The 72,089-nt window shown below is 37.8% G+C and overlaps 1 protein-coding gene and 1 long non-coding RNA gene across 2 annotated transcripts; one reads left to right on the forward strand and one right to left on the reverse strand.

The window, feature by feature from the left end:
* Positions 1-15,888: 15,888 nt before the first annotated feature.
* On the reverse strand, positions 15,889-25,696 carry AREG (amphiregulin). Its single transcript, XM_517224.8, has 6 exons — positions 25,426-25,696; positions 24,101-24,349; positions 21,631-21,832; positions 20,348-20,500; positions 18,222-18,333; positions 15,889-16,135 (listed from the first exon to the last, which is right to left on the reverse strand). Exons 1-5 carry the CDS (start codon positions 25,484-25,486, stop codon positions 18,240-18,242), a joined length of 759 nt encoding a protein of 252 aa, XP_517224.2. The 5' UTR covers positions 25,487-25,696; the 3' UTR covers positions 15,889-16,135; positions 18,222-18,239.
* Positions 25,697-30,330: 4,634 nt separating this feature from the next.
* LOC107974288 (uncharacterized) lies at positions 30,331-51,556 on the forward strand. The gene is made up of 4 exons (XR_001716930.3): positions 30,331-30,508; positions 36,574-36,705; positions 42,460-42,556; positions 51,486-51,556. It is a non-coding gene; the product is annotated as an uncharacterized LOC107974288 (long non-coding RNA).
* The last annotated feature ends 20,533 nt before the right edge of the window (positions 51,557-72,089 follow it).

Raw genomic sequence — 72,089 nt, forward strand, 5'->3', positions numbered from 1 at the left:
TGGCAGTCTATTAATGTGTATCTATGACTTAATTATATGAAGTTGTGTTTCTACTTTTCTATTTCCATTTGTTTTATGAGATAATGATAGAAATATAAAATTCTATTAGTGATTTTTTATTGTTTTGAAGTTATACAGAGTTTATTCTAATGAGAACCTTCTTAGAAGTCCAATTCAACACACACGGAAGCAGAGATTTCTAATTGCAATGGGAGTGGAAGACATAGAACCTAATCGAATTGCCCTCACCTCAACTCACAATATAATTCAGATGCACTTCCCAATTTCATGTTTGAAAACAACTACAGTAAAATATTTAAGTAATGGCACAAATAAAAACTGTCGTACTAACAACACAATAGTCTCCAACTGAATTCTTGGTTGATAGGAAGCTCTGCCACATAATGACTTGAAATGTGTATGTATTGGTGCATGAAGGTTCAAGTAAGGTTTATTAAAACTAGTTTAAGAATTCAGTTTCTAATGCATGAAAATAAAGGATGAAAATTAAATGCATGGAAATTCAGGAGTGTTTTTATGAAATGGAACATTAAACTCTTCACTGCTTTCGTGTAACTTTACTCTCTATCAGGGCATCTGGTGTAGAGTAGGTATTCAATATATGCTAAATTGAGCAGAATAAGATTGTTTTTTGGCCTTTTTTATACAGTTGATGTATCATTTATTCTTTAAGAATTGTCTTAGTAAATTATGAGATGCAATATTGTCACTTTATTTGAGGTGAGACTAGACAACAAACAAATGGAAGCTCATTTTCTCTAGTCTTTTGTAGTTCCCAGAAAGTGCCCCCTCCTCACCCCTGCAGTGACATCTTGCATTATGTTCCACCCTGTAGTCCCACTGTGCTTCAAGGGGAGCCTAAAAGCCTTGAAGTAACAGCAGAGGGGAATAGAAACTCATGGTGCTTCATTTTGGGTAGAAATGTGTATTATTTAGAGTAGAGCTTTCTTATTAGCTTTGGATGGGCTCAAATACATCTTTGAGGTACGTAAATGAAACTCCTTGGAAGAAAGTACCATCCAGAACAGAAGTTTTTGGGAGCCGCATAGTATATATAAATGATAGGCAATGCACGGCCATATACACCTAACCATGTGCAATTGTACCTTACTGTCCGGGCACCTGACGATCCAGAAAAATGCTACAATTGCCAAAGCCATCGTTTAGTCATTGGACTGTTAAATGTGACAAGACAGCTAAAGAGTTCATGTAGTTTAACATAGAGACTTATTTTGAAGAAAAGTTTGATTAGAAAAAAATTTAAGATATGGTAACAAACAGAATTTGAAAAACAAGAGTTTGTGGTGGACATGACCAGAGACAGGAAGCCTGTGCCAGGCCCAGAACTGCTGCAGGGTTGGACCTTTAATTGAACAAACCAGACTTTCCCAGTGAAACCCCTGTGGGCTTAAGGGCCAAGCTGGGGTTCTTGGCAGAAGGACCTTTGGTTATTGCACCACTCTTTTGCACCAGGCCTATTTGTCTTGAAGGTCAAATGCCTTCAGGAGACAAGAGAACGTTTGGGATGGTAGCTTCAGTGCCCAGCATATTGGATTGATTTCCACAGCCTAGAAAGGGTCTCTGGCTAGAATCAGCCCATGCTGATAGCACCAGCATTCAAGGGCCAACAGCCCACACATTGTCTAAAATATGGAATATTTTTAAACAAATGAGGATTTTTAAAGGAATGAGATGCAGTTTATAAGGAAAATTTTAAATGAGAAGTTTGAGCACCACTGGGCTAAGAATAGAGATTCCCAGCAGGCCACTACAGACCATACTGGTTTAGTTATAATGAACTATCAAGGAAAAAAAGAAACTTTTAGATGTGCCTGAATTACCATTGTTGCTATGCTTTCATCCTTTTGCTTGCAATAATACAAATCCACAATCACTTACCAAAAATTTTGGAACCAAATTTTTCTGATTTTAGAAAGGTAAAATTCTTACATATTCCATAAATTTCATAATATCTCTAGTTGGGACTGGGTTACAAGAAAAATCATTCATTGTTGTTTCTGCAATGAAATAAGTAAATATTTTCACTAATACAAATAAAGAAAAAATGTTGCTTTGGGGGATTTTTAGATTTTCTAGTTGTCTATAGGGAATTAATGATATGTATTTTAAAGGCCGCCTAAGTAGCCTTCTAAGTAACTAAATATGTTCAGATATTGATGTCATCATAAATGTTTATATATGTTTTTCATTAGATTAAAATGCATCTCTAAGAAAGTGTTCACTTCTATTGTGTTTGAAAACAATAGACACATGCTTTAGAAAACTTTTTTTTTTAATTTATGGGTTAAAGTAGCTTACTAATGAAATATTAAATAGATAATATTAAAAGAATATCTGGGGAAGAAATTTATTACTACCAATAATTGTACATCTCAGGATGTTATGACATTCCCAGGTACAGGAAAAAATCACATTCAACACAACACTTTTGACATGACAGATATGTGGAGAGGTGTTTTCCCACAAACCAAGAAATTCTCTAGCAGACACCAGCTGGGTGGCCTATAATTATTCAGTTCTGACATCATCTACCTGGAGGTAGTATCAGATCTCGCAGGGTGAGGGCTCAGGCCCACAGGACTTCCCCCACTTGGGATGCCAATAGCAAGTACAGGGCATTTCACCTGTGCTTCTGACCAACCAGTTATAAGCTGGGCTTCACACAACTCCGTTCTCAGGTTACACTCTATTTGCATTTACTGATGTTTTTATAAAGGTATTACAAAGGATACAGATGAACACCAGACGGAAGAAATGCAAAGGGCAAGACATGTGGGAAGGGGCACAGAGCTTCCATGCCCTCTTCAAGTGTAGCACTGTCCAGGAACCTTCATGTGTTCAGCTACCAGGAAGTTCCCCAATACAATATTTTTGGATTCTGAAGGCTTCAATACATAGGATGACTGATTAAATCTTTGGCCATTGGTAATCAACTCAACTTTTAGCCCCTTTCACCTCCTAGAAGTTGAGGAGTGGGACTGACAGTCCTAACCCTCTAATCCTGCCTTGGTCTTTTGTGGTAACCAGCCCCCTCCTACATGCTATCTAGGGAACCCCAGCTACTAGTAATCTTATTAGTACATAAAGGACACTCTTGTCACTGCAGAGCTTCCAAGGGTTTTAGGAGCTATCTACCCAGAACCAGGAGCAAAGAACAAATTTCTATTTCTTAATGCATCTTAGTATCTTAGATATCTAATGTTTTTATAGCACGATTGTTAGCAAAGCATTTTCAGATATTTGATTCTCATCAGAATTTGATGGGGTAAATAGGACAGTGTTACTATTAGTATCAATTTGCAAATGAGAAAATTGAGGTTGGGAAAACCCCCACACATTGTCAAAGGCTACTCTGGGCTTTCGATGGCAAATAGAGTGTTCATTTCGTTATACTTTATTGTCAATTCAACTGCATCAAACCTTTGTTATATTTTAAATTATTATAAAATACTTCACATTATGGTAACATTTCACATTCTAAGAAGTCATTCATGCCTTCTACATGGATTAAAAAACCCTCATTTATTCGCATATTAAAAATAAAATGTACTGAGTGTGTATCGTGACTTCTAGGCATTCTTCTAAATACTGTAGGAAGAGTCACAGGTGCAGCTCAGCTGAAATAAAGAATCCTAACTTAGGTGGCCCTCAGAAAATGCCTTTTGAAAAGTGGAGGAACTCTATCCCCAACTTTCTGAAAAGACTATTTACATTTTCTAAAACATTTATTAGGCACCTTTCTGAATGGGAATAGTAAAACGACCTGTGCCCAAGAAACCATTTCAGTATTCGAAGAGAGTTCATGGTCATCTTTTCCATGCCCTTCATTTTCAGATGAGGCCAGTTTTGAGTAATAAGGAACAGCTCAGGAGAGGCAGACTGTTTACGAGATCCAAGTCTCCTGAATTGGGGTTCTGTGTCCTTTGCGGTCCTTTCTGCAAAGTTCATAGCATTTTAAAGATAGCCTTATCTTCTCTCACTGGAGGAGCCTAATCCTTTATAAATGCGCAAAAATGGCATGCAGAAGAGAGAATGCAAAATTACACAGTTAAGTCTAGATCTGATGAGGAAAGAACACAATTCCTTAAAGCCCCTTCTAGTGACGCTGGCCCTTTCACCCTACGTGCATGACAGGAAGAACCGAGAGTGGAAGGAGCACCTATGCCTGTGGTGTGCTTTGTGTCTTCATGAAAGCAGTCTCTGAAATCCCCAATGAACTTGAGTGATAGAGTCAGCTGATTAAGATTTAATTAGGTGCTTTGCTTTCCTTGTTCATGATCTATCTCCAATAGAATCCTGGCCATTAAGATTCTCCCTGGTTACTTTTCATTGAAAGCTATGAATGAGCCACATCTGTAGCCTTTTCCCTAGTATTGAGTTTATTGGCTCTAAAAGCCTTCGTGGAATGAGTCATGTGCTTGAAGTGATCCTTGGGGGAAGCCTAATAGGCAGGCTCCCAAGTTACCTGAGTGGCAGGTGACCTTCCACTAAACAAAGCACCTGAAGATTAATGGATCACTGATTTCAAGCCATGCTGAGAATCACAGAATACTTTTAAATAATTAGTTAATTAATTATTCAATAGACACTTGATCATCAAGCACCAGGGAGTTCAGGGGACTTATGCTTACATGGATGGCACAGTATGGTCATTAGAAACCAGTGCCCTGGAATAAGGCCCTAGCCAACACCTCTTCTTCCTTAATACCTAAGAATCACAGGGGTAATACAACGCTTATACTACAGCACACTCGTTATTATAACTGCAATGAAATAAGTCTATATTTCCACTCACTGGGATGTGTCTGAATATACAGACCACATTCATGTGTATGTATAAATGCTAAACTCATATGCAGCATGAGTTGTTGAGATCAACATGATTGCATCAAATGCAACATGATTATACTCAAGTTCACTCTGGGTATACTGTATGTGCGCTCACTTGTTAACAAGGCAGCATAATATTCATCTAAGTCTCAGCCTGCACAATGAGAATCTTGCAAGAAAAAAAAAAGAGTTCAGGAATTCTTACCTGGAAAGAAGATGTGCCAAATGAATGGGGAAGGAGAAACAAGAATGAAGAAAGAAGCTGCCAATTTATGTGGAACCTCACAGGGCCTTTGTTTTAAGCCTGACCAAAGGTTTATGTCAGCCCTCCTGATCTTTTGACTGTTTGCCCATCCCTGTTATTTTTCACAAGTTTCTTTGCATACTTTCAACAGCACAAGGAAAAGCGTCTTTGTGCCTCCAGAGTCCAGTGTTATTCTTATCCTGCCAATCTTTCTGCACTAAGTTCCTCCACCACTTCATCACTTTCTTGGTACTCTAAATTGCTAATCAGAAATTTTCTCCAAATTTTCTCTCATGATTAGAGAAGGCTGCTTTTTGTGGATTCCACCAAGCGCTCCTATGTTCAGCAGGACGGTCAGGGCTATGATTAAAGGAGTTTTTATTTATTTACAAACCCCTAGAATTGGAGCTTTGTTTTTCAGAATACTAAACAGTTTTTTAGTGCAATCGAGGTTTTAAAAAATTAAGGTATGTGGGACCTGTTAGAAGTTTGTAATCCAGGGATTCTTAAACCTGATCCATGGACTTGAGTAGTTAATATAGAATAGGGATTTTGTAAGGAATAAATGGATTTACATATGTAAACTGATTAAAGCTCATTTGGTACATGGTAAGTAAGCACTCAAAGCTAGCTCTTATTTACTGATGCCTTGGAATCTGTCCAGTATGAAAGATCCTTCAAACTTAGCTTTTCTAGCCATATAATTTTATAGTATATGTCATACATATTATTTAGAAAGTCTCATCACCCCTGTTTCAAAATTATCCCTAAACTCTCAGGGTTGGTACACAATGAGAGGCTCTATAGCATTAAAAGTTATATTACAGAATAATATGTAATGATATGGGAAAGATATCTATCATATATTGCCAAATAAAATATGATGTGTTAAAGCAGCATGAAAAGAACAAAAAAAATTCTTACATTTTATGTATATATGTTGATAAAGTGGAATAATATACGCCAGAATATTAAAAGTGTTATTTCCGATTAGTGGAATTTGGGGTGATTTTTAAATTTTCTTTCTTGTTAAGTTTCAACAATAAACATGCGCTTCTGTGAAAAATAATTGAAGTTCTTTTTTTTCTTTTTTTCTCCCACTACTCACCTCTAATTGAGGTTATTTTAAAGAAAATGATTCAAACTCAACTCCTTCAAGAAGATATTTGAGACCTGATTCTATTGACTCCAACTATAAGCACATTGCTAGAGTGATCTTAATGTTTTCATTATCCTAAGACTGAGCCACAATGTATTTCACAATTTATTTGGATCTACAGTCAACTGTTTTTTGACAAAGATGCCAAGAACATTCACTGGGAAAGGACAGTTTCTTCAATAAATGGTGCTGGGAACTTAGCTTTCTGCTCTTTTCATAGAATGAATGCTACTTGACTTTGGAAGACACCATAAAAGTCATTTAACCCTACCTCTCAGTATTGCATAGATTTCTCTACTGCTACTCATTCTTTTCCACCACAGATTCAGATGTATTTTTGGCTTATGTGATTTATTGACTGAAAATCCAGAAATTCAGGGACAGTGAAGTCCACCATTAGACAGTTCTCAGGAATTTATTTGTTCTAAACCAAAATCAACCCATAAAAGATTGGAATAATAGATGCATTTTGTTTTCTCTAGAGTGACAGAGTAATTATACTTTTTTATAGCTAAGACTTTAAACACTAAACTAGAGCTAATATTTTCCCCAATCATCTGTCCCTTAGGCTAAGCCTCTTCCACTCTTCCAACAGCAATTTCTCTCCATTTTCACTGCCACCACTGTGGTTTAGACTCCCTTCATCTCCCTCACCTGACCCCCTGAAAGAGCTGCTTCCCTAGTTGATCCCTCTGCTTCCCCCACTGCATTTCTCCAGTCCTCTCTGCACATAGAAACATGATGTGTTAATCAGATCATGAGACTTTCCACTTCTTAGACAATCCATAATTCCCCATTGCCTTCACACAAAAATCTGAACTTCTCCAATGTCCTGTGGAAGATTTGGCCCTGCCTTCCCTCCTCCATCCCATTCTCATCACAGCTCTTCAAGGGCCAAACATCTTCCCATACCACTGTCTTGCTGGGTACCCCCATTGTCTCAGGGTCGTCCCTTCTTATCCTTCAAGTGTCAGCAAAATGACACCTCCTCAATAAGGCCTTCCACCTGGTCTACAGTAGCCCTTTCGCTTAATCACAAAGTGAGCCTCGTGTTTATTAGCTTCATTTCCTTGTCACCATTGGTCATTTTCTGCATATATAGAGAAATACATGGGAGACAGTGTTGCAGAAGGCTGAACTAAACATTCTTGGTGCATGGCATGCCATCGGCATTGTTCCAGGGAAGGCTTCCTGTTGTTTTACTTAGTTATTTTTCATTACCTTCCCTACCACTTCTCTGTTCTCATCACATTTCCCTGACCATTAGGCAACCATTCTGATGTGTTCTATGTGTATTGCATCATGATCTTGTAAATGTGTATTTTAATTAACAGAAATACATATGGATGTTATTGGCTTCTTTCTTTGACTCAACACCTCCTTTTAAAATTTCAACATTAAAAAAATCTACATTATTACTATGAATACATTCCCTTCATTTCTAATGGTTGCATAGTATTTCCCAGTGAGCATCCACACCGTTGATTTCTGCATTATCCAGTTGGAACACATCAATTGCCTCTAATCTCTAACATTAAAAAAAACTATAATGAACACCCTCATGCAAGTCTTTACATGTGTCAGGAATATATTTACTCTGGATAATATGGTATATTCATTTTTAATTTTACTAAGTACTTCCATAATGGCAGCTCCAGGCTAATCTCCAGTCAGTAATGTTTAAGGATTCCTATGTCCACAAGCTTCTGCCAACATTTGGCATTACCCAGCTTCTATTTTTGCAAATCTTATGGTCATTAAGTGATATCCTATTGTTATTTTGATGTGTATTTCTGTTTATTTCAAGAAGTTTGAGCATGTTTATATGCAGGGCCATGATATATGGATGTGGGTACTTACAAAAGAACACCTAGCCAAGAATGTGAGTGGGAGCTCAAAACCATCTTGTGCCCTGTGAGCACTGGCATGGATGGGACAATAGCTATTTGAAGGAAAGGCTGACTATTTATTTCTAATTCCACCAAAGCAACAAATGGGCTGTCACTAGTCATAGCCACATGCTTATTGGTTACTTAGGTTTTAAATTCTGTGAATTCCTAGCTCATATCCTTTCCCCTCTTTAAATGGAAGGTCCTAAGTTGAAGGTATTTCTTTGTTGACTTTTTAGTCAGTACTTGAATATTATAATCTCTTTTTGTTTTTAGACCCTGTACGTTCCTTCTCCCATTTTGTCAGCTGTCACAGATTTGTCCATGACATTCTTCTTGTAACAGAACTTTTAAATTTTGATGTAATGTAAAACAATAGGTAATTTTCTCTTTATGTTTTTAAATTATGGGATTTTTCTTAAATCCTTTCCCACCTTTAAATTACATGTATATTTTCTACACTATTTTTGCATTAACTTCATAGATGCACATTTTGCATTAAGATATTTTATCTTTGTGGAATCTATCATTGTCTGTGGTATAAGGTAGCCATCTGAATTTATTTTTCTTTGTATTCTAAGACCCCCCCCTTTTTTTACATTTACTAAGCAGTTTATTTTTCCCTATTAATTTATAGAACAATTTTATTGTTTAATAATAAATTGGCTCTGAGCTCCGTCTGTCTTTGCACTGGTCTATTTGTTCATGATTACATGAGAATGTCACTGTTTCAACTCTATATATTCTTGGACAATACGGTATATTCATTTATAATTTCACTAAGTACTATTGTAATGTCAGCTCCAAGCTAATATCCAACCAGCAATGTTTACAGGAACCAGTAAGCCAAAAATCCTTTATTGTTTTTGTTTCTTTGTTTTTAAATGACAGCTGTTTATGGACTACCACTTTCCCATGCAAATTTTAAAATATGATTTATCAAGTTCCTAAAAATATCCAGCTGAAATTTTGATTAACATTTTAATGAATTTAAAGATGATTTGGAGAGAGAATTACCCTCTGTACACTATAAAGTCTAAAACAAGGGAATGTCACTCCATGACAGATTTCTTTGTTTTCTTTTAATAGGTGTCTAAAATTTTCTTCAATGAAATCTTATATATTCATTGTAAATATATAAATAACTTATAGTTTGCTAATGATTGTACCATTTTATTTTTATCTTGCTAATGATTGTGAATACCATTTTATTTTTATCTTAATATTGCTCTTTGTAAAAAAAAAAAAAAGCTGTTAATTTTGAAATTTTATACCTGGAAATTCATGAAATTCTCTTAAAATTTCTAATAGTTACTATGTTGATTCTGTTGGCTCTTCTAGGTAGATTACCACTGTGACTGCAAACAAAGACACAGTTATTTCTTTCCTACCAAATCTTACACTTTTTATGTTTTTTTCTTATATTTTTATCAGAAATTTCATACTGTGTTAAACAGTAGTAGTAATAATGGGTATCCCTGCCTTAATTTTAAAAGAAAAAACAGCTATTACTTTGACAGTAAGTATAAATTCTGTTATGGGTTCTAGTATATAGCTGTTATCAAGTTCAGGAATTGTTCTTTCATTATTAGCTTAAAAACTACTTTAAATTATACAATTTTGCACTTAAATGCTTTTTCTTCCTTTAATGACCAAACCCTATGTTGTTTTAAATTATATTTTATATAACAATGATACCTTTTTTGATGGTGAACCATCCTTGCATTCCTGGCAAAAAGTCTGCTTTCATGATATAATTTTTTAAAATATAACTTTCAATTTTTGTATCTGTGTATAAGTCAAATGTGCCTATGATTATATTCTTATATTGCCCTTCTACATATTGGCATCAAGATTGCCCTATCTTCATAAGATGAGTTGGGCATATGTCACTTTCTTTTACATTCTGAACAACTGTAAAGCCATGTGAGCTGGGATGGGGGGTTTTTCCTTTCTTTTTTGGGAGAATGGGAGAAGATGAACTTTGATTATCCTTTCAATTTTGTATTGCTTATTGGTTTATTTAAGGGTTGTTTTCCCCATCACACATTTTGTACTTTTTTTTTGTATTTTTGTAGCAATTTATCCATTGCATCTAGTGCTTTTATATATTACTGCCTTCTAGTAACTATGAGGATACAACAGCAGCAATAGGGAAACAACCTAGTTCTTGGTTACTATTACTGGAATATTGAATTAATAAAATTTATAGTGTCCTACTTCTATATTTATTTTATTAGAGATAATAATAAATTCTCTTATTTTTAAGCCACTAAAATTTACTTACATATGTGGATCCTCATACTCTTTTTTAACTTTTAAAATTTATTGTTTCTACAGTTACTAGATAACCCAGAAATTAACCCAGGTATCTACGGTCAACTGTTTTTTGGCAAAGAGACCAAGAACATTCACTGGGAAAAGGACAGTTTATTCAATAAATTGTACTGGGAATACTGGATATGCATATACAGAAGAATAAAACTTGACCCTTATCTCTCACTCTATTCAGAAATCAACTCAAAATGGATTAAAGCCTAAATATAAGACCTGAAACTTTAAAACTACCAAGAGAAAATATAGGGAAAGTCCTTCAGGACATTGGTCTGAGAAAAGATTTTATCAATAAGACCTCAGAAGCATAGGCAATAAAAGAAAAAATAAACAAATGGGATTATATCAAAGTTAAAAGCTTTTGCACAACAAGGGAAACAATCAACAGGATAAAGAGACAACTTACAGAATGAGAGAAAATATTTGCAAACTTCATCCAACAGGGGATTAATATCCACAATATAAAAGACACTCAAGCATCTCAACAGCAAACAAACAATCTGATTAAAAAATGGGCAAATGATCTGAACCGATATTTCTCCAAAGAAGACATACAAATGGCTGACAAATATTTTTAAAAGTTTAATATTACTAATCATCAGGGAAATGCAAACAAAAACTATAATGAAATATCATCTCACTCCAGTTAGAATGGCTATTATCAAAAAAGACAAAAAATAGCAAATGCTGGTAAGGATGTGGAAAAAAGAGAACTCATGCACTCTCGGTGGGAATGTAAACTACAGCAGTCAACTACAACTACAGTGAACTAATAAACATACGGTAAACTAGTATGGAGAACAGTATGGATGTCTCTTAGAAAACTACAAATAGAACTACCATGTGATCCAGCAATCCTACTACTGGGCATTTATACAAAGGAAAGGCAATCAGGATATCAAAGAGATATCTCCATCCCCGTGTTTATTGCATGTTTATTGCAGTACTATTCACAGTAGCCAAGATATGGAATTAACCCAAGTGGCCAAAACATAGGAATGGATTTAAAACTGTGGTGTATATACACAATGGAATACTATTCAGCCAAGAAGAAGAATGAAATCCTGCCGTTCACAGCAACAAGAATGAAACTGGAGGATATTATGTTACATGAAATAAGCCAGGACAAGAAAATTAACTGCCACATGTTCTTACTCATATGTGGAAGCTTTAAAATAGTTGATCTCATAGAAGTAATAAGTAAAAATAGAAGATACCCGAGGCTAGGAAGGGTATAAAGGAAGAAAGAATAGGGAGAGATTTGGACACAAAGGAACCAAAATTATCACTAGATAAGAGAAATAAGTCCTACTGTTTCAAAGAAAAAAAATGAAGAAGGAAGGAGGATCTAACATCAGAAGCAATTTCAAACAAAAGAAACTTCCCCTGAAAGGAACAGCCAAGTGAGGGCCATGAAAACTGAAAATTTTGAGTATAATTTTTACACACTCTTAAATAAAGTGGGAATTACATCCATTGAGAAGTTATTACCGTCACTTTATAACCCATAAAAGGGTTTTTGCTAGTGAGTAAACACATTATGTAGGACTTCAAACCCATACACTTCTCCCAGTTGCAAAACACTTTCTGTCATGACAATTATAAAAATAAATGATATTGAAAGGCCTCTAATCATTCCTTCTTCAATCAACATATATTTATTGAGCAGTAAAAAAGACACAGTCCCTGCTCTTGGGAGCTTATAGACCAGTCGGGGAATAAGATATTAAATAAAGAATTATACAAATAATCATTGAATTTAAAGTTAGTAAGTGTTATGAGAGTATATAACAGGATAATTTTACCTAGCCTGGGGGCAAAAAGACGAGGGGATAAAGTTATCTGGGAGAAAGAATTAGTTCAGCTGAAATAGGCTTAGGCAGAATTTTATGATTCTTAAGCTACTAAGTAGGTTTTTTCATATACAAAATAAGCACCTAAGCTTGGACACAATACAGGCAAATAAGGAAAATATTTTGCTGTTCTCTGAGATAAATTCACAAAATGAGGATCTCTTGAGGACCTGGCTATGATAATAGCATGCTCCTCTCCCAAAGTGCCACAGTGCTGGAGATACCCAGGGAAGAGAAAACAAAGGTTGTTGATACACACTCATTTATCCTGCCTAGTCATCTAAAATTAACTTTGACTCCAGACTTTTAGCTTCTGAGATCATGAACAGGGGAAAATGAGAAACTGAATGTTATTTATCACATCCTGGAATTAATTGAGTTTGCCTCCAAGAAGGAATGTTGTAGTCTAACCTAACCAGCATTTCATAAATTGCCTTTAACTTAAGCAAAACACACGTATGTAGATGATATCTAACCAATTAAAAAACAGCCTTTTCGGAAAGTGGGGTGGCTAATGAGCAGTATCCAGCTTTAATTCCAATATTTATTTGGTTGATAGATCATTGTCTCTGTTTTTTATTCTGTGTGTGCACATAAATAAGAGCTCAGTTGTATTTTAGGAGATGATGAGGAAATTTTGTGGCTATAGCACAGGTACATAAAATACAATACCACCTTATTTGGGTCTTAAAGAGATAAACCAGCTATTTAAATATTTTATAAATGAATGGCAGTCAAAATCATGCTAAACTAACATACATATAGAATTCTCCAAACCCAAAACAAACACCTTGTGTATAGGAGGAGTAGAGAGAGGAGTCTAAGTGGACCAACTCTGTAGCCAGAGATCCTGACACTGTCATTTACTAGCTATGTGACCGTGGTCAAGTTTCTTAATCTCTCTGAGCCTCACTTTACTTATTTATAAAATGTATCTAGCCTCTAAAAAAATAGATGAGTTACCACTTGTAAAGCACTTAGAAGAGTCTATGGGATACCAAACTACTCAATAAATTTGAGGTTTATTATTATTTTTAAGGTAATAGTGTTTTCCCTTCTACTCCACTGTAATGACTTCACAAACTTTTTTTTTAAGGGCTAGAAAAGTATATGGGATAGCAAGCCTAGAACCTTCACAGTGGTGACCACTGGCAAAAATTGTCAACACACATATTTCTTCTGACTTATTATAGCCTCCTTTGGTAATCTTGAGCGCTTACGTGGCTTTTGTTACCAAATATATTTTGATAACTCTCAATCTACAAGTTTTTTTCTCTCCATGAACTTCTTGTGTATCTAACTGCTTACTGGATGCCTTCCAGCACCTCAAACTCCACCGATCCAAAGCAGAATTCATTATCACACTTGTAGGCCTTCTCTTTTTCTTCCCTATGTTCAGTCTCACATGTGAGGTAAGGATCAGGGTTGATTCAGTTGACTAACTGGCCAGGCTGATAGTTATTTCCTCGTAAATCTGTTACAAATTTAAAACGATGACTTTACAAAATAGAGAAGAGCCATTCTTCAGTCAAAAATAAATGAAAAGCTATGTTTCCCTTCTAAAATATAGAACAAGCCAGTTCAAGGATTCCTTACTTTAAATCATTTCACCAGCCACCTAGCCATTGAAGCCAGGAATCTGAGAGTGATCCCAGATTTCTTCTCTTCTTCCATTATCTCATTACTTTCAGCTTTGTTTTTATAATAAATAATCTTTTTTGTTGTTGTTTTTGTTTGTTTTGCTTTTTTCAGATATGAGGTCTTGCAATGTTTCCCAGGCTGGAGTGCAGTAGCTATTCACAGGTGTGATCATAACACACTACAGCCTCGAACTCCTGGGCTCAAGCTTTCCTCCCGACTCAGCCTGGCAAGTAGCTAAGACTACAGGTGCACTTCATTGCCCCCTGCTACGTTTTTGTGTTTTTATAAAACTTCAAATCTATGTTGAGTTTCCCTTCTTAGCTTCAGATGTTCTTTACATCCCACCTGGAATAGCTCAATTGCTTCTAAGCCTATCTTCTGACCTTTGGCTTGGCTAAAATCCCTCCCCAACACTGTGGTCTGATGATCTATCTGGAATGCAAATCTGATCAAGTTTGTACCCTGATTTCCCCTTGCTTTCCATGGCCTACAGTGTGACCCTGCCCTCACCACCCAGCTTCCTTAGATCTTCTTTTGACTTCACAGGTTGATACTGAATGATTTTCTGTATTTTCTCTTTCAGGTCATATTGTTTGGTGATTTTGTAATTTTGCTTATGCCTATAACAATCTCGTTTCCATAACTCCTATTCATCCTTCAAAAAAGTTTCAGGTAGCATCTCTCCAGGCAGCCCTCCCTGACTCATTCAGGCTGAGCTAGGTGATAGCTTCCTGGGAGCTACCCTAGGGATTCCTGCTACACATCTTAGCCAGTTATTTACTGCACTGCATTGAGAAAACATACCACCTCCTGCTAACTAGGTGGTAAATGTCTTGAAGGCAGAGCTTTTCTGTCTTACACTATACTTGAATCACCTGCAATAAATATTTAGTGAACTAGGATGAGGCTCAACACTAGTTGCATATAGGAAATATCTAGGGATCTTTTAAAAATGTTAATACCAACAACTCACTCTAGTCCATTGAAATGGGAGGCTCTGGGAGGGGAGTCTAGGAGCTTAGACATTTAAAACTTTTCAAGTAGTGATAAGGTATAGCTGAGGCTGGGAGCTCATTGGTTAGATGATCACTGGGCAAGGATCTGGTGGATAATATGCCAGAGACATATGAAGGTGTTGATGCTTAATCCACCTTTCATTCATGAATTTCTCTTCCATGAGATGATTGCTGGTAATATTCCCCATCCCCCCATACACATATCATAAAGGTTGTTTTGTTTTGTAAGTAGGCAACTTAGTTCATCAGCCAGACATCAAACTGCGAGGCATCCCATAACCTTAGCGTTCTTGAAAGAGCATCCACCACCAATACACACACATTTGTTTAAAATACAATACTGTAAGAAAATAGTAACAAGAGGAGGGAAAGAAGGAGTGCGTTTTAGATACCTCATACATTCATGTCTTGATATTAGGGAAAGAAGTCTCAAATGTAAATACTTCCTAGTTCTCTTAAAATGTCACTCTTGTAATATTGAAACTTATTTTTCTCTCATTGTCTATGATGGTCATAGTGATGGGCAGTGAGTTTGCTTTTTCTTTTATAATAATCTAGGTGCACTGTAACAGAGAGGTAGCACCTTATCTTGATTCTAGATGCTTTTATAATTAACAGCACTTGGTGTAAGTTCTACATTGGATAAGTAAGACCAATTTGGGATTATTATTATAAACACTCATGTTTGTGGGAGAACTATGTGACTCTAGATTATAATTCTCCCATGAAGAATGTCATCTAATAAAAAATAAGTTTAAAAAATCAACATAAAGACAGTAAAAAGAGGGAGAAAAGCCTTTTTAAATGATCAACCAACTGTTAGGAGAAAAATACACTGGAGTCTTGCAATATCAAAACTAATATTCAAACTCTCAATCTGTTTGGTTAAAAAAGTTTAATGAGCTGTAAAATAAATACACTTCCATTAAATATTAAATAAATTATTTACAACTTGAAAAAATACTTTTTACCTTCGTGCACCTTTATATACAGAAATAGCATAAAAAGTGACAATTGAAAGTTTAAAACCATCATAACAAAAAGGGTCCATTGTCTTATGATCCACTGGAAAGAGGACCGACTCATCATTTATGGCTATGACTTGGCAGTGACTCCAATGTGATATCCTGTGAGAAAATAAAATAAAATAATAAAATAAAACAAAATGTTACAGATAAGCTCAATTCCAGCACAGCTTTAAGAAACTTTAAAGCATAATCAGGAATCAGAATTTCTGTCAGTTGTTTTCCAATACATCGTTTGAGAAATGCTAAGATTTTTCAGAGAACAACTCTTACTTCGGCTTGAGTTCCTCTTTCACACTTGCTTTGATTATACACCTACTTCAGTAGAAGTCTGCATATGCTCAAATCTGTTGCATCAAATTCTGCTTAATAAAAATGCAACAGCAGTCATGAGAAATAGTTTTCCTAATCAAATCTATGCAGTGGACATAATTAAAATCAAAGATTAACTGTCTCAGCATATTTATGATATACAGTTAATTTAGGAAAATTAGTACCAAGGGCATAATAATAGTAACTACCAGTTAATAGGCACCCACTATGTGCTAGCACAGCATATTCTTTTTCCTAAAATAATTCTGGGATCTATGCTAAAAAATCTCAGTGGCAAATAACCAAAAATCCATCCTTATTCACACTGGTGGTCTTAGCTTTACCACAATAAGCCAATACATTAAAAATTTTGATGCAATAAATACCGAGTTTAGCATTGGTATGAATAATTACCCATTTTATGAATTATTGAGCTAATTCTGCAATAGGCTAAAAACAAAATATCTGTACTTAACCAATGCTAAATATAGCGTTGTTCAAGTATCAGAACCATCTGGAGTGTACATTAAAAATAGAATTCTGATTCAGTAGATTTAGGGTTGGGCTTAGCAATATGCATATTCAACAAGCATCTCAAGTAATTCTTTTTTTTTTTTTTTTTTTAAGATGGAGTTTCGCTCTTGTTGCCCAGGTTGGAGTGCAATGGCGCGATCTTGGCTTACTGCAACCTCTGCCTTGCAGTTCAAGCAATTCTCCTGCCTCAGCCTCTCAAGTAGCTGGGATTATAGGCATTCACCACCACACCCAGCTAATTTTTTGTATTTTTAGTATAGAAAAGGTTTCACCATGTTGGCCAGGCTGGTCTTGCACTCCTGACCTCAGGTGATCCACCCACCTCAGCCTCCCAAAGTGCTGGGATTACAGGCCTGAGCCACTGTGCCCAGCCCTCAAGTAACTCTTAAACCTACTGAAGTTAGACAATCAATAACTGAAATGACATCATCTTTCTTGAATGTTTAAGGAAATAAAGTTCCTTCTTCTGACAAACTTTAAGTGTGTTCTTGATTTCCTTGCCTCCCTCTTCCTCTGGGAGTTTTCTTCCCTAGCTGCTCACTTTCATTATCAACGAAATATTCCTCTTCACACCTTTTTACCTTATACCTACAACATGCTCAGTTCTCTCTCTTTACAAGAAAATAAAATATACGTTTTCACCAACTTATCAAATTTACATCCCCCTCCCTTTCTACTTCCTTTTGTAAAAAAAGAGCATTCAACCTATTGTCTGTCTCCATGCCCTCACATTATCAGTGCAAGCACCCCCAACTGTGGCTCTCCACCATGTGAGCTCAACCTATCATCACAACTGTATCTCCCCTAACACTCATTTAGATGAAGCCATTTTTCACAAGTTTCTAAAATTATCTATTCCATTTCTCAGCATAACCCTTTCTTTCCCTTCACAGTTTCTTGAACCAATCTCACTAGTCCTTCAACGTTCACTTCCAAGGCCACCCTGAACACATCTTTTCCTCCTCCCTAAATAAATTCCACTGGATTCTTTGTTTTTCACTGGAAACTTCTCATACTCCATTGGTTCCTTTCTCATGACATTTATTTTACATCCCTAGTATTCTGGTTTCTTACATTTTTTTTCCTATCTACTAAACAATAAGTTCCTTGAGAACTGGACCAGTGTCTCTCATATTTATATCCCTAATAATACTTATTAAACTCGTAGTCTATTCTCAATATTGAATTCCATCTTATACTCAAAGAATAATACTTTAACATAGCCATTGTTCATAGTGTATATATAATTAAGAACACATTCCATATTTTTCTTGAGATTATATAGTGTTAAATTTTTCAAAATTATAGGATATGATCTAAAGATATATTTTAAAACTCAAACCTGTAATTTTATCTTCAGTTATGCTATAGCATGTACATTTCCATTCTCTTGTCGAAGTTTCTTTCGTTCCTCAGCTTCTCCTTCATATTTCCTGACGTATCGTCTTCTAAGCCTTCAGAGAACAAGGCATTCTAATGTTATCAAAGTTCTATTCATCTATATGTTTGATTGGGGTTTTTATGAGTAGAGGGGGTTCCACTTCATGAGTAGTGATAGACCAGCAATCACTGTACTTGACACTAAACCTAAACCTGGCTATAAAATATTACCAATTTCTAAGGGGGTATTTATGTTGACTTTATATAAATCCATTTCCAGAGGGCTTATATTTAAATGTGTCTTGATATACCAATTCTGAGAAGCTATGAAACACATCCATATGTCTTGCTTTTGCAGAACTTAGTACAGCTGCCATGCACAATTGGAGAAGATGATGGTATAGTTTTGCCATAGGAGAACTCTATACTTGCACAAATTAAACGATTAAATATTTTTAAAACAGGCTTACAAAACAAGTTGAGCTTTATTTATTTCTAGGTATAAAATATATCCTTCTAGTTTAATTTACTGCTACTTTCCACTTTAAAAACTCAATTATTTAAAAACTTCTTGTTGTTGTATAAAAACCCCCTGTTGTTAGGAGGTCTTTAACCCACCACAAAACATTATCATTAAAATCATAAAAAGTTTTCTTTTATTGTAATAGTTGAGGGGAAAACTCACCTCAATTATGAAAACAAACCCAGCAACTTTTGCTTAGGTTTAGTGTTCGTTTTATGTTTCAAACACAAGGAGAATATGGGAGACAAGGGGAAAAAAGCCACTGCTTAATTTTAAGAGTGCTAACATTAACAAAATCTATCCATTCTTTCCCAAAAAATTATTAAATATTTCAAGTCGAATAATTACAAGTTTAATTATTACAAAACATCTTCCTTAACTAGCGATTGTTTTGTTCTATCCTTTAAAATAATAATGGTTTGTCTGAGACTATCTCTCCTAAACACCTTTGCATATCTGGCTTGAGGTACTAAAAAACCAGGACAAATTCTAGGGTGTGCAAAATAAATTTAAGCTACATATCAAACTTGATATGCATGATGAAACAATTTTTATGTGTCATGTTATGATGATCTCATCTAAATTTAAAATAATTGTAAACAATGGCAGAAGATAACCCCTTGTTTCCTGAATGGTAGTCGTGGTAGATCATGTACACAAGTGGATAGCTGTTAAAGTTATTTACCAAGACCTAAAATTAGAAGAATGAGTCCCTTGCTTTTCCCAAGCTCTAGCAGCACATGAGTCATCACAGAGCCATTCATGTCCTCCCCCAACTTCCCTTATTCAGTGACTTCTGTTTGACAGACAATGCCATTTTGATGCACCCATCAGTGCCTACTACCTGGGACAGTCTAGTCCTAACATTCACTGGCCATGAAGTGAAGTGTGTGATCTGTTATTATGAGCACAGGGAAGATACGCTGTAGTGAAACAGTAATAGAATTGTCCTTGCTTGCTATGCCATGTCTTATGATGGAAATTGATTTTTAATAATTGAGTTCTCATATTTGATAGTAACAAAATAAGCATAAGCTCTAAGTAAATTAGTACCATGTTATAATATTCCTAACTCAGAATTTTGCATTCTAATATGAGCAGAAAACATATCTATTCTTTACTGCTGATGATTTGTAGTTCTTTGTCGTTTTTAGTATCAAAGCAGTATGTCTGATACTACGAACCTCCTATAAACAGGTCTTAATTAGCTCCTGAGGCTTGATGAAGCATAGGATTTCACAGTAGATATAAATATTTTCTGAGATTCTAAAGTAACCATGAGTAGAAAAATAACATGAAATAAAACCTTCAATTACTTAAGTTCAAAAAATTTCTAGATCTTCTATAAAAGGGCTTTACATGTTAAATTTCAATGGTGGCCACAAGTCATAAACATTGACCACTTTCTGTGATATTTGTCAATAAAATATAAAAATATAAACCAAAGATCAAGTGACAACAATATAATAATTCATCTAAAATACCAGAGTAGAGTATGAGAGAAATACTGAAAAAATTAACCTCCCATTATTTTATTAAGAATTTGTAAGTTATGTCATACTTACTGGACTGTAATAACAGCAATAGCTGTGAGGATCACAGCAGACATAAAGGCAGCTATGGCTGCTAATGCAATTTTTGATAAACTACTGTCAATCATGCTGTGAGTTTTCATGGACTTTTCCCCACACCGTTCACCGAAATATTCTTGCTGACATCTGCAAACAATTCACATTTAAAAATTATAATCACAAAAACATGCGGTGTGTTTTAAGCTTACTTTCCAGATCATAAAGAACCATTTAATTCCAACATTAAAAAAGTTATGCCATATACTCGTATTTTAAATAATGAGACACAGAATGCATTCTAACTAAGGATCTATTAGTATAAGAACAAGTTGAGATTAGTTTGGGTGTGATATTTCAAGAAGACACGCCTTGTCATTCTTTGTGTTTCTTTTATGACCAACTGATGAGTTCAGTGATTTGTTATGCAGTTGATACATTCCAATATTATTTAATGTGCTAGCTGCTTGTGGGAGGTAAGCGGGGAGGAGGTTAAAACAACGTGAAAGATTATGCAAAAATTACCTTTAGGTCCTTTTTTAAAGGAGTTTTTTAAAAATGCATACACACACACACACACACATACATATATATATAGAAAGAAAGAGAGAGAGAGGGAGAGAGAGCAAGCACGAGCATGCACAAAAAATAATGGTTTATACCAGGGGTCAGGAAACTACAGCCTATGGATCAAATCCGGCCATTTGCTGCTTTTTTGTTTTGTTAAACAATCTGCAAGCTAAGAATAGTCTTTACATTTTTGTTTTGCTTTGTTTTGGAGACAGGGCCTCGCTCTGTCTCCCAGGCTGGAGTGTAGTGGTGCGATCACGGCTCACTGCAGTCTCAACCTCCTGAGCTCAAGCAATTAATTCTGCTACCTCAGCCTCCCAGACTACTGGGACTACAGGCTGTCACCATTGTACTCAGCTAAACTTTTTTGTATTTTTTGTAGAGATGGAGTTTCACCCCATGTTGCCCACGCTGGTCTCAAACTCTTGGGCTCAAGGGATCTGCCCACCTCGGCCCCCCAAAGTGCTGGGAATACAGGTGTGAACCACTGCACCCACCAATTTTACATTTTTAAATGGTTACACTTTAATTCGTTAAGTACATGTAACAATCTTGGCCCACTAAGCCTATAATATTTACTATCTGGTGCTTTAACAAAAAGTTTACTGACCCTTGGTTTATACACTGGAAAAATAAATGGTTTCCTGCAGTTAGGGGTTTCAGACATGGTGCTAGAAATACAGAATTCTATATGCTTTAGGAAAACTTACTTGCATGTTACTGCTTCCAGGTGCTCTATATATTTGCATTCTCCGTGAATGCAGAAATTTTGAAATTCTGCATTACATGGATTTTTCTTCTTTCTGTTTCTTCTATTTTTTCCATTTTTGCCTCCCTTTTTCTTTCTTTTGGGTTTATCTGAAGTATTTTCACTTTCCGTCTTGTTTTTCGGGGGCTTAACTACCTGTTCAACTAAAAAAGAAAAGATTTATTGACAAGAGTCTCTCAAACTTGAATATAATTTTAGAGACATGAGAGAAAGATGTCATAGCAGTGAGCGCTCACAGGGGTAACAGCCATGCGCGCCTCATTACCTAACACAATATAAAAGTTAGAGAGGACTGAATAACCCTAATTTATAATTTTCAGTTTTTTCTACCTGAAAGTAGTGTCCACTCATGATTATAGTTGGGAATTAGTGAGTACTACTTGCAGGTGGAAAAAATTGAGAATTATAAATTAGAGTTACTCTATGTTACAATGCTCCAATTCCCAGATTACAACAGACTATAATCAAATTGATAATTTCCATGGAGCTCATTTTCGTGGTCAATCTATTTGAAAACAGGAGCCCAGGAATATTTGTATTCAGTGCTTCAGAGATTTATCTTATCAGATCCACAGAAACTTTTGTTCAGTCTTGCAGTTATGCAAGGTGTAGTTTACCCACATACTAAAGATAGGAAAGGGCTTTGCATGTTAGTGCTGTGCATTTTGTTACACTAATGTCTGAAGAGGTTTATCCAAGTGAATATTTAGCAAACAGATTTCAGTAAAGAGAAAATACCATTAGTCATAATGGTCATGCAGCACCCATTCAATACAAAACATTAGAAACATAGTGAAGGTCAACTAGGGTATCAAAGATAGAATATCTGTGATTAAGGAAATGGAAAATAAATACTGAGTATTTTAGCAGATTATTATAATAACATTTAACAAAAGTAAAATTAGTAGCAAATGTTTAAGAGGTGGTTATGCAATTTTTATATTGAAACTTTTCTCTGACGATAAAAAAGCACAAGATAGAAAAGTCCTTTAAAAGAAATATTTTGAATGAACGTAACTTCACTTTGTCAGATAGATTACAAACTACAGACAGAGGCAAATAAAAAATAGTCACTATGCTGAAGTGTTGCGATAAGCACTAACATCATGGACATTTAACTTAGCCTTTGGAAGGTGTTCAGCCAACATTTTCACTCTATTTCACAATGCATCGCAATTTTGAGCACTAGTCATCATTTGTACTACTAATCATTTACTTGGCCTTCTGAAGTGTTAACAACTTGAAACATGTTTAAGAGAACAGTTTCTAGACACCTTCATGGGTCTAATCTCATGCCTTCAAAAATAAGCACAAATGAACCCCTTCCCCACCTCACAGAAAAGCACACTTTGAGAAGGAAGGGAATTAAGTGGAGTGTTCGCTAACGGTTTTCTCACTTCCCACTCACCCAAGTCACTGTCCCTCTGGTACCACTTGGTGTCCCTTCACCAGTTCTGAGAACCAGACAAGAGGGGGAGAAGCCAGGGAAACTCAAGTCAGGACAGAAAAGGCCTTCAAGAGCTCTGAAACCATCTTGCCCTGCCTCTGTAGTGGATGCTCTTAGGATATTTAGATCTTATTTACTGTTAACTTCTTCTTCCTTCAAACTCCAAAGTATGCAATATTTCTCTCTTACTTTGGTACTTTCACTCCAAGCAAAGGGCCTTTTTAAAATATGAGATAACAGGAAAGTGAAAGAAACCATGGGTTATATAACTAACAAATGGGATTTGGGGTTAAAGAGTGAGTTTAGCAATACAAAATCTAAGTATATTCACCCTTCTTTAATATTTCCAGATGGCATTATTATTATTATTCCATCAGTTTCTCATCACCTAGTACTTATATGCTAAAGTCTAATGCCTCCTGTCCCATTACTTCCTCTGTCCTCTTATTTGTGTTAAAATGCAGTTATCTGGGGAAGGGTGGTGTGGGGGAAGGGGATACAAAAGCTAAGATACAAAGTAGATAGGAATGGTTAATGTCTAAATTTGTCTCTCAGAATGGGGGTCATGTAGCATAGGGGGAAAGAGCTTAGTGTCTCTTCTGCATAGACTCAAACAGACTGGAGCTCTAATTCTAGCTCATCTGCTTGTTACCTGTAGAACCTAGAGCAAAACCTTTTTCGGCTTCAGTTATCACATCTGTAAAATGAGGATAACAATTCCTACTTAAAGTCATTGTGAAGATTAGGTTTAAAAATGAGACATACACCATTTATGATCACTCTGGCCATATAGGATGTGCCCACATTATGGTTCTTTTTGTCTCAGTTTACCTAGGGGCTATCCAACAGATAGACATACAATAAAGCCACTAGAAAATCTGGGGAGCAGCTTTACTTCTGAAGCAGCTTTGCTCATATAAACCCACATCTCACAGGCCATATTTTTGCTTTATCCCCTACTCACCTCTGACTGAATCATCGACAATATAGCCAGGTATTTGTAGTTCGTTATCATACTCTTCTGAGTAGTCATAGTCGGCTCCCGAGGACAGTTCACTACTAGAAGGCATTTCACTCACAGGGGAAATCTCACTTCCTGAAGACATCTCACTTCTTGAGGTAACCTCAAATCCATCAGCACTGTGGTCCCCAGAAAATGGTTCACGCTTCCCAGAGTAGGTGTCATTGAGGTCCAATCCAGCAGCATAATGGCCTGCAGGGGAGGGAATAAGGGAAGAAAAGAAAAGGTAAAGTAGGGTGCCTTTCGAGTCAGCTGTGTTAGGTAGAAAAGTTTATCTTTTGACATCAAAGCAGTTATTGCACATGTGCTATTGTTTGTGATTGAGTCATTTCTAAGAAAGAAACTTTACATTTTTGCCAGCAAGCAAATTCAGCTGTCCCAATTACAGAAGTGCTTTTCTGAAGTTTTTCTTTTCCACAGATAATCCACATTAATTTCCACATCAAAAAAATCCCGCCAAATTGGCAAATTAATCTAATACAATTACTTGATGGGTAATGTCTAAAAATTCCCATCACTTCACATTCCAAATGCATTTCTCTTTTTGCTAGAATGCCACCCTGGCCTATTTCGGTAGGTTTTAGATACAAATATCAGATTTTCTTCAGATGTGTTCATATTTTTAAAAGATATTTTTAAAAGATAATCTTTTAAAATAATATAAACAGTGGTTAATGATATCGATTATTATTGTCATTTTTCATTATCATTATTATTATTACTACATAGACAATAAACTGAGTACTAAGTAAGATTTGGGGCCCAGAGTTAAGCTACTGCTTTATCTTGCTTTTTCTTAGGTCTCAATAAAACAGCATCAGAGTGGTGCTTTTAACCTCTCTCCGGGACACTCTAAGTCCCTCTAGGAAGGTAAAGAAGAAATCACTAGACAGAGGAGATGGAGAATTAGGCAGGAGGCAGCAAACACTGCTGGGTCCAATATCTGCGGAAATCACTTCACCTCTCTAGATCTTGGTCTTTTTAATCTTTTTAATCTGTGAAACGAAGGGTTAGGTTCAAATGATCTCTCCCGTCTTCTCAGCTGAACTAAAGAAAAAGTACAGCGATTCTCTGGGACACCTTGTCCTGGACATTTGAGACATCTGCCCTTCACTTTTCCTCCTAGGGAGGGAGCTACAGTGATCACCTCCTGCGGCGCAGGGTCGGGGGAGCTAAAGGGCGATTTTTAGAGAAGCAAGAGCCAAACTCAAGAGGCAAAACCTGCCATGGGAGGAGAGCCCAGCAGTTCAGCGCCGGTGAATCCTCACCTGAGCCGAGTATCAAGAGCGACAGCACCACCGGCGCCGGCGGTAGCAGCGGGGCTCTCATTGGTCCTTCGGAGCGGCGGCGTCTCGGTCTCTGGGGCAACTCGGTCTCTGGGACACGAGCTGCCGCCAAAACGAGCGGGTGTTGGAAGAGCGAGTGGAGACCGGGAGTGTGCGCCGCTCTCCAAGGCTTGGGGAGCTCGGGGCGGCGGGCGCGGCGCCTCGGGCTGTCCCGGGACCTCTGGGGCGCTGGCACCCAGGTGTGCGAACGTCTGTAGGGCGGTGCGCACCTGCCGCTTTATAGGCTCAGCCGGGAGGGGGCCGCAGCCCATGACGTCAAGGCCCGGCCGTGGGTGGAGGCAGGCGGCGCCCCAGAAGGTGCTACCCGAAAACCACGCGCGGAGGACACACGCCCCGCCTCCCTCGTGCGTAAGGATTCGCGGAGAGGAAGTGGAACTTAAACCTCTAGCTGCAAGCCGTTTTTGAGGGCGAGCAGGAGTGGAGTTCCGGAGCTAGTACCTGACAGAAGTCCCGATGTTTCAAACTCTGACAACCTCTTTGTATACTTAACATCTACAACAGACAGGGATTAAATAGAAGAGTTCCGTATTTAGATGTAAAAGTACTTTAAGACCAAGAGTGCTTTGCCTGATGTTTCCAAAAAGGATAAAGGACGAGAGAACTCTTAATGAGGAATTGCTTCATGTAGGATGGGCTTCTATCTCAATCAAGAGCCCTTCCCCACCCATTTCTGTGAAGTGGCCAGAATTTCAAATCCCCTCACTCCCTATTTCTTTATGTGGCCCAGGGGCCTCATCAACATTAATATTTATTGATGATTTATTATTGCCAAATTATGCACTTAAAATTTTACCTACACCATCCCACAGCCGATAATGTTCAAAGCCAGGAGGATATGAATTCTTCATCTGACTCTGAAATCTGCTGTTTTCCTCTCTGATGAATTTAGGTTTAAACTGATCCTTGAAAAGAGAGTTTCTGGGAAGAACAATATTTAGCCTAAAGGATAATTTCTACTGGTGGCATACTGGCATTTAGGTGAAGAGTAGTGCTCTAGACTGTGCCTCTCAAATCCCAAGATAAAAAGGTCAGCGTTGAGGGCCCACTTACAACCTAGTAGGATATTTAATCATGACAAGTAGATAAAATGAAGCGGAGACAGGAAGCTACTTAATTTGACTAACTTGGATGTACTGTCAACTAAAGAACTGGATTTTTCTTGACTTGAGGAAGAGAAAAAGCATTGTTCATTTTCCTTCACCTGGAGATATGTATCTCTTTCCTGATCGTTTCAGTAACACAGCCCTTTTAAGAATGTAGGTCAGGCCAGGCGCAGTGGCTCATGCCTGTAATCCCAGCACTTTGGGAAGCCGAGGCGGGTGGATCACCTGAGGTCAGGAGTTCGAGAGCAGCCTGGCCAAGATGGCAAAACCCCATCTTTACTAAAAATACAAAGGAAATTAGCCGGGCGTGATGGCGCGCGCCTGTAGTCCCAGCTACTCGGGTGGGCTGAGGCAGGAGACTCCCTTGAACCCGGGAGGCAGAGATTGCAGTGAGCCAAGGTCATGCCACTGTACTCCAGCATGGGTGATAGAGCAAGACTCCGACTCAAAATAATAATAATAATAATAATAACGTGAGTCACAGTGCATCTGTCCTAATTCTGGAAATTTTTTTTAAAAGATCACTTATTTTTAATGGTATATCACAGTGCGTAGTCCAAATAATATCATGCATTTAGTAGAATGAAATAATCATGAATCATGCCTTCTATTCCACATTTGTTGAGAGTGTATTTTGTGTGAGCCACCTGCTTTATATTTTATGAAGGGGAGGTATAGGTTCACCAGGAGCTCAGTGGTGTGGGCCAGATACATAGATAAGTAATTCTAATAGATCACATGATAAGAAGGGTTCAGAGTGCCATGGAAAAAAGGGACATGGTTTAATTTTGCCTCTGTTTAATGGAAAGCTCTGTGGAAAGATGAAGAGGCCCCTCAAAGGCCTTCCCAGCAAATCTTTCACATGGAATAAAGACCTGATGTGAGGGTATGACCAAGTATGGGAAATAAGGCTAGAAAAGTGTCATGCCCATTCCAAAGTGAAGTAGGGGCCTGCACTGTTATCTGTTCTGGTGGATGAGGCAATTGTGATTCAGAGAGATTGAGAGACTTGCCCGAAGATTTCAAAAGATTCTTTTGGAGGCTTTGTTTGGAGCTCATGCAGTTGGTCTACACTGTTGCACCTTTATGCTCTCATAGGCTTCGTTTCTGTTCTAGCCCTGTTCTTCTCTTTTCTTCTTTTTTTTTTTTTTTGATTGACAAGTAACTTCATATTTGTAGTATATGACATGATGTTTTGATATATGTATACAATGAGGTTAAATCAAGCTATTTAACATATGCAATACTTTCCATTTTCTTACTCTTCTTATTGAGATGAAAACACATTGTGCAGATCAGTCATCAGAAATGTTTCACTTTTGGGAAAGTGGACTGTTTATATTGGAAATTGCTTAGTCTTTTTCCAGTTGGAAATTTATAGGGTGAACATTTATATGATCTAGGCACATAACCTAGATCTTGGGGGCAGCATAGCTTAGTGCTTTGGATGAGCTTTAGATTCAAACCAATGTGGGTTTTCATATACAAATTCCAGCACATACTAAGTTACTTAATATTTGAAAGATTCAGATTCCTCATCTGAAAATAAAAAATAAAGATAACTACATGCTTTTAAGCAGATCAAATGGATAAGATACATGAATAATACCAGATCCTAGCATAGAGTGAGTGCTCAATAAATGGCAACTATCACGAATACCCTTGATATTATGATAGTTACACTATGTAAATCATATTTAAGAACTGAAGGACTCTTATAAATGGAGCTGCAGAGCAAGTGAAGTAATCTTCAATATTTTCAAGCCATGAACTTAGTATTTACTTCACATTAAGACTAACCATTTTGGGTATTTTATGGTGCATCATTGGGCAGCATGGAGCGTCATCACAACCACATCACATTGCAGCACCTACTGATGTGTCATGGCATTCTGGAATATATGCATGAGTTGGAAACCAACCCTGTGTAAATGTAGGATTCTTTACATTCAACATTCTGCATGCTAGGCAGAGACAAAGGGGAACAATTTCAAAAAGTTTGAGTAGCAGCCCTTTTTTATCGTGATAAATTGATGGTCCCTTAATCTATATATGGGTTAAGGGCAGCCCTAAGAGCAAATGCTCCTAACCACTCAGTTTGATGCCTACTCCATGAGTCTTGATATTTCATATGAATAGTGAAATGATTTCACTTTGGCTCTGCTGAAAGATGTGCTATAAAACCAAAAGTATAATCGTGTTCATATAATTGATATTGAATTTTTATAGATAGTCCTAGAGTGAGTAAGTATTGCATCACAGTGACTTTTATGAGTCAACACGCAAACCTCCAAACCAGAATTAAGAAATCCTCCAACGTATAAGCAACATTCCCTATATTATTAATAAATGCACTAGCTCCATTTAGATATATATATAATGTTCATTTTATTTTATAATTTATCCATACTGAAGAATACATCCATCAGGCTGGGCACGGTGGCTCACGCCTGTAATCCCAGCATTTTGGGAGGCCAAGGCAGGCGGATCATCTCAGGTCAGGAGTTTGAGACCAGCCTGGCCAGCATGATGAAACCCTGTCTCTACTAAAACGACAAAACTTAGCCTGGTGCAGTGGCAGGCACCTGTAGTCCCAGCTACTCAGGAGTGGGGACTGAGGCAGGGGAATCACTTGAATGCGGGAGACGGAGATTGCAGTGAGCCAAGGTCATGCCACCGCACTCCAGACTGGGTGACAGTGAGTGAGACTCTGTATCAAAATACATATATATATATATAATTTTTAGTCCCTTCAAAAAGAAGCCTTAACTGAGCACTTTGAGTACCTTGATATACCAATAAAGTCAAATTACAGTTGACTTTTTAACACTGTGGTGTGAAAGGGTGCCTACCTGACATGAGAAAAATCCATGTATAACTTTTGACTCCCCCAAAACTTAACCTCTAATTCCCTACTGGTGCCCAGAACACTTATTGATAATATAAAGTTGTTTAACATTATTTTGTGTGTTATATGTATTGTATACTCTCTTCTTACAATAGGCTAGAGATGAAAATTCTTAAGAAAATCATAAGAGAAATATATTTACTATTTATTAAGCAAAAGTGGTAATTATAAAGGTCTTTATCCTCATTATCTTCATGTTGAATAGGCTGAGGAGGAGAAGGAAGAGGAAGGGCTGGTCTTGCTGTCTCAGGAGTGGCAGAAGCAGAAGAGGTGGAAGGGGAGGCAGGAAATATTTTTAGGCCATACAGTTCATCTGCAGATTTTTTCAAATTGTTGCAAATCTCAGAAAACTTTTCCAATACATTTACTGAAAAAAGTCTGTGTTTAAGTGGACCTTCGTATTTCAAACCCATAATGTTCAAGGCTCAACTATACTTTCACGGCCTCAACAGTGTGGTTTTGCAGAGCAAGAACTGGCAGATGGGGCTGAGGGCAGTGGATGATTATATACAATAGAAACTAAGTAAATGTAATATGCTATTGAGGCAGGAGAATAGGTTCTGGAGGCAGGGAACCTAAGGCCAACTCAGGCTGACTGGATATCAGAGGCTACTCCCTTTGAAACCCTCCTTTTGCTGTGCGGCAGTTGCTGCCTGGCAGCTGGAAAATGAAAGTACCTCTGATTGGTCCGCTCCCACAACCAATCAGACTGGTCACAGGCTTACGCTTCAACCAATCAGACTGATCGCAGGGCACTAGCGTGAACCAATAGGAAACCTTTAGAGAGTATATAAACCCCAGAAAATTCTGTAACCAGTGCTCCTGAGCTTCTTGTTTGAGCTCGCTTCTTCCCTGTGAAGTGCACTTTCATTTAAAATAAATCTGTGCTTTGGCTTGCCTTGCTTGTGTGCTTTGTTCAATTCTTTGTTCTAAATGCCAAGAACCTGGACAACTACCCTCAACCAGTAACATGTTTTGGCAAGCCAGCCAGGAGGTAAGCCCAAAGTTTAGGTTTTATATTTCTTTTTCTCTCTCTCTTTTCCTTTCCAACTCAGGACCTTCGGTGGACAACGTCTAAGTACGGAGGCAACTGCAGGTTTCTGGCCGGGGCCACTCTGTGGTGAAACTGAAAGGTTTCGCCGGGGCCACAGCCTGGTTTTGGTGAGGGACCTGAGTCCTTTTCTTTCTCGGTCTTTCAGTGGCTGTTTCCTAGTAGCCCCTGGGTAATTGAGGGTAACTGGCTGGGACCATTCTCCAGTGTTACTTGAAAGCCGAGGAGTGAATTGGGGATAGCTGGCCTTGCCCAGAAGGGGAAAGAACTATTTTCTATCTTATAATCTCTGATCCCTATGTGTGACAGAATTGGCAGCAGCGGCTTGTCCAGGGCGAATTCACACACATTTCAGGTGACTTAAACCTTCTTTCTTTCTACTAAATAAATTCTCCTCTTCCCCTACTTGACTTGTTAAGGGCAAGCCGGGGGTTTGGCCATGTTGTAGATGGTCTGTGTGAGTCATGGGGGACAGGGAGTGATTCGTGAAAGGTAATCTATTATAATTTAATCTTGCCTAAATTTAGAGAGTTAAAGAATCGTTTTAAGTGGGATAGGAAAACCCAAAGGGTTGTAATTGTAGAAGTCGAAGCCTTCTAGAAGCTGAGGTCTTCATCCGGGGACAAGAAGGAAAGTTCGTAGTGGGTCATCAGTGGTGAAAGTGGTGCCAGCACTCATCTAAGGTCAGAGGCATCTGACAGACTAAGTCAGGGGCTCTAAAGTGGGGAAACCCCCAGGGACCCCGGTCAGGACCCAAAATTCTTCCAGGAGGACACCCTGGATAAAATTTGGGTCTTCTAATACTTTTCTGAGTCCAGACCACTATGGGCAACTCTCCATCTATCACACCTGATTCTTCTATGGGCAACTCTCCATCTGTTCCACTTGATTCCCCGCTTGGCCGCATCCTCCACCATTGGACACTATCCTGCAATTAGGCCTATTTTGTACAAGGCAGGGCAAATGGTCAGAAATCCCATATGTACAGGTCTTCATGGCCCTATACCAAAACCTAATAGATATTATAGATGACCCCCTTTTACAACAGCCACCTGTCTCAGGGTGAACAGCAACCACCCCCATATAGCCCCTTGCCAAGTATTCCTGAGGCTAAAACCCAGCATTGAGGACCTTACCAAGTCCCCCTCACACTCAGAGGTGAACACCATATTTGACTCTCCCTCTATCCCTTCTACTCCTTAAGGAAGTAGCAAGAGCTGAGGGGCAATTCCTAGTGCAGGCTCCTTCTCCATAACTAATACACAACAATGTAAGGAAAGGCCAGGAAACTACCCTGAGAATCCTAGGAAATTTGCAGATGGTTTCATTCTAGCAAATTGTTGCACCCCCTTTGAAGAGGAATGAATCTTTGAGGCCACCCATTGGGAAGTGGGCAATTTATTCACCCGAAACCCTCAGGGAAATCACCTGGGCCCAGACACTGTCCCCACTACTGATCCTAATTGGGACTGTAATACATCCATGGGAATGAACAACTGGGCTAAATTGCTTGAGGCCCTCCTTGAAGGAATGAGAAAGGGAATAACTAAGGCAGTAAATTATGATAAAGTAAGGGAGATTACACAGGGCAAGGAGGAAAATCCAGCCATGTTTTATGGCAAGCTGGAGGAAGCTTTTTAAAAATATGCTAATCTGGACCCTTCCTTTCCCAAAGGTAAAATATTAATGGCACAATATTTTATTAGCCAATCCACACCAGATACTAGATGCAAGCTCCAAAAGCTACAGATGGAGCCATAAACTAATCAAAATCAACTTCATGATACCACCTATATGGTGTATAACTACCGTGATCTGGAAGAAGGAAAAAGGGAACAGAGTAAAGAAAAACAGCAGGCCAAAATTATGGCAGCCATCATTGGTGATGCCCTGAATGCCCAAAAAGCATCCAAGGGAAACCCAAAGGGCCAAAAGGATAATGCCAACAGGGGCTCTTGTTTCAAGTGCAAGGAACCTGGGCATTGGACAAAGGACTATACCAAGCCTCTGCCAAAACCCGGCCAGAAATGTGAGGGTGCCAGTTATGATCCTTGGCACTGGAGCGTTGACTGCCTCCACTCCCACCAAGGAGCTCAGTCAGGCAAAACTCCAGCAGTGCTAAAAGAGGAATCAGATAAAGACTGAAGAGGCCCAGGGTCTTTCTTATCAACCCTGTACAGGAACACAGTAGTTACTACTGAGGAGCCCTGAGTAACTCTGGACATTATGAGCACCCAAATTCAGTTTCTTTTTGATACAGGGCCAAATTACACTGTCCTTACTTCTCATGCAGGAAAACTTTCCCCAGGGTTGATGAGTGTTAGGGAAATAGAAGGAAAGTCACAAACAAGATTCTTTACTCCTTTGTCAATTTGAGAAATCTTCCAACAGAAATTTCTAGAAGTACCAAGCTGCCCAGTCCCACTGTTGGGAAGAGATATTATGGTTAAAATAAGGGCACTGCTACAATTGAAGTGTCACCCAGTGAAATTGCTAAAAGTCAAAAATATAGACAATGCCCCAGACCACACTAATAAACAGGTTAACCCACTGGCATGGCATACTGGGAAACCGAGGAAGGCTAAAACAGCAGTGCCAGTCAAAATACAGCTTAAAGACCCCAACTATTTTTCCAATCAAAAACAATATCCAATTAAGTTGGAAGCAAGAAGAGGCCTAGTACCCATAGTTGAGGTATTATTTACCCCTGGGCTCTTGAAACCCTGCGGTTCTTCCTGCAACACCTCCATCTTACCCATTCTAAAGTCAGGGTAATGCCAGTTAGTACAGGACCTCAGAATAATTAATGAGGCTGTTATCCCTGTCTACCCATTGGTGGCAGATCCATACACCCTCCTGTCTCAAGTGCCATGGGATACAAAATGGCTCTCAGTCCTAGACTTATAAGATACTTTATTCTCTATTCCTCTGGCCCCAGGGTCCCAATACCTTTTTTCCCTTTGAATAGAAAAATCCTAATACCAGAGAAAAACAACAATACACTTGTATAGTGCTCCCTCAGGGATTTTGCGATAGCCTCCATTTCTTTGCCCAAGCCTTAGAGAGGGATCTGAGGGATCTGCAACTGGAGAATGGGAGTGTACTCCAGTATGTGGATGACCTCTTGTATGTAGCCCAACTCAGGAAGCTTCTACCAAAATATAAAAACCTTGAATTTCCTGGCTGACAGGGGACACAAAGTGTCCAAAAAGAAGGCTCAGATTACCCTCCAATGGGTCCAATATTTATGGTATGTCTTAAAACCCAGAACCAGCAAATATCCATGAAACAAATGCAAGCTATATGTGGTTTGCCTTCCCTACCCCCGCTACCCTCCCTGCCCTGCCACCCACTGCCAAGCAGCAGCTTTGTTCTTTTTTGGGAATGGCCAGGTTTTGCAGGATATGGGTACCAAATTTTGGGCTCATGGCAAAGCCCCTATATGAAGCAACAAGGTGGCCTGAAAATGAGCCAATGGAATGGATCCCAGACATGAGGGAAGCCTTCACCAAGCCAAAACAGGCCCTACCCCGGCTCCTGCTCTTGGCATCCCAGGCCTAACTTAAGCAGAGAAGAAGGGAATAGCTGTGGGAGTGCTAGCCCAGAAGTTAGGATCAGAACTCAGACCAACCACCTACTTTTCCAAAAAGTTTGATGGAGTGGTCTTGGGATGGCCAAGTTGCCTGCTGGCAATACCAGCCCCTGCTATGTTAGTGGAGGAAGCCACAAAAGTTGCTCTGGGCCAACCAATGGAAATTAGGTAAAGTCAGTCTTAGAGATAAAAGGACACATCTGAATGATGGGGGAAAGGTTAACCAACTACCAGGCCATGCTCCCAGACAATCCAGATGTAACCCTTACAACCTGTAACACTTTGAATCCAGCTTCATTGCTACTCTTAGGCCCAATAACCAATCATTCCTATGAGCAGGTCATTGTAAACACATATGTTAGCTGGCCTGATTTAAAAAGATCAGCCTCTCCCACATTCTGAGGATGATTGTTTCACAGACAGCAGTAGTTTTGTGTCAAATTGGGAGCACTGAGCTGGATATGCAATAGTAAATCACAACACCATTTATGCAATAGTAAATCACAACACCATTATTGAAACCCAGCCACTGACCCCTGGCACATCAGCAAAAAAGGCTGAAATCATTGCTCTTTCCCGAGCATAAATGTTGGGACAAAAGCTTGACATCTATAGAGATTCTACATATGCATTCCTTGTGGTTCATGCTCATGCTACAATCTGGAAAGGAGACTACTGACTAGCCAACACTCCCCTATAAAACATGGGCCTGAAATTTTCAGCTATTGTAAGCAATACACCTGCCAAAGGCCGTAGCTATAATCCATTGTAGGGAGCATCAAAGGGGCTTAACCCCTATAGCACAAGGGAACAGAAAGGCTGATAGAGAAGCCAAAGCTGCAGCCCTCAGTGTGCAATCACAACAGACCCTAGTACAGATTCCTTTCTATGACTGATTCCCCAGTGGAACCTAAATATACACTACAGGAAGAACAGTTAATAAAGGGGAAAGGAGGAAAAAACAAGGATCCTGGTGGTATATGGGAACGAAAATATATCTCCCTCAAACAACCCCAATGGAGAATTATAAAACCTCTGCATGACTCTTTCTATATCGTGAGAGATGCCACCCTGACCGTGCTCTTCATTGGGCCTAACTTAGCTTTGGTGGTTAAGCAGGTCTTTCAAGCCTGCTCACTGTATGCACTTAACAAACCAGGAAACAAAATGCCTCCTCTAATAGAACCAGTCCAGAAGAGAGCAACTTACTCAGGGAAAGACTGGCAATTAGACTTCACCCATATGCCAGCTTGCAGAGGATTCAAGTTTTTGTTAGTGTTAATAGATATATACCTTTACTGGCTTGGTCAAAGCTTACCCTACCAGAACAGAGAAGGCTAATGAAGTTATAAAGTTTCTCTTAAAAGAAATAATCCTCTGGTTTGGGTTACCTCAGAGTCTCCAAAATGACAAAGGTCTATCCTTTATCTCCCAAATAACTCAAGGGGTTGCTAAAAGCTCTTGGAATCAAATACTATTTACATTCAGCATGGTGGCCTCAATCCTCTGGGAAAGTAGAAAGTGCTAACCAAACTCTAAAATGAGTGTTGGTTAAGTTATATAAGGAAACATCAGAAACTTGGATCAGCTTACTGCCCATAGCTCTTTTAAGGATTCGTAATACCACTAGAGAAAAAATTAATATAAGCCCATATAAAATGTTATACAGAAACCATTCTTAAGTAATGATCTAATTACTGAAATTAATTATTAACCTGTCCAGAAACAGCCAGTTTAGTCAAATATGTACTTAACCTAGGACAATTTCAGCAGGCTTTACAAAAGTTTGCAACTCAAAGGCTTCCCATACCAGCAACTAACCAACAATCCAAAATAAGGCCAGGAGATAAAGTACTTGTTAAAACATGGAAGGAGGGATCATCTGTTCAATAACTGCAACCCAAATGGAAGGGACTGTTTTCAGTGGTACTGGCCACACCTCCTGTGGTCAAGGTACTAGGATTAGATAGTTGGATACATCTATCAAGAATTAAGTCTGTGATACCTGAAGCCCTGGTATCACTTGGGTTCCCTGGACCTGGAACCTCAAGTTCCCATCAGCCACTACACCTGTGATCCTGTGGACGACCTGAAGTACCTGTTTAGAAGACAGACAAAATATAATATCTACAAACTTTCCTTGGTGTTTTTGTTATATAGTTACTGTAGGATGGATAATGGTCACCATGTTTCTATCAATCTATTTATATCTATCTATCTATCTATCTATCTGTCATCTATCTATCTACATACATAGATATATTTTGCAGTTTAATTGCCTTTTTTGAAATGGTTGGAATCATTTCTGTTGTAGTAATTAAGCAGAATGTTTTAATTCATTTCTGACAGCATAGGTATTCAACCTTTGAAGTTCCCATTAAATCTTTTAACCAAATTCATTTCCTCTTGCCTAAAGACCATCAAGCTTCAGATGACCAGGCAACAAAGCTTCCAGCAAGTTCCAAATGAAGATAATACCCCTGGCCATCAAGAAACTATCCTGTTTCTACTAGACAGAGCATGGAAAGAGTCCCGTGATCCCCACTAGGTAGGGACTCCACTCCAACTCAGCATGAAGCAGTTACACAAGAAAGACCATCAGTCCCTCCTCCTCTCATAAAGATTTATGGGGATCACATCTCTCAGTGGGGGAAATAAGGCAGGAGAATAGGGTCTGGAGGCAGGGAACCAAAGGCTGACTCGTGCTGACTGGATATCAGAGGCTACTCCCCTTTAAACAAACCCCTCCTTTTGCTATGTGGCAGTTGCTGCCTGGCCATTAGAAAACGAAAGTACCTCTGATTGGTCCCTTTCCACAACCAATTAGACTGGACACAGGCCTACTCTTCAACCAATCAGACTGGTCACAGGCCACTAGAGTGAACCAATGGGAAACCTCTAGAGGGTATATAAGCCCCAGAAAATTGTGTAACCAGCACCCCTGAGCGTATTGGTCAAGCCCACTCACACCCTGTGGAGTGTACTCCTATTTAAAATAAATCTCTGCTTTGGCTTCTGTGCTTGTGCATGTCCAATTCTTTGTTCAAAATGCAAAGAACCTGGACAACTACCCTCAAATGGTAACACTGTTAACCACATTTATAGAAAACTGAATCTTCTAGGTAGTTCATTTATTCCTCAAATACGTTTTGAGAACTAGGCACTATTCTAGGCACTGGGGATAAAACTTTGAATAAGTTGTAATGCGCCTGTTTAAGGACCTATATCCTATGAAGGGGGAAGAGATAAGCAATACACAAAATAATTTTAGATGGAAAGGAAATAAAATACGTGACATAGAGAACTTGGAATGTTGGAGGGAGATGGTGCAAATAAGTATGAGACAGCCCCTACACTTAAGTAATTCACGGTTTCTCTCAGAATTTTAGGACATTGTAGAAGAATTCATTGCACTAGTCATTTCTCAAACATCCCTCTAAACACTGCTAGATAAAAGCTTTTTTTTTTAAGCTCTTTAACGAGTCAGCTGATCAGACTCACCTGATAACTGTTTTAAAATGTACATTCCATTCTCCTTTCTTGGTTCAGTAGGTTTATGGGGTGGGGTCCAGGCCTGTGATTTTTTTTTTAAATAACTCTCAAGAAAATTCTGATGTGCACCCTTAAGAATTGCTCCACTTAGGGATACATGGGTGAAAAAAAATCCAAGATTCCTGCATTCGGTGAGATTATAAACTGGTGGGGCTGTATATTCACGTATGTGGAAGTTTTGTTGGAAACGTGAAGAATAGATAAGTTAATTTCAACAGGAAGCTTACATGGGCTGAGGTGAATGTGATCTAAATGTGATGAGATTTTTTTATATCTAAAAAACTCATGTTAGAAAATTATTCAATTACTATTCCTTTAAATAGGAAACTGGTATACTAAAAATATGTTTGAATATATGAAAAAGAAAAAATACTTTGCACATAATTCTTAAAGAACCAATTAATCACATATATGCAATATATGCATTAAATTATTATGAATCTTCACTAATTCAATTGTGAATCTAAGATCAGAAAACAAAGTTTGCAACTATCACACACTGATTAAGGAAGCTTTCAAATTTTAGTATGCTATTAAGTCTTTATGAATTTATAAGTTCAGGTTAAGATTTGGCATTTTATTATTTCAGAAAAATCATGTATTAAAGTCAGGTGATCAAAATAGTCAGAGTCCAATAGAGTTTTATGAACTCCAATTATAGTCACTAAATATTTATGTCTCTTTGTGTTATTTCTATTATTATTTTATTTTTCAGACAGAGTCTTGCTCTGTTGCCCAGGCTGGAATGCAGTGGCACAATCTTGGCTCACTGCAACCTCCACTTCCTGGCCTTAGCCTCTGCAGTAGCTGGGGTTACAGGCATGCACCACCATGCCTGGCTAATTTTTGTGTTTTTAGTAGAGATGGGGTTTCACCGTGTTGGCCAGGCTGGTCTCAAGTCATCCTGGCCTCAAGTCATCCACCCGCCTCGGCCTCCCAAAGTGCTGGGATTACAGGTGTGAGCCACCATGCCCAGACACTTTTTGTTATTTCTAAAAAAAAATTTTGAATGTGCTTAAAATGCATTTCTACACTTTCCTTGTTTTCTTACATTTTATTTTACATTTTATCACTCCAGTTATTGTACATTGAAAGATTCTGTGATAGCCTTTATTTTTATTTTTATTTTTTTTTTGAGATGGAGTCTTGCTTTGTCTCCCAGGTTGGAGTGCAGTGGTGCCATCTCGGCTCACTGCAACATCCTCCTCCCAGGTTCGGGTGATTCTCCTGCCTCAGCCTCCTGAGTATCCTCTGGGATCACAAGCGCACGCCACCATGCCCGGCTAATTTTTGTATTTTTAGTAGAGACAGGGTTTCACCATGTTGTCCAGGCTGGTCTCGAGCTCCTGACCTCGTGATCCACCTGCCTCGGCCTCCCAAAATGCTGGGATTACATGCGTGAGCCACCGCACCCGGCCGTTATTTTTCATAGTTGCCAAACTTCTCTGTTGGCCTTCTTGTTATTCAAAACTTGAAAACAGATGTGTACCTCTAAGAACTATAGGGTAGTATTATTAATGGTCAGTATTTCATGCATTTCTGTTATGAGTTTAAATAATCTCTTTAAAGGTTTATGCATTTTTAGCAAAACTAAGCTATATTATATACAGGTCTTGCTGTATTTTCTCATGAACACAACAGGCTTTTGTCTCAGTTAATGAGAATAGCAGTTTTGTAATATCATAAGTGAAGCAATTACTAACTTATCACTAACTTGTGGTATAGACCACTCCTGTACAGTCTGTTCTAAGCAGGGACAGATTAAACCACAAAGGAACTGGCCTTTGTGTTTCACACGTCAAAAAGCTTCCTGAACATGTGTGCTAAAATTACATGGCCAGAATAAGAAAAAGTATTTGTTAGTTAATGTGAAAAAGTACAGACACACGTAGAATTTGTAGAAAAGAGGAATTGTAAATCCAGTTATAAATTTTATGAATGTCAAATGTGTCAAGTATTTTTCCTGAAATCAATAGTTTTGTTCTTATTTGGAGTTTCAGATGATTTTGCCATTTATAGTAGGTATAATTTCACTCTTAGATTTCTTTCCTTTCATAGGAACTTCAAACATCGCTCATTTTGGTCACTTCTCAATGTAACAAGCATTTTAACAATATTTTTATTAACAATTTTCTAGAAATTTTGAGATCCTCAATCACTACCTTGAGCCAATTAAGGAAATATTTGGCTTTTCAACAATTCAGCTGGTCTGAGCTAATTCTGATATATGGTGGCGTGGGGGAGTGCTACTTAAATGATAATAAATTCTAAAGGATTTTTAAAAAGAAATTTAAATTTAAATTTTCCATCTCAAAATGAGATGTAATATAATTTATATGCTTATTTAAATAGAAAAAATAGAAACTTTGAAGACATGCTTTGCCTAAAATACATCTTGGAAAAAAATTATCCAGATTGCACTTTGAAAAGTTATTTTAACTGTGGATAAGAATATAGTAACTTGTAAAAACTCTTTATTAAATTTTATGTCACTAAATCTACCCAATTTGGAGATATTTCAACATATGCCTGTGCTACATTATGATGCATACTTTTTTCCTTATAATAATATTGCAATCTGTGCAAAATTACTAGTTTTAATGGAATTTTTAAGACATACTAAGTGCATCTTTATCTGCACTCATAGATTTTGAAGGGTAATATACATGTATACGCATGAGGAAACAAAAAACAACAGTATGAGAGCAAGTCTGTGTTTTTTAAAAATTTATTATTTTCAAGAGTAAAACACAAGCCAAGTTATAGATATATATATGTTTATTTATTAACATTAAAGAAATCTCTAATACTTATGTAAAATAACCTAACAAAACTCTATGAAATGAAACTCAATATATTTACAAAGATTTATATACATGTTATATATGAATATGTATCTACAAATATACATGCATAGAGATATTCAGAAAAAGTATATAAAAATGTTGTTTATCTTTTGGTTGGGGAATTAATTGCTTCCCTGTTATGTCTTAATATATGTGCAAAGATTATGTATTACTTTTATTTTTTAGGATAAAAAACCCAAACTATACAAGAAGATAATCTCCCAAGTAAACTGAGTTGTGATTTGTACAATTGATTACATCAGTTTTTCCAATAAGAATGTCAGTTTTGAAAGAAAATAATCTCTTGAGCTGTCAGCCTTTCTTACACTTGCATAGGTGCTCCCACATCTATGCTGTCCTTTGTGTTACAGTGAAGAAGTAGAGGTGGTCTAGGTTCTGGGAGCTGAGTCTGAGAATACTGGATTTTAACAGAGCTCTTCCCCTTGCCAACCAGAGAAATTAAATACCTTGTGGCTCCAGTTTTCTCATCTCTAAAAAGGGAGATGATGACAATAACAGTATTGAAATCATAGGGTTCTTGTAAGGTTTAAATGCAATATTACATTAAAATACTTGCAACAATATCTGACCTTTTGTAATTACTCAGTGTCTTAAGTATTTTTACTATAGTAATAATGAAATCAGTGAAGAAAGTACTAGGAATTCTAATGAAAAATGTTCTGATGCATATTTTAGAATTCAATTAAAAATAAATATTGTTGTGATTTCATAACTTGAGAACCTCTGCTTACTATGGCCAATAAGCCTGTAAGAATTTCAAATGTTTCAGAATGATGAAGTCAAGAGTGAGCCCAATCAACACCAATGTAAAAGAGAGCTAGTTTGTAGATACGAATCACTGTATCAATAATTATGCCATAAACTCTAGTCAGTGTCCATTTTTGTCTCTTTCCTAGAAAGATAAAACAGGTAACAGAACCCTGATTGTATTCAGACTGGCAAAGTATCCAGCTAAAATATAACATTTCCCAGGATACTTTGAAGATAATGGTGGCCACATGACTAAATTCTGCTAGTTAGGTTCTGGTGAGCTGAAAGAAGTGATGTGTAGAATTTCCTGGAAGGCTTCTTGAAGGGAGCTGACAAAGGTGGGACACATTCCTATCATACTTCCCTCTTTACTCCTTTCTAGCTGCTTGGAATATGGACACTTGGCTTCATCTCCAAGAATCATACTAGACCATGAATTAGTCCTGAATTTGGGAGGTAGGTGCTAGAATGGTGAAAAAAAAGAGAGCTGAAATCACTGATTTGGAGCTACTACAGCACTCTATTCTTTTTATCTTCAGACTTCTTTACATAAGAGAGAAAAACTTCCATCTTATTAGAGCCACTATTATTTTAGGTGTTCTAATACATGCAACTGAGCCCAATACCAGATGATTTGGTAATCAAGAAACTCGGTTGTATTCATTGTGATATTATCTTCTACGTCAATGTCCTCCAGCCAAAGACCACTAGGAACATAGCTGAACACATTGCAGCAAGGGAGAACATACAGCATGGGGAGCCAGGGGCATCTCCTAAGAGTGGGCTAGACAGGACATAAAAGATTTAGGCTTCAGTTAGGTGATTTAGGGAGAGTTTAAGGGAGTAGGGCTTTGCTCTGCAATGGATGCTGTCAGGAACTTGGCATGATTCTGATTGGGTACCTTAATAAATCTATACAAAGAGAGAGGCTAACCTGTAATTATTAAAGAATCAGCAGTCACTCATATGAGTCAGGATGGGGGATATCTGGTTATGGTTGTGGTTTGGACAAGGTTCAAGTTTTATTTATGTTCAAACATGAGTATGAAATTATCTTGATTTTGCCTTAATACATCATGGCTACAGAGTGGCCTTAATTGATGTTAATATTCTGTGAAATTTTTTATGTGCAGCAGAAGAACCTCAAGGCCCAGATGATAGATGATAGTATCAGACTGGCTCCTGGATGCAAAGAGCTGCTTTTCTCTTTGTCACCTTTAACAGCACCTGGTAGGTACATGGTACAGGTCCAATTAATATTGGTTGAATGAATTGAATAAAACAGCAAGTATTTAGTAATCAAACCAAGAACATTGAGTTACCATCTTTATTTCATAATTGCCAAGGTAACATTTAAATAAATTTATGTCATTTTTAAAAATAAACATTGTTTTTACATAAGAAAACTACTTAGTGATTAGGTTACTACAATGACCAAAGCTAAGTGAAAGAGATATTTGAAAAACTACTGAGAATGAGAATTAACCACATCTAACATGGACAATATGTAAGAATGGAAGCAGGGATGTATTTTATTCATCTGTTCATCACCCTTACTTTGTAGCACAATTTATAAACTTTTGATATTCTCAGTAAATAATATTATCATTGTATGCAGGTCCTGAGATAGGAACAGAAATCCATTAAGTGTTTCCTACCCAAAAAACAATCATAATTCACTGTTTATTCTGAAACTGTTGGGGACTATTTTTCCTTTTACAGCAAGACATGCCTCTGACAAGAAAGAGTTCCTTTAAATTGTGAATATTATCATGTAATTTAGATAGCATTTCCTGAGAGTTTATGCTCTAAACTTTATAGATTTTATCTCCTATGATACTCATAAAACCCTATAATGTAAGTATTATCATCCCTGTGTAACAAATCAGGAAATCAAGGGTTCAGATTATTTGCTGGAAGTCACACATTTCTCAAGAGAAGTAGGATCCAAACCCAGGTCTCTTTGACCCAAAGCTCTTGCATTTAATCACTATATATAATGGCTAGCATGGCACTAGACATAGTGTAGGCGCTTAACAATGCTTTAAAGTGGAAATTAATTGCTTGATAAACGGAAATACTGATGGTACCATGGGTGAAAGTACCTAGAAATGAATTGACCTCTGAGTTTATAATAACAAATAGAGCAGAACAGATATGTGAAATAACTCTAAAGGACCAAAATTTCTCCTAGGCCTGTAAGACATTGACTAATTTAATAAAACTGAAGTACAAATCAGAAGGGAGATTTAGGAAGGCTAAGGTTGGCTCTGTCTATCTGAACACATTTCTAAGAAGGGTCTTCTCTAACTGAAGGAATCCATCTCTTTTCTCTTGTAGCTGATACATCATTACTGAAGAGATGAATATATCCACCTCACTCAGTCTAATGCCGTTGCAACTTTCTGGTTAGAATTTGTCTTCTCTACTTCTTTAAGGGTAGTGCAGGCTAGATGGATCCTTTTGTCCTGTCACTTCAGTCATAATTCTCACTATAAATTTATAAATTCACTTTCTGGATTTTTACTTCACTCTTGTGCAAGTTTGGTTAGACCACCTCTCCAAGTCAGCTTTACCCTCCAAGAATAGCCATGATGGAGTTTTGAGCCTACAGGTCACTGATTGATTCACCAAGTATTTATTCAGCACCTATTGCATCCCAGGCACTGTGATAGGCCCTAGGGTGCAGAAATTGATACACATAAGAAGCAGAAAATAACAGTACATTGTAATTAAGTGGCATGATGCTAAGAAAATTACATGGAACTCTGAGATTTACAAAGTGTGGGCATTTAGCTTAGACTTGGTAGATTCAGCAAAGCTTCCTGGGAGAAATGATACCTGGAAAGGGTGAGTTGTACTGATTAGAATGGGACAAGGTGATCCTATGCATATTTTATTAGGGGCAAGGATTGGGGAAGGAGTATACTAGTGTTCCAGGCAAAGGAACAGCATTTAGTCTGCATCTAATTAGGAGCCAGAGAAAAGCAGCTGTCAGAGCTGTGTCTATAAGCTGGCTGGACCACTGTCAGCAGCCTCATATAGAAACCATGAAATAGATTCTGAAGACACATCTTAAGACATATCTGATGTCTCATTCTTAAAACAACAAATACTCTTCTTCCGTGACCTCTTTTGTTTGTCACAAACCATATAAACAGACAGCAAGCCAAAGCTCAGGCAGTCAGTGGTGTTCCTCTGGGCCTCATCTTCTCTGACATCATCCTGCTTTGTTTCCTCATGTTTTGAGAAAGACTGTTACCTACCAAGAACTCTTGCTGTGGAGGTTCTATTAAACATGAGTCATTCTGGAGACCTTACCATGTAGCATTTTCATGCATTCAAGAGTTATCAAAATATGTGCTATTTGAAAATTATATACAATTCAGGGATTTGGAGACTGCTGTTTGAGGCTTCTGATATTAATCTATGGAATTCAGTACATGCAATCAAGAAATGATTTTCCTAGCACAAGCTGAAGAGAATTTTATTAAGGATTTCAACATGAAAAGGGCAAATTTTGGTATAGAATAAAAAGACTGTATTGGGCTGTTGGGAACATTGACAGCAGATATTGCATTTCAAAGCTCAGACATGTCATCTAAGATGGGTCGGTTTTCTACCCAACACAGATTATCAGTGGTGGAGTGGAATAACCAGGGTGTGATTGAAAGGAAAACCTCTCTGATATCTCCTGAATCACCGACATGTTGCCTTGTAGCAACCATGTATTTTTTAGAACATTTTTCCTTCAACATATATTCTCAAAATGTCAAAAGGATGCCTTGGAAAAAAACAAATTCAAAATATATTATTCGTATAAGAAAAAGCTTTAATAAATATAAAACCTAAAAACTCTCACAGAAGTGAGCCTCCTTAAATTCTTTTTGGAATGCCAACACATAAAAATAAGTGGATAACCACAGAATTGAAACCAAGTTGTTTCATTCATTTTATTGTTAAAATTTCAAAGTAATTATAGGATATGATTAAATCAAAATAAATTGAGGGTAAAAATGTGCATAGAATAATTCCTAAAGGTCTCTTGCCTCCATTACCACTTCCTCAGTGCCATTTTCTAGATGTAATCTCTGGTATCCATTTGTTTTTAGTTCTTCTGGTGATGGTTATCATAATTTATATATATATATAAATTTATATATATACACTATTGTGATAACTCTATTCTCAACTTATCAATTTTAAACATTATTTAGTTCCATTTATGGGAAAAAAGTAATACCTAACATGATCTCCCAATTCCATTTAATTCTCTCTCTCTCTTTTTTTTTTTTTTTTTTAATTGAGACAGTGTCTCACTCTGTCACCCAGGCTGGAGTGCTGTGACATGATCTTGGCTCAGTGCAGCCTCTGCCTCCCAGGCTCAGTGATCCTCCTACCTCAGCCTCCTCGGTAGGTGGGATCACAGGAATATACTACCACACCTGGCTAATTTTTTGTATTTTTGGTGGAGATAGGTTTTTGCCATATTGCCCAGGCTGGTCTCGAACTTCTGACCTCAAGCGGTCTGCCATTATCTGTCTCTCAAAGTGCTGGGATTATAAGCATGAGCCACTGAGCCCGGCCTAATTTTCAATTTCTCGTAAGTTATAATTTTATTCTTCTTTATTCAGTTACCTTTATGATTTAAAAAATACTGTTTTTGATTGATTGATTTTACATGGAGGATATTTCTCCTTCCTAATGAAAAATAGAAATTAGTGCATTTTACTTTATTTTTTTACTTCTTCACTTTTTACTTCCTAATCTCCTCCAATGGTTATTTTATTACATTAATATTGCCCTACTTTATAGCTTTGACATTCTATTCTGTTACTACAATTAGCATCATTTATGCTTTTTAACATAGATTATTTAAAAATTAAATATTAATAAATAGCATTTGCAACATTAGGGAACCAAGAAAATATTATACCTGCAGAGAAAGGGATATCGCTTAAATTTTGCTGTTCAAAGGAGAATTTTCCAACATTTCTGTGTATCAGTATATCCCAAAGTATCTTTCTGCCTAGTTTCCTTTACTTCTTGTGGGTCATATTCAGCTAGTATTGTTTTTTGTTTGTTTGTTTGTTTTTGTACCAGGTGTCATTCTCTTTCATGTTCTCTCTTTCAGTTTTGTTTTTGTATTTTTTTACCCTAATGTATCCCCTCAAATAAACATTTTCACAAAGGATGTGTGAGCTGTTGAGTACTTCTACATCTTAAAATGGCTTTATTTTCTTTCACATATGATTGATAATTTCGCCATGTATCAAATTCCAGTTTCAGAATAATTTCACTCCATACATTATAGTAATTGCTTCCTTGCCTTCTAATGTTCAGTCTTGCTGCTGAGGAGTCCAACAGCATCAGTCTGACTCTCCTTTTAGGATACCTCCCCCTTTTTGAAAGCTTTTAAGATTTTCCCTTAAGGCATATTGTCATAAATTTTAGATATTATTTTAAAATTTAGCATATCTGTATTCTATTCTCATATGAATCATTAACATTTTCAGGGGTAAGTAAATTTCAGTTTTATAGTTGCAAGTAATTTTAAGTAAAATTTTTGTTTCATGAATAAAAGGGCTTAATACGGACGGGGAATGCGGAAAGGCAGAATTAAACTTTATTGATGTATCTCTAAATGGGAAATTTGTTATGCTGCAATTTTTTTATTTTTATGATCAAATAGAGTGTACAAACAAAAGCACGTTTATATAAATTAATTATGCAAAGGAAGTACTTAAAATGAAAGAGCATTTGCATATCTATTCTTTAGTTTCAGTATAATTGATTGTTACCTGTATGGTGTCAGGAAATATTTGGGACAGATTCTTAATCAGATGTAATTTTTTTCCCTAAATGATTGTTATTTAAAGCACCGACTATTGGATTTGTTTTCTCCTACATGTTTTCTAATGAATTTCCATGGCAGAGTTTTAATTGACTTCAAAAGGAACTCAGCATAAGGAGGAACTACGTGGGATTCAAAGAAAGAGCCAGACTTGGCTTTCTATAAACATACCATGTCCTATGTCTGAGTCATAACCATTTTGTTGACTGTTTACTTTCCTTGTTGTCAGCACTATAGAGCTAACACCAACAACTTGGAAGTGAGTTACATGCTATTCTTAGTTTATTACAACCAGCTCTTGATAACTTTGTTTATCATCATGTACTCTGTGGACTGCTATCTTTTCCCTACTACAGCCTGGGATGTGGCCTTGTGCCAGAGCATTAGACTCTTTAAAACCAGAACTTTTATCACAGTCTCAAAACATGGATGGGGGAATGAGAAGAGACTGTATTAGGACTGCAAATGAGATATTTACTTAAGTTAAAAGATTTGACCAATCTTCAGGTGGGTATAGAATTATGTGACCTCTATGGCACCTTCTAATTCCCATCATCATTTTAGCCAAAAACTTCAGATTCCTCTCTAACAATATCAAATAATTTTAAGAATTAGAAGGTACCACAGAGGTCACAGAATTCTATATCCACCTGGAGACTGGTCAAATCTTTTAACATAAGTTAAGTAAATATCTCGCTTACAGTCTTAATTTTATCTTTTCTCATTTGCCTTATCCACATTTTGACACTTTGATAAAAATTCTGGTTTGAAAGATTCTAATGCTCTACCACAAGGCCACCTCTCAGGCCATAGCAGAGAGAAGATACCAGTCCCCAGAGTACATACAGAATCATGAAATAAGTATTAAATGATATAAGCATTACTGAGTAGGGGATAAAGGCCTGACTCTTGGAGGAAAACAGTCTGGATTCAAATCTTGTTTTCCTACTTATTATGTATATGGCTTTAAGAAGTTACTTAACCTTTGAACACTTTGATTTACTTGTCTACAAAAAAAACTGGAAAAGAGATAGAGTCATGAACAGTGGATGTGGGAGCCAAAAGCCAGCCTGTTAACACTGGGAGTTGAAGCTTCGATCCCACACACACAAAAAATGGCCACAGTTACACTAGATGGCTGTGTTCAATTTAAGAAATAGTCAACCCTGCTTAGCCTCTTCTTTTCTTGAGGGCTGAGTTATGGTGAATAGGATCACTCTCTCTCCTTTCTAGTTTCCTATTTAAAACTAAGTTTCATCACCGTTTCTTTTCCTATACCCTTCACACTCTCTACCCCAACTTCTCCTTTGCCTTACTTAATGGTATATTTCCTATAAAAGTTATAGTAATAGCAAAAAAAAAAAATAGCCACTGTTAAAGGTTGTTCATCAAAGACCAGAAATAGCAAATCAGAGCCTGTTAATTGTGTGGAAGGAGAATAATTTATGTGGTAAAAGAGAAACCCAAAATCTAGATTGATGTTGAGCCAAACATTTTGGTACAAGATGTAAAGAGAGGAAAAGTGGTTTTCTGTTTAGCCTCATTTTCTGAAATAGGAGACATGTCTATGCAAATTAGGCCAAAAAAGACACAAACACATACACACATGACAGATCCTTGTGCCAACAGACTTAATGTATGTGTTTTCTTTCTTTTGTCCTTCTTTCCTTCCTTTCTTCCTCCCTTCTTCCCTCTTTCTCTTCCTTCTCCTCCTCCTCCCCATTAGCACCCTCCTTTTCTTCTTTTTTCTTCTTTCTCTTTTCCTCCCCATCTTCCTTCCCCTTCCCCTCGTCTTCCGCTTCCTCTTTTCCTTCTCCTTTTTTTTCTTCCTCTCCTTCTTCTTCATAGTGATGATGGTAAAATAAGTCTAAATCACTGAGGAAATAAGATCTCAGGGAAATAAGCATGTTTATGTGGAGGCAGAGGAATAAATGACCTACATTTTCTTTTATATTTAAAGGAATTCTGTTGCTAGGAGCCATCACGTTGAAATACTGCATGAAATGTGGAGTAGGGACTGGGGAAAGTGATAAAATAATCGGCTCCCCTTTTCACACAGCACTGCCCTTCTGGAGCATCTTGTTAGAGCAGAAAATATTAGTTTTGGAATCAGAACCAGCTTTAATTTTTAGTTTTGTGATCTTGGACAGACTATTAAAAACTCTTTTAATCTCAGTGTCCTCTGTAGAGAAATGGGAATGAAAAGGAGTATTTTGTAGGGTTGTTTTGAGGACAGTGATTGCACTTCATCCATGGGAGACACCCGGGGGAGGTGGATTGCTTTCACGAGCTGCACCTTTAGTTTATGTCTACTAGTTCTCCCCCATGTAACCATTGTTTTCCTCATTTTAAACAAAGAAGTAGGGTGAATGTAAGATGATTCGTGGCAAAAGAAATAAAAACATTTTATGTTTATCAAGTACACCACAATGTGCAAGTGTTTTTACCTGCATAAATTAAGAACAGCTGGGGAAGAGAACTGAGTAAGCAGATGAAAGAGAATCCGCAGGACCTAGTTGTCCTCTGGGTTTTGGCTCATAGAAAGGCCAATGTTATATTATACCAGAATCTTCTTCTTTTGTTTACTTCAGCTGTCAAGTGACTAGTTAGATAGTTGAACATCTAAGCTTTAGACATTGCTTTCAATAAACACTTTTTTTGAGATGGAGTTTCGCTTTTGTTGCCCAGGCTGGAGTGCAATGGCACGATCTCGGCTCACTGCAATCTCCACCTCCCGGGTTCAAGCAATTCTCCTGCCTCAGCCTCCCGAGTAGCTGGGACTACAGGCACGTGCCACCACACCCAACTAATTTTTGTATTTTTGGTAGAGACAGGGTTTCACGATGTTGGCCAGGCTGGTCTCTAACTCCTGACCTTAGGTGATCCACCCGCCTCGGCCTCCCAAAGTGCTAAGATTACAGGCAGGACCCACCAGGCCTGGCCCAATAAACTTATTTTATCAGCATAATCTGCATCATGTGCTTGTTTCATTCATTCATTCATTACTTCAATAAATATTTACTTGGCACCTACTATGTGCCAGGTGCATTTATAGATGAAAACTAGCTTTAAACTAGACAGATAAGGCTCCTATTCTTACTACAATGAAGGGCCACAACCTGTCAACAATTTAGTATAAAAATAAAGATAACAATTCCAACTGGTGTATGACAGTTTAAAAAAATGAGATAAAGAGGATTGAGATGATGATGGATTTCATATGTTAAAAGTGTCAGGAAAGTTCTCTTTGAGCTTGGATGAAAGATGAGGAGACAACCATGCAAATATTTAGGGGGATGATATTCAAAGCAGAGGGAATGGCAAGTGCAAAGCCACTGAGCCTGGAATTATTTTAGGGCATGTTATACTGCCTTAGGAGTCATTTAGAGCAGGGGCTTCAACCTTCAAGCCAGGGACCAATACCAGTTGGGTCCATGGCCTGCCATGAATCGGGCTACACAGCAGGAGGTGAATGGCTGGCAAGTGAAAGAAACTTCACCTGTATTTACAGGCACTCCCCATTGCTTGCATTACCACCTGAGCTCTGCCACCTGTCAGATCGACAGAGGCATTAGATTCCCATAGGAGTGCAAACCCTTTTGGGAACTGCACATATGAGGGATCTAGGTTGTGTGCTCCTTATGAGAATCTAATGCCTGATGATCTGTCACTGTCTCCCATCACCCCGAGATGGACCCATCTAGCTGCAGGAAAACAAACTCAGGGTTCTCACTCATTCTACATTATAATTCATTATATAATATATAATGAATATAATATATAATGAATTATTTCATTACATATTATAATGCAATAATAATAGAAATAAAGTATACAATAAATGTAATGCACTTGGATCATCCTGAAACCATCCCCCCACCCCCTGGTCGGTGGAAATATTGTCTTCCATGAGACTGGTCCCTGGTGCCAAAAAGGTTGAGGACTACTGTTTTAGAGTGTGCATATGGTGGTACTAATAACCAGATGATGTTATTTGAACTGTGAAGAAGGCAGAATTACAAATATGTCTGGCCACACTCTTGTAACTGAATAGAATGGACTAAAATCCTTTCCATATCCAGGTTAACAACCTATGAGCATCTCACATCCACAAGGAGAACCAGATTCATGTGTCCCAGAAGAGACTTGGTGAATTACTTAATATAGTAAGCTCTATGAAATTTTATGCTTTGATTTTTCTTATTTCAGGAAGTGTCTAGAAGATGTAGGGATAGAGGAGTTTTGTTCATATACCTTCCTCTGCTTTCACTCCCCCTTACCACCTTCTTTTCTTTCTCTTTACAGAGGCTGTTGTGATATCCTGCATGGACAAGGAAATGATGTTCATCTAATACACCCACTTGGGAACACTTTGATGCCACTGGCTATGATTGTCTTTCTGTTTTCCCTACCCCCATCTCTAGCCCTGTCCCAGTATGAGAACATGGAAACTCATTTTGGAAAATGTGAAATGAGTGATCCCCAAAAGTAGTCTTGCTCATGACTGGGTGATTATATTAAGGGTGATTTTTTTTCTTCATTGTATTTAGCTGTTTTCCATTGGGTTTTTTGGCAACAAATATAAAAAGTTAGAGTTTTCTTATTTTTAAAAGACATGTTGCCTCATAGAAGTAGATAATATCAGAAAATGACTTTTTTTGTGTCCATTGGCTCCATCTGCCCCTAGTTATTGTCCCTCAAAAGAGGGGCATGTACGACTTGAAATAGCCAAATGAACTTGTCTCATACAGTTGTATCCATTTTAGCTGACAGCATAGATAAAAATTCTTTATTTATACATGATGGTGGGTAGACAGAAATAACTCCTTACTTTGTTTTCTATATTTTAAAGCATTTTTTCAGAGAACTGTTTTCAGTAGCAAGTTGCCATCATGCATTTAAAACAAATTTGATTCAGGGACAAATGTTAAGGAGATCACTTGCACAAAGGGAATTAAGCTTGCTGGGTGTAGCATGGGCCAGGGATAAAAAAAACAGTTTAGAAAAGGATGTGATATCACTCATCTCTTTAGGAAAGCATTTCTCTGTCTTAGAGTTAGAGCTCCAGGCAGAGGAAATGGGAAGGCGGGGAAAACATGGACAGGTTCCAAAGGAGATGATAGGTCATAGAGAATGAATGAGTCAACTAGCATCAGAGGGTGTGAGCGAGGGTTTGGGGGAGGGGGAATAATGGAATCTATGGGTTCTTTGAACCCCCTCACTCCCACACCCATATACACACACCAGGTTCTTGGGGGACATGAGCAGTCCTTAGTGTCCTGAAAGAGTGACTGTGTTCCCCAAGCAACCAAATCAATCCAGAAACTGATTTGGCTGGGAGAGTGTGACACATCAAAGTTAGGGAGGTGACGAAAGTAGAAGAATCACTCTAATAGGAGAGCATCGTCAATTGTCAGCATTTAGTTCTATTTAGAAAGGATTGGAAGGAAAGGAGAAGTCACTTCTTGAAGAGATGCAAAAAGTTAATGGCATTTAGTCGTGCCAAAAGAAGTGCTTTGAAACAGTTCTAAAATGCAAGCCTAATTAGTTACTTTAAAGTATCCCACAGGTCTCTCCAGATCATGTGTGTGAGGTATTTGAATTTTTCAGTGGTCACAGATGAGAAGACTGTCGCTTCTGCGAACGTCTACTTCTGCACCCCAGGCATCTAGCATACTCACCTATGTTCGCCCAAGTCTTTTATCATAGCTTGTTCATCATATTTATTAGGTTGGCAAAAATGTAATTGCGGTTTTTGCCATTACTTTCAATGGCAAAAAAAAAATAGCAAAAACCACAATTATGTTTGCACCAACTTAATATATTCCCAGCATTAAAATTTCTTGTAATGTATTTAATGCTTGCTATTCCAGGAATCTTAAAATTCTCTACTAGGATTTCTTACTTAGTGATTAAGTCCTTAAATTAAACAAATAGAAATACTATGTAAGACATGTGCCATATACAGCAAATAAATCTCATGAACCCACATCAAACAGGTAAATAAAAATATGAACTGAGTTTTGTTCGTATTAATATTCAGTGCCCTTTTGAAACTGCTTCTTCTGAAGCAAACCAAAAGTGCTTGGAAATAAAACTAAAAGGTTGATTTTACAATCATACATCTATAGCCTCCAGAGTGACCTATTAAATTATAAATGGGATTATGTTACTCCTACAATTAGTACCTTCTGTATGAAGAAACAACAACAACTTCATTATACCCAAAAGCTCCCGCATGATTTGGCCTCTGTCTGCTTGTCTAAACTAGGGTGTCATCACACGCCTTGGTTATACCATCAAAAGTATTGTTTGAAAGTAAATCGGGTGGTCACTCAACTCCAACCTCACTTCTTTGCTCCTTCTATTCTTTCACCATACTTAGGCTACACTTGCCATCTCTACGTTTCAGGAGGAGGCTAAATTATTTTATATTTTTGGATCCCTGCCTAAGACATCCCATCTGCCTGAAGTACACTTCTCCCCCTGTTCATCTGGTTAACATTTAGGCACCTTTCAAGCCTGCTGAAACTTAACTTCTGCACACCCCAGTATAGACCTGTGAGCCTCTTTAATTACACTCTCCATTGCACATGTAAGAATTTGTAGTCCTGTATTTTCATATGTTTTTATTTCTTTAATATTTGTCTTCACAAGTCTCTGAGGCAGAGACGGGACTGACACGCAACTGATTCTCACTATTATGGCCTTTAAAGGTTGTTGTATATCTGTTTTGTTGACAACAGACCCCTAGTACACAACACAGTACCTAAAACATAGTAGACACTCAGCACGTTTGTTTAACAAATGAGAGAATGACCATGGATGCTCTCATGGAATCAATTGTCGTGAATTCAATTAATGCAGCCTTTACCAAACTCTTATTCTGTGTAGATCATGAACACAATGGCTTAAAAATCAGCAGCATCAGTATCTGCTGGAGCATGACAGAAAGACAGAATCTTGAGTCCAAACCTAAATGACAATCTGCTGTTTAATGAGACACATGGGAGGTTTCAATTACACATTAAAGTCTAAATACTCACCTTAGCATACACTTATCTAGTAAGCCTGGAAAAATAAGAAGCTGAATGGCCATTCACACTCTTCACTTTTAAGAAATCTACATGGCCTGCCAAATGGGCCAATTACTACTTTTAATGGGAATGAAAAATGTTGGGAATTTGCCAATTTATTCTAAACTTTTGAAATGCTATCCCTAGTTTTTCTTGAAGATCATAGAGCAAAATAGATAACGCTGCTAGTCATAAAGTTTCTGATTTCCTGTCTTAGCATATTGTCCTAATCTAAGAAAGAATAGTCATAATTGGGGGTCTAAGCTAAAATAAAAATAAAGGTACACAGTATTAAAATTCTACAATGATTTAAAAATAAGTGCAATTGTCTAACAATAAATTTGCCATTAAAGTTAAAATCACAGTAAAATATAATAAACTCATTCGCATTGGTGACTCACACATCATTTATGCATGTTTTTAAAGTCCCAGTGGACTTTCACGCACAAAGAATTTTTGCCTTTCACTTACTTCAACAGAGTCAATTGATTTCCTGTTAATCAAGATTTTAAAATGTCAACTGAGGTTTACTTTGAAATAAGTGAGGACAATTTAGGAGGACTCAGGTCAATATCCAGAATGCCAGTGGTGATCAAATGAACTTTGATTCATAGCGAATAATGTTACGAATTCCATAGCTGATTTGGCATTTTCATTGACTTGGGAGCCTTATTTATCAGCATGAATGCCATAAGGAGGTCAGAGAGAGCAAATGCAGTGATACATGCAGAGGCATGTTTAAGTCTGGCATTTAGCATACCTGGTGGCTGCCAAATAAAAATCTTACATATTAGGCAAACATTTATATATATATATATATATATATATATATATATATATATATATATATATATAGTTATCACTGTACTCATTAAAATGTTTGACATAGTATTGAGAAAATAAGTAAGGCACTAATTTGTCTTTTAAGGCCCCAAACCCAGAACTTACAAGCAAAGTACCATATATGAATTAATAAATTGAATTTTCTATTGCAGTATTTATTGATGAAGTAGGCTGATTTAGCTTACTTCCATTAAATTTTGTAAAGATTCGTGAACAGAGAAGAACTATTTTTTAATGAATATGAATTCAGGGCATCCCCAGTTATAGATAAAAGTGTTCAAGGCTTCACAAAGGAAACAGAGACAGAGGCAGTACAGTGTGGAGGTTAAACCATAAGCTTTAGAGTCAACAGAACTAGACACAAGCCCTGGTTCCCATCATTAGCTGTGAGCCTCATCTATAGATTGGCAATAAAAATTATCTCAGAAAGGCTTTAAAGGATTAAAGCAAATAACCAGATAATGCATGAGAATTACTGTTAACAATAAAAAGAGAATAACAGAATGAATGACTATTTTAAAAATCATTTAGCTTTCTGGAAACTTCAACAGCATTCACAGTGGCATAAAATAGCCATCATAACGCTGCTCTTACCAGAGGTTAGTTTTGCATAGTTCATTCATTCGGTTAATGTATCTTGATTAAGAACCCGCACTACATTGTGCTAATTACTAGAGAATAAAAAAACACACAAACATCCTGTGAAATGGAACTTAGAACTTAATAGAGATAATACTTTAAAAATAATAATTATATCATCAAAACTATATGAATTTTAATAAGTATTATCGAAGAAAATCAAAATGCTATCGATAAATATTTCAAGGAGAACTTCTTCAAATATCAAGGTCAAGAAAGGTTTCTGAGAAAAAGTGGCATTTCAGCTAAGATATGAAGAAGGAGTAGGAGTTTGCCAAGGAAAGGGGCAGGGGAGTAGTCCAGGTACAGATCAATACAGATGTAGCTTTTAGGATGGCAAAGCGTTGACAGTATTGGAGGAGATGATCAGGCAAAGATCAAAGTGATGGGAGTTCAGGTGAAGCTAGACCATGCAAAGCCCTGGGTGTCTTTCATCCCAGATGCAATAGGCTGCCATCAAAGGGTTTTAAAAAGATGAATGATGTAATTGCATCACCCTGACTTCTGTATGGAGAATGAATTCGAATGTGACTATAGTGGAAGCAGAGAGACCAGTTTATTAGAGAATGTCTTAAAATGTTAAAACATAAATTTACCTTTAGCACATTCATTTTGGAGGCAACATTGCTGGAGCATGGGCAAACTGGGGTTCTACAAGTTCATGTTTCAGATCCTTTTCATATGATTTAATACATGTGTTTGCTAAGAGATTATGTAATAATTGTGTATGTTGGCTCACTCACTTTCAACAAATATTTATAAAGCATTCTCATGTGCCAGTTACTGCACTAGGCACTGGGAATAAGGAAGTGAACAAAACACATGAATACATTATTCTAATTGATCGTACATTTTAGTGGGGAAAAATTAAAGTAGTAAATAAATATATAAGATAAACCTATGAAGAAAAATCCAAATCCAAATGAGGGCACTAGTGAGTAAGAGAAGATGATACAATTTGGGAATGGTTAGAGAAGATCTCTCAGATAAGGTGATTTTTGAGCAGAAATGAAGAGTAAGCCATTTAAAATCTAGGCAGTGGGAACCTAAGTGCAAAGGCTCTGAAATGAGCCTTGTGTTTAATTTTTTCAAGAGTCAGCAAGGCCAGGCACAGTGGCCAGTGGCTCATCCCTGTAGTCCCAGCACTTTGCAAGGCTGAGGCAGGCGGATCACTTGAGGCCAGGAGTTTGATACCAGCCCAGCCAATATGGTGAAACCCCATCTCTACTTAAAAAAAAAAAAAAAAAAAAAATTAGCCATGTGTGGTGGCAGGTACCTGTAATCCCAGCTACTCGGTAGGCTGAGGCAGGAGAATCACTTGAACTGGGGAGGTGGAGGTTGCAGTGAGCCAAGATGGCACCAAGGCAAGGCAAGGCAAGGCAAGGCAAGGCAAGGCAGGGCAAGGCAGGGCAAGGCAGGGCAAGGCAAGGCAAGGCAAGGGAAGGCAAGGCAAGGCAAGGCAGGGCAAGGCAAGGCAAGGCAAGGCAGGTCAAGGCAAGGCAAGGCAAAGGAAAGGAAAGAAAAGGAGTCAGCCTGGTCAAAATTAATGTGATTCCATCATCATCATCATCATCACCATTCTTATTCTCATCATCATCACTACCCTCACCACCATTATACTCACCATTATCACCATTGCCACTGTCATCATCACCATAGTCATCAGTATCACTACCACCATCGCCACTGTCATCATCACCATAGTCATCAGTATCACTACCACCATCACCATCATCATCACCATGTAACTTTGGAAAAGTTTCTTAGGGGCTCCATAAGGCATATTATTGATACAGCTCCATCAGAGACAGTCATGTTAGTCAGAAAGAGTCTAAATATTTTAGTAGTTGCAGTTTTTATAGCACTTTCATCTTAAAAATTATGAAAAATGTCATTTAAGGCAAATATTTTTAGTCTTTAGCCTGAGTTAAGAATCAACTGAGACACTTAATAAAAACATCCATTCCTGTGACAAGATTTTGACTCATTTGATGTAGAGTGGAGCCCAGGAATTCACATGTGCAAGAAACACCCCAGGTGATTATCGATGCAAGTGGCCCAAGGACTATCCTTTGAAAAAAATGCCATTTTAATGCCTTTAGTGAGTGAGGTCTTACAACTCTTACAATTTGAAAGCACTTCCCCTATTGCACATCTGTGCTTCAATTCCATAATGTGCTGTAAAATATTGTTCTCCAAATGTGAAATTCACAGACAAGTCAAAAAGGACTAACTTTAATGAGAAACTATCTATAATACCTGGAAATTGATGGACAAGTGAAACCAATGATGTCAAATTCATTGCCACTTGAAGTCTGAGACCAATACTTAATAATTTTTCTTCCATGTAACTTACTTTACTAACTGGCCTCAATGACAAAACATCTTTTTCAACTAATATTACTTAATGGGAAATTCTTCAAACAGATATATTTTATAAGAAGCCTTATATCTGGAATTCTTAGGGAATAGTGTTATGGTTAATTAAGATATGCTAAACATGAATTACATAAGTATTGTTTATTTTCAAGTAGTACTAGAGTATACAATATGCTTAGCTTTAAAATAATGTTTTCAATGCTTCAGTATCCCAGGGTTGTAATAATGATTAATAACTACCCTTGTACTGGAAATTTTCAGAAGTGCCAATTAGTAGAGAATTCTGATTAATAAAATGCTGAGTAATATAAAACAAAATAACTATTTATCCCTTCAAATGTTAATATTTGCAATGCAGAAATGTGCTTTTAATAAAATTTATCTTGCCTTTATATCAAGTATCAGCTGATATTTTCATCTTAACTATTTAGTAGTAACCAAATTCTCCTCTACACAATCTTCATGCCAAGATGATTATATCCTGTTAGTGAGTTTACAATCTTTAAAAGTAGTTACTGGATCATCATCTTGTTTTGCCTTAGAAAAGGAAACTGACACCTAATATAGATTAGCTGTTTGAATATGCAGGGCTTAGTTTTTTCCTCCCCAGCAATTATCTCTTTTTATTACCTCATTTCAAAAGGGTAATAAGGTATTGGGTGATGTCTATTGTTTTTGAAACACAATAAACCTAAGATGAACATTTGTAGAAACATGGTAAGAAATATTAACAAAAAAACCCACTAACTTTAGATTAGACTCTGAGATTCTCGCCTCAGTAATTTGGTTAAATGATTGCCACACTGAAATTTTTTCAAGGTGCTTTTAAAAATAATTATGGCTATTATAATAAATAATTCTACTGAAGTTGAACTTAAAAGCAGACTAACATTTTTTATCCATATAAATCACTTTTATATTTGGACTAAAAACTCAAAATAACCTTCCCTCTCATTCCCACCCTACATCCCAGCATAATGTTAATTCTTCAGTGGGGTGTTTACATTGACTATTACCTTGGCTTCATGCAAAGCACAGAGTTTTGTTGTTGACTGTTATTGTTTTTTGTTTTTTTTTTTTGAGACGGAGTCTCGCTCTGCGGCCCAGGCTGGAGTGCAATGGCACGATCTCGGCTCACTGCAACCTCCACCTCCCGGGTTCAAGCAGTTCTCCTGCCTCAGCCTCCTGAGTAGCTGGGACCACAGGTGCCTGCCACCACGCCCAGCTAATTTTTCGTATTTTTAGTAGAGATGGGGTTTCACCATGTCAGCCAGGATGATCTTGATCTCTTGACTTCATGATCTGCCCGCCTCGCCCTCCCAAAGTGCTGAGATTACAGGCATGAGCCACCGTGCCAAGCCCAAGTGCAGAGTTTTTTTTTTAACAGTATCACTGCCATTTTCCCATTCGGCCTGCCTGTGAAAACAAAAGATGTTTGGATCACAAAATCCAATGAAATTAAACTGTAAAATCCAAAGTAGAATTTAGTAGCTATAAGCACATTTATTTTTGGCCAAGCCTTACCTGGTCTACCCTGCAGACAAGGTGCCTGTGAATCAGGATGCAACTTGGAGTAAGGTTAGGGGGATGTATGATTTTTCACTTCTTCCCCTCCTTCCCTAGGACACTGTTGAAATCATAAAGGCCAATGAGGCTGCTTTTCAAATCAGGTTATAGTTTCCATCAGTCTCTCTGACGATGCCCTGTTTTTCTTGCAAAGGGAGTGCAGCACTCATTAGATCTTTGCTTAAAAGGATGATAAATGAGCTCTGACACTGGGGCACGTTGGGGAGTACAAGAGCTTGGATTAACAGCAGGCTTTTTAAGGGTTTCCTTAGCCACTTTTTCAATTTTACCTAACCTAGGGAAAGCCACCCTTATTCTTCTTAGAGTTGCTGATGGGTGATCATTATACATGCACACATACAGTTTTATTTTAATTGCTTTTTAAACTCATGCATGCTGAGACATCTCCCTGGCACATATCTTCATCTTAAATATTGCAGGTGTAAATCACCAGTGGAAATAAAAGACTCAGGTACAATCTCTCCTATGGAGAGATTGAATATAGATTACATGACATCCTGAGGCATTTGCATCATCTGCTAAGACTTCAGGTTTTTGTTCTAAGCATTGCTAATGCATTCCTTTAGTTGTGGTGCTTAAGTCTCTTGTGTGAGGAAGCTCAAAGTAATAGGAAGTTGTTGATTTAAAATGATAGAAAGATTGCAACAATCTAAGACAGGCTGATTCTTGATTGTCTGTTAGTCAAGAGAAAGGCATATGTCTCCTGTTTTTTTTTTTGGTTCATGCCAGTCCAGGAGCTCTGCTACGGCATGTCAGTACAGATGTGAGGCATGGAGTCGTCCTGGAAGTTGAGATCTCAGTATTTCATACATTTCCTGTAGTGTAGGCTTCTTAAAAACAGGGGGTAGGAGCTTTAAAGTCCACTGTATTTAGAGGGCCTGCGTCAGACAGCCCAGAGGAGATGCTTAATAGTATTCATTGGAGCAAACAGAATTATTCGATCTTTTATTCAAGAGAAACTGACTGAACATTTATCAGATTAAAACATTTATGGAACACTTGTACAGTATATAAAGATAATATGATATAGAAATTAACCTTAAACAACTTGTAGTGTATTAGAGAAGTTATGTATGAGTTAAACTCTAGTAGATACAAGAAGGTAATAGGCAATATTAGAGAGGTATCAGCTTTGCATTTTTTTAGATTAATTAAAAAACATTTCCAGGCTGGGTGCCATGGTTTATGCCTGTAATCCCAGCACTTTGGGAGGCCGAAGGGGAAGGATCGTTGAGCCCAGGAATTCAAGACCAGCCTGAGCAACACAGTGAGACACTGTCTCTAAAAAAAAAAAAAAAAAAAAAAAAAATTAGCCAGACATGGTGGCTTGTGCCTATAGTCCCAGCTACTCAGGAGGCTGAGGTGGGAGGATAGCTTGAGCCCAGGAGTTCAAGGCTGCAGTGAGCTATGATGGTTCCACTGCCCTCTAGCCTGGGGACAGAGCAAGACCCTGCTTCTGAAAAAATAATAAAATTAAATAATAATAATAAATAAAATATTTCCATACTGATTATTCAATATGATGTGATGCCTTGGAAAACACTATGAAATATACTGGATATAAAATAAATGTGAAGAATTATTATAGTTATAAATATCTCTGTTGCTTCTCAAGGGACCCCATATTGGAGCCACTGCTTTAAGAGCCTTCTTCCTAGATTTCTACAGATCTGTAAAGAGAGGAGGCAGAAAATCTATAAGGTCATCTTGGCCTTGCTGCATATCAGAATCATCTGTGGAGTTTTTAAAACTCTTCATGTTCAGGCCACATTCCACACCATTAAGTCTGAATCCTTGGGGGTGGAACCCAAGTATTTCTACTTTATAAAGTTCACTAAGTGATTCCATTGGTTGAGGCCACTGCTCCCAGCCATGTCTGCATATAAACATCATGAGGAGATTTTAAACACCAAATATCACTCTAAGAAATTCTGATTAATTTGTCTGGAGTAGGGCCTGGGCATAGACATTTTTTAACTCTAAATTTGATAGTAATGTGTAGCCGGGACTGATACCCACAGGGTTAAGGGATTATATAAAGTTATATTTGCGTGAAATATATGGCAAAATCAGTCATGTGTTTTTGCCACTGGCTATTGTTTGCTGGCCATCTTGGGATAACTAATATCCAATTTGAGAGACTACTTGTTTAACTAACTTTTCTGAGTTGCAGGGGGTTATGAAGATGATCAGAAAGGATTTCTATCCCTGAACCAATGACAGATTGCACCTGGGCAGGCAAGAAGACTTTCCTGGAATTCTTGGCCTCGTGAGCTGCCGTAGTCACACTTAGTCATTCCTCTTCAGTGAAAAAAGCCAGGCATGAATAGCGTGCAAGTATGTGTGATCATTTCAAACAACGTCCCCACCTATACAAACCACCATATGGGAAGAAAATTTATTTACCTCATGTGCATGTCACATAGGTAAAACAAGACATTGTGTTATTTCAATTCTGGCTTGCTCATGAATACTTCCATTGAATAATCCATGATACCATTTGGAAATTTCTTAGAGTATGTGTTTCTCAGAACTATTGATATAAATGGATCTTTCTGATGCATTTTATCGCTGTTTATAAAAGTAAAATATTGCAAAACTGAATTTTATTCAAAAATTCAGATACCTCCCATTTAAAGGCAAAATTACCAACTGGAATTTCAAGTTGGTAAAAATCTAAATAATAATATGCTGGTTTTACAACTTTGAAAGAGTTTGTGTGATTTTTGTCCAGTTAAGACAAAAATGTAGACAAATGGAGGCGTGAACACAAGGTTAAAGAGAAGGTGAAATAATTATAGGAAGACTAATGATTCTAAGTGATGTCAGCAGGAATTCTGGTGCTTTTGAAAAAAAATAGTCATCTCCTTTCCAGACATTGAATTCTTCTTATTTAGATCACTTAATATAATAATTTCCTTATGCATTCAGATAATTTTGTGTTTTCATTCAAATAAATCACAGGAATGGTAGCCTAGGGCAGTTTATTTTGTTAGATTTATTTTTTCAGCTCAGCTCCACCTAGACAAAGTCTGACAAGTTATTGTGGACTCATAACTGCATAGATTTTCACTGGGAAGTGCATTGGTGTTTGATTGCTCTTTTTTGGACACAGTTCAAAGAGAAATGGAATCCAAAACAACTTTGCATTTACTGGTGCTTTTGCTTAAACTTCTTGCATATAATCTAATTGTAGCCAAAAATATCAATTCCATTAGTATCCTACCACTGACAAATTCCAAATCAAACTGAGGAAGATGAAAGATACAGATTAAATGGGTCAGCTCCATGTGGTTAGTCTTGGCTTCTCCTAAGAACAGTCCTTTTGGCAGAAGGGAAGGTAATATACACATATAGTGAATATCCGTTAGACATGTTATTCCGTGTAATTCTTATCACAATCCTTGAAGTTAGGGGAGAAAATTATACTAATTTTAAGGAGTCACAAACAAGAATTATTTATAAGTAATTCTATACCTTTAACATTTTTCATTGAGTTGATTTTTATAGATGTAAATATGTAATTTGAAAAAATCTACATCTATATTTTAGTCTATTCGTCTGCACACTAATAATCCCACATCAATTAGATTACTTGGAAGCTGAATGCATTGAAGACATTGAAAAAAATTAAAAATCTCTGGGCATCGGATAAAAGAAAATCCATAGAATACTAGACTCTTAAATCCAAATCTAAAATATAATGTCAAACATACCTGGATAAAGGGATAAAAGAAACACATGGCATATATTCTATTATTTGAAACTTTGAAAAGCTAACTTGCCTATAGAGATCTCTTTTTTTCTTTCCTCTTCTTTTTAAATAAATCTCCCGCCCCCACCCCCACTAGCACTGAGCACAAATCAGGGCCTTCCTAGTCGACAGAACTAACAATCCAAACCCTTTCATCCTCATTGGGAGCATGTCTGGGAGTCAGAGAGGGGAATAAAGGATGAAAAATCAAGCCCCTTAGTGTGGCTACGGAGCAGTGGCTCCTGGAAAGGGTGTGGGGTGAGGGAGGACGCTGTTATTATTGGTGTCTTGCTGCTCTTTTTTGGACATAGTTGAGAATCTCTAATATGACCTTAAAGTCCTGCTTAATTTGGCTCTGCTCATTTCACCAGTCTAATCTCCCACTATCTGCTCCTTACTCCTTTTTGTTTTTGTTTTTGTTTTTGTTGTTGTTGTTGTTGTTGTTTTGTTTTTTTCGAGTCAGAGTTTTGCTCTTGTTGGCCAGGCTGGAGTGCAATGGCATGATCTCTGTTCACCACAACCTCCGCCTCCCGGGTTCAAGCGATTCTCCTGCCTCAGCCTCCCAAGTAGCTGGGATTACAGGCATGTGCCACCATGCCCAGCTAATTTTGTATTTTTAGTAGAGATGGGGTTTCTACGTTTTGGTCAGCAGGCTGGTCTCCAACTCCCAATCTCAGGTGATCAGCCCGCCTCGGCCTCCCAAAGAGCTGGGATTACAGGCGTGAGCCACCACGCCCGGCCTATCTGGTCCTTAAAATCTAGACTCATCTTACAGGATTTCCTCCAGGACTTCAAATGTGACTTGTGTTCTTCCATCTCAGGGTGTTTGCTCAGATTCCCTCCTTTACCTGGATAGAAAACACCTCTAGTCACTCCTTCCGCTTAACTAAAATCTAAAATGTACTCGAGTTTTTTTGTTTGTTTGTTTTTTAGAAGGAGTTTTGCTCGTGTCGCCCAGGTTGGAGTGCGGTGGCACGATCTCAGCTCATTGCAACCTCTGCCTCCCAGGTTCAAGCAATTCTCCTGTCTCAGCCTCGCAAGTAGCTGGTATTGCAGGCACCCACCGCCACGCCCTGCTAATTTTTTTATATTTTTGGTAAAGATATGATTTCACCATTTTGGTCAGGCTGGTCTCGAACTCCTGATCTCGTGATCCACCCACCTCTACCTCCCAAAGTGCTGGGATTACAGGTGTGAGCCACTGTGCCCGGCCTGTACTCAGGGCTTTAAGCATTCTTTTTGGGGAATATTTCCCTGATTCCTCTAGAGGTGTTTAGGTCCCTCTGATATATATATACTACCATATCAGTCTGTGGTTTCTCTTTTGTAACATTTAATGGCTTTATGATTTGTTATCTAATAGCTGTCTTCCCTAGTGACGATGATGATTATAATTAACACCTATTTAATATCAGTAACAATTTCCTGAGGGAGGTGTTATTATTATTTCCATTTACAGATGGGTAACTGAAAATTAGTGTTATTTAATAACTGACACAGGGAGACAGTAAGTGATAAAGCCAGGAGTTAAATCTGGGCACTTGAAGTACAAAGTCATACCCTTGATCATTTTATGCTAGTTGAGCTGCACCTGGCTGTCTTGTTTTCCAATCTATTTCTTGAATGTCACACAATGCCAGATGCATCCAGAAACTTATATTTGTTGAATGTGGAAATAAATGATCTGAGAAAGAAAAAACAAAATAAAACAGCTCTTGAAACTGACAGCTAGACCATAGTATTCCCCACTGAATAAAAACTATACTCACAGAATACCAAGAAGGGCCAAACAGGGCCACTTCACCACCACAGTAGAACTTAAAAACAAAACCACTGCCCAATAATTGCAAGCACAGAGACAGGGATGCAACACAATCGCTAAAATAACCAAATACCCTCCTCTCCCAGCAAACATGAGTGGCTGTTGTTTCTTTACCGATGACAACTGAGCCCCTAATCCTTCCTAATGCCTCTTAAATAAAAATTTTTTAAACACCTAATTATTGAACTTCCCATGCCTTCTGACAGTACTCAATCCAGAACAAAGCCTTACTTCCTTAATCTCCTGCAAAATCATCCAGCACAGAACCGAACTCTATAATGCGCCCTTTCCTACTCCATCTTACCAAAAATGCCCTGTGGTTATTTCTTGTTACCACAGCAGCACAGTTGATATACGTGGATTTTTTTGACTACATGTGTGTTTCTGGACTTTCAATGGTGAGCATCGACAGAGCAAATGTGTGCTTATTTAACAAAGTTGTGGTTAAGTAAATTTAACTTCAGAAAATTAAGTGAATTAACCTTCTGCCCATTAAAGTGTTAATATTCTTATTAGTAGTTTCTGCGGATCAATTTTACAACATGCTACGTACAGTAAGTCCTCAATGTGGTTGATGAGTTATTGAAAACTGTGACTTTAGGCAAAATGATTTATAATGAAAACAATATTACCATTGGCTAATTGATAGAAACAAGAGTTAAGTTCCTATGGCATATTTCTGGTCATAAAAACATCACCATACTTCTAAGTAAGAAACAAAGCACTTCTAATATTAAATATTGAAATAAATGTGAGCTATACATATGTTTAAAATAAAGATTAATAAAAGCAAGTAAGATAATTATTTACTAAATTTGTGGTGAATCAGTGAGTGACAGAGGCCGTAGTGGTGGAGAGTTAAATTAAGCAATACTTATTTGCAAAGAGAAAATTGTCCGGAGCATCTCCTACCACCACATGTTTCAAAAACAATCACCAATGCGGCCGGCCCTCTGAGTGCTTCTACTTCCTTACCGCAGTGTTTATTGCTGAGTATTTGTATGATCACCGCCTACTTTACAAATTTTTATTTGACAATACATTGTGTTCATTCATTTTCCAACCCACTTATTCCAGTTCAGGGTAGCAGGTGGCTGGAGCCTCTCTCAGCAGCTCAGGGGCAAGGCAGGATCCCGCCTTGGTCATTCCATGCAGGGCACACATACACACACACACACATACACACATATACACACTCAGACTGGGACAATGTAGACACCCAATTCACCTACCATGCTCTAGTTTGGGAGCTAGAAGGAACCTGGAGTATCCAGAGAATACCCACAGGGTCCTGGGGAGAACATGCACTCTCCACACAGACAGTGGCCTCTGCCAGGAATTATTTTTTTCATCAATTTTATAACAAAATGATGATGCTATTAGAGGACCTGCGGTACTGAATTACCCTACTCCTGACCCGTTGAATGATATATTAATGAATTTAGTTTACCATGTGAACATTTGCCCCTTTTAACCAACATATCTTGAGCATTGATTTAAAAAGCAAGCAAACAAACACAAAGCTACTCCCTACTTATATTGTTACTCTTTGGGAAAGCAGCATTATTACCAGGAAGAGAAAAGATGAAATATAGATAGACACAAATGGTATGGCTAGCTTTATAAACTTCATTACATGAGTTACAGAATTTTCTTATATTTGAGAAACCTGGTAAAAAGCCGAAGGCTGTATATTGATGTCTTCCATATCTCTGGGCAGCATCCTTTTCTTTATTTATTGCTTCCCCCTGGCCTTTAAAGACTTCCTTCTGTCCCCTCAATTCTCACTGTTCACACTCTTGCTTCTTAGCCAGGATTATCATCTTCAATAACTTTCCATTTTTCCTTCATTCTCTTCACATTAAAATCCCTCTCCTGGTGGGGCACCTTTTTCCATTAATATGATTTATGAATGTGTGCTGATGTAGTTAAAGGTGCTAATAGATTAATGGGTTATACCTCCTCTGTTACATTGGCCTTTTAAAAGGAATCATTTGTCTTAATCCAAAGATTGATGTTAATATTGGGAAGAACATTTATGGTTTAGTAGCAGAGATCTGGAATGAAAAAGATTTCAGCATAAGCCAGTTATTTCATATAAATAGAATCTGGTAAATGTACAAATAGTGATACCTACATAATTATTTTCTATTATATAAGAATCACTACTCAGGAACTTTCAACTTGTAAACTTATATACACTTTATAGATACAAAAGAGAAGTACAATGCAAATGTAGATCAGCTCTGCTCACCATTAAAAAGTGGCATATGAAATTGGGAGGGGCCACTTCTGCCTTTGGGCAGAGTGTTTTATTGGCTGTTTTGCATAGTTTTTAGGTGTTTCAGAAACATAGATCATTGTACAGTAAGATACTTATTAATAGGTTAAGAGTACTGTTTATATGCCATCCACAGTAGTTAAAAACAGAAAACATTACAGACAAAAGTGGAAGAACTTCAGATTATGGTTAGAGAATACATATCATTGTTGAATGCCTGTTAGTTATATTAATTCAAGAATTCAAGTAAAGACTAGGAATAGAAAATAACAAGTCAGGAAACTTAAAGTATAAACAAAGATTGAAAGTATGGCTGTGGAAACTTTTCTAGCAATTCGCACATGGCTCATAGGTCTGGGAACTGTTGGCTTCTAAGCAACATCAAAGAGAGCAGTTACGTGGAACATAACCCATGCTTCCCTGGCAGCTCTATATAATCCTGACAAAGATAACGAAGGAGGATGTTATGGCCCAGCCAACTGTCAGTGGAGATGATAGTGGTTTGTTTTAAAAAAATGCTTTGTAGGATATATATCACCAAGAAAGAGACAAATATAGCAAATTTTTAATGGTTTGAAGGATTAACTCCTTTCAATGTAGTAAAATACCTATAAACTGACTTCAACATAAGAAGAAAGAATTTTGGAACATTCTTTCAGAACTTAACTCGTTCATAAATAAAGCAGCTTTTGGATTATTCTTCCTTGGTTATTGATGTAATTATTTTTAACACCTTTTAAAACAGGCAACACCTGTGTTGCACTCACAGTTTGTGAAGGCAGAGTTACAAATATAGAATTGTTTCTGTTTTTAAGTGTTACAGTCATTGTCATAGCCTTCAATTTTTCACAAAAAATTAAAGATGCAAAAATTGGAAAATAAATGTCCAGAAACAGAGGAATGAGGAACTAAACCATGGTCCATATATAATGAAATATATTATATAGCTATTAAATTTATATGAAAGTCTTGTATTAAATGCAAAAAGAAAATATAAAATTATATATATAAAATCAATGTACAGAAAATAATACCAGAAACACAGATTGTCATTGTCTTAGGCATGAAACCTTAGGAAAATTTTTTTCTTCTATTTATATTTTCCAAATTCTACATTTACTTTTAAGATAGAAAGAAACAAACATTCTCAAAGTGATTTTGCAGACAGGTACAAGAAGATTGTAACATATTGTTCTTTCATTAATTGTGAAAAGGAAACTTAGGACTTGCTATATGGCTGTAATAAATGTTAACTTTATATTCTTAAATTTTGGTTTTAAAATATCAACTTTAGAGCTCATTCTGAAAACAGTGCTGGAAAATCCTCTTGAGTTCACAGGGAAACATTTAATGAAAACATATTTCTCTGCAAATCATTGAAGAATTGTGTATTGATCTAACAGCAAAAGTAACTGGGTATCCCTGTGACACAGGAATCTACACAAGATTTTAAAAATGATTATTTAATTTAAGATGGGAGTGGGAACATATTTTATTCCTTTTCAAACTCATTTTCATGTGAGTTCTTTTTTGTCAATTTTCTTATTGTAAAAACAATACATGATTATTGTAGAAATTTGTAAAATAATGGCCAGGTGTGGTGGCTCATACCTGTAATCCTGGGGGTTTGGGAGTCTGAGGTGGGAGGATCCTTGAGGCCAGGAATTTGAGACCAGGCTGGGTGACATAGCTAGACCCCAGTCTCTACAAAAAAATTAAAAAATTAGCAGGCTGGGCACAGTGGCTCACACCTGTAATCCCAGCACTCTTGGAGGCCAAGGCGAGTGAATCGCTTGAGGTCAAGAGTCCAAGACCAGCCTAGCTAACATGGTGCAACCCTGTCTCTACGAAAAATATAAAAATTAGCTGGGCGTGGTGGCAGACACCTGTAATCTCAGCTACTTGGGAGTCTGAAGCAGGAGAATCGCTTGAACCCAGGAGGTGGAGGTTGCAGTGAGCTGAGATCATGCCACTGCACTCCAGCCTGGATGACAGAGTGAGACTCCATCTCAAAAAATAAAATAAAATAAAATAAAAATAAAAATTAGCTGGATGTGGTGGCAGGTGCCTGTAGTTCCAGTTACTCAGGGGGCCAAGGATCGCTTGAGCCCAGGAGGTCAAGGCTGCAGTGAGCTATGATTGTGCCAGTGCACTCCAGCCTGGGCAACAGAGCAAGACGAAAAAACAAAAAAGGAAAGAAAGAAAAGAAAGAAGAAAAGAAAGAAAGAAAAGAAAGAAAGGAAAGAAAGAAAGAAAGACGGAAGGAAGGAAGGAAGGAAGGAAAGAAAGAAAGAAAGGAAGAAAGAAAGAAAGGGAGAAAGGGAGAAAGAGGGAAAGAAAGAAGGAAAGAAAGAAAGAAAAGAAAAGAAAGAAAGAAAGATGGAAGGAAGGAAGGAAGGAAAGAAAGAAAGAAAGGGAGAAAGAGAGAGAAAGAAAGAAGGAAAGAAAGAAAGAAAGAAAAGAAAAGAAAGAAAGAAGGAAGGAAGGAAGGAAGGAAAGAAAGAAAGAAAGGGAGAAAGAGAGAAAGAAAGAAGGAAAGAAAGAAAGAAAAAGAAAGAAAGAAGGGAGGGAGGGAGGGAAGGAAGGGAAGGAAGGAAGGGAAAATTAGTGAAATACATAAATGACTTTTTCAAAATTCATATTCACACAGATTATACAGAGATAATAAATATTAACTTTATTTTATTCATTCTCTTTCTCTCATTTATCTTTTCCTTTCTTTCTCAAAGCTAGGAACGCATGGAATAGTTTTTGCCGCAGCCTGAAGGGTCACCAATCAGATCTCCCATCCAGAAAGAATGTGCCAATTAACTGTGAGGAGTGAGTTAGCAAACAGTCTTCAGCCAGCAGGCACTTAAAAAATCTGCCATAGTGTTTGAGGAGCCCTTCTTGCTGTGTTCTCTGGCTTCTCTGTGTTCTTGTGGGAAGCTCTAGCATGTGACTGAGCACAGCCCCGGGTATTAGGGCCCAGCCCTTTCTGCCCAATGCACCATCGTCAGCACTCTCTGTGCCAGAGCTCCTGTTGGCCGAGATTTTCTTGGGGTTGAACTATAGCCAGAGTCTCCTCTTACCCCATCCTCTTTCTTCCCTCTGTCCTTCTAAAGGTGTCAGACCTACACTGTCTTGTGAAGTCAATTCTCCTGTTTTATCGCCTCCTTTATCTGTCACAGGCATTATCCTGCCCAAAATGGTTTGCTTCCCAGAGGACCCAACTAAAACAGTTTCATATTTTGATTTTCTAACTTACCATTAAGTGGTGAGCATTTCCCAATGGTATTAAAATATTTTCATAAACATTATTTTCATTTTATGGATTTGTTTTACAGATGTATAAGATGTTCCCAACTCTTGCCACTACAAATAATATTATGATGGACATAATTGTTCAGATTCTTTACATGAATTTCAGAATATTTTTTTCAGAATGGATTTCTCAAAGTGTAATCACCAGCTTAAGATTCTTGCTACATTTTGAAAAACAGATTTTTTTAAAAAAGTACCAACTTACGTTCTAACCAGAAATGTATTCCCTATTCACTGACCTTTTATGTGGTGCCTAAGTATTTGCTCTTAAAAATAGCATTTTAATTAATATCTTCATTGGTAAATCTTTGTTCACATCCCTGATTATCAAGTCCCTCCAGCTCTGTGGGATTTCTTCAGACATGCATAAAACACTGTGCTACCTCTTCCCCACTCCTGCACTACAGCCTCTAAAACAGAATCAGCAGCCCCTCAGAGGTGGCTCTGAGACTTCTTTATGGGCACCTGATGACAGCAAGCTGCAGAAAGACCTGAATATGCTTCCTTGTCTTCCGCAACTATACAGATGCCAAGGAAACCAAATGTCCCACTGAAAGGAAATGCTTCAGCTATAATACCATCTTCTCATGATGCTACTGAGAGGTGACAGCGTGCTGGCAGCCCTCACAGCCCTCACTCGCTCTCAGCTCCTCCTCTGCCTTGGCTCCCACTTTGGCGGCACTTGACAAGCCCTTCATCCCACCGCTGCACTGTGGGAGCCCCTTCCTGGGCTGGCCGAGGCCAGAGGCGGCTCCCTCAGCTTGCAGGGAGGTGTGGAGGGAGAGGCCCGGGCTGCGCGTGGTGCTTGCGGGCCAGCACAAGTTCCAGGTTGGCGTGGGCTTGGCGGCCCCGCACTCAGAGTGGCTGGCCAACCCTGCCTGCCCTGGGCAATGAGGGGCTTAGCACCCGAGCCAGCGGCTGCGGAGGGTGTGCTGGGTCCCCCAGCAGTGCCGGCCCACGGGCACTGCGCTCGATTTCTCCCCGGGCCTTAGCTGCCTCCCCGTGGGGCAAGGCTCGGGACCTGCAGCCCACCATGCCTGAGCCTCCCCCACCCTCTGTGGGCTCCTGTGCGGCCGGAGCCTCTCCAAAGAGCACCGCCCCCTGCTCCACAGCGCCCAGTCCCATGGACCACCCAAGGGCTGAGGAGTGCGGGTGCACTGCACGGGACTGGCAGGCAGCTCCACCTGTGGCCCGGTGCGGGATCCACTGGGTGAAGCCAGCTGGA

This window comes from Pan troglodytes, chromosome 3, assembly GCF_028858775.2.
Source record: "Pan troglodytes isolate AG18354 chromosome 3, NHGRI_mPanTro3-v2.0_pri, whole genome shotgun sequence".
Taxonomy (NCBI): Eukaryota; Metazoa; Chordata; class Mammalia; order Primates; family Hominidae; genus Pan; species Pan troglodytes.

What these genes read in the sequence shown, in the direction of transcription:
- AREG (XM_517224.8), bottom strand. Translation starts at nt 25,486, where the DNA reads ATGAGAGCCCCGCTGCTACCGCCGGCGCCGGTGGTGCTGTCGCTCTTG. An exon ending in GCTCTTGATACTCGGCTCAG is followed by an intron (nt 24,350 to 25,425) that starts GTGAGGATTCAC and finishes CCTCCCCTGCAG; the next exon opens with GCCATTATGCTGCTGGATTG. An exon ending in CTGGAAGCAGTAACATGCAA is followed by an intron (nt 20,501 to 21,630) that starts GTAAGTTTTCCT and finishes AATTGTTTGCAG; the next exon opens with ATGTCAGCAAGAATATTTCG.